This window comes from Fomitopsis serialis (assembly GCF_022376445.1).
Source record: "Fomitopsis serialis strain Sig1Antser10 chromosome Unknown B0H18scaffold_202, whole genome shotgun sequence".
NCBI classification, from domain to species: domain Eukaryota; kingdom Fungi; phylum Basidiomycota; class Agaricomycetes; order Polyporales; family Fomitopsidaceae; genus Fomitopsis; species Fomitopsis serialis.
This window is the reverse complement of record NW_025955162.1, coordinates 1-65,563: the sequence shown is the minus strand read 5'-3', so window position 1 is coordinate 65,563 and position 65,563 is coordinate 1. Positions and strand designations below refer to the sequence as shown.

The following is a 65,563-nucleotide window of genomic DNA, read 5'->3' as shown; positions in this document are numbered from 1 at the left end:
CACTGGCGGGCTGCGCACCAGCCGACCATGGCGAAGACGAAGACGGCGGGCGAGGGCGGCGCGAAGCCCAAGACGCAGTGCGGGGTGTGCTCTCTGGTGGTGCGTCGTGCGAACCTGCTCAAGCACCTAAAGCACACGCACTGGGGGTTTGAGAAGTGGTGCGACGGCTGTGGGCAGAAGTTCCGGCCGGACGTGTTCGACAAGCGGGCGCGCGACCACCGGGGCGATTGTCTGGGGGACCTCATGCGGTACAGCCCTCACTTCCGTCGTTAGGCATGGGCTCTAGTGCTACGACGCTCCCGGTCGTCGTCGTTGGGTTTTTATGTTGTTGTGTTGCTCTCGAGTTGTCACCTATGTTACTCATGTTGCCGTTTGCTGTATCGCTCTGAATCTGTACTCTTCTCACCATAGTCTTGCTCTGATCATGTAATTGCTTTCGATGTAGCGCTACATATGTACATAGATAGATGTTTTTGTGCGTTGTACGTGGCTGAATCTGTCTCTGCGCTGCGACCACCGCAATTGCGAACCACGACTCGGATGAGGGACGTGCTTTAGCCCTGGTCCAATAGCAGCTCGCCAACGCCTCCGCTTAAGTACGTCCTCAGACTGGAGCACTGGACCGCCGCAGAATGATAGCATCAACCTGACACGCCCAGGAACAAAGTCAGCGAGTGTGCTGCAAGACACATATTATTCATCCTCCGCTGGCCTTCCTTCCTGACACTTGGACACTTGGTGTGTCCTACTCTCCATGGAATGCGTCGACTGGGTCATTGGCCCGCGCTGGCAGATATGCTGCACCGAGAAGACAAGGCTGAGTTCGTGACTGTGGTTGAAGGCCCTGGACAATGGTGGACCACAGTCTCAGTAACGCATCGTAAATGACTGCCAAAGACCTTACCGTATCATGGGTTTTCCATCTTCGGGGATACACGTCCCAGGAGGGCTCTCGCGCCCGACAGAGTCTGGAACGGGACATAATGGCGAGATGAGTGCCATATCAATGATGGTAAGGTGGACGCACAGCGTACCGACGGTAGTAGCGACGGGTTTCGACACTACACGCTTTCTGTAGAGTGTACCCTACGTGGATAGATGAGCGGATCAGCACATCGCGGCGACAGAGCAACTTTGATTACTTCCCTTTGCGAAGTTGGCATTACTTCGTGACCGATTTGCCTCAAGACGTGCGCGCTACATCATAAGGACTGCGGTCGCATCCAAAGATGTTTTGGAGCCATCTAGGCTAGATGGGTGTATGCGAGCAACGAGACTTCGCCCACGACCGACCCACAAGACGAACAGGCCGAATAGAGAGACCTTGACTCGACGTAGTCGCGCGCGAGTTTCGGCACCAAAATGAGGCCGACTCCGCCACCTGTCAGCAAATAATATGGTCCCTCGAGGATGTCCAGGTCTCACTCTGTCCCGCCTTCACCACCGCATCCGGTCACATTGAACTATCGTCCATTAGCTCTACGAAGTCGTCAATGTGGCAGGGGGAGCGATATGTTTGAGGATCCCTCGTAATATCACGTGCGTATCCGTCTCTCCGTGAGTCCGTTTCGTACTCGACGATGCCGATGAGCTCTGCGAGACGTCGGTGTGCTGTGGACAAAGGCGTGGCAGTCGGCGAGCGCCCATGACTAAGCGTGGCTTACTGTGTGCAGTTCGACGAGCTCGAGAGGCATGCCCGCCACGTCACTGGATGAAATGCCACCATGCGCCTGTGCCCTAACTGAGACGTGTCAGGGAAGTAAAGAGGCATGCAAGAACGGATCTGACCTTGTCCGCGAATCAATTTGAGCTGTCCCCGCCGTGCTGAGGGCCATCCAGTTGCGGGCGACGCGACGGCGTCAGTACCCTTGCCTGGCACTCGGGTTTCGAAGAGTGCATACACAAAATAGAAGTGAGATCGCGAACACGGAGTACGGTGACAGCGAGACCCACATACGTCAACATCCCACAGATCCCGAGGCGTTGCCGATCGTGCAGTCCCAGCATGAGATGGATGTACACATGTAGACGCGTTTTGACGGGTCATGATCCGCCGACGCCACTTCTGCGACAGAACACAAGATGTGCGACTCAGACGTCGCTGCGATCGGAGCCAGCCCCACGATGGGACAGAAGGCGGGGCGCCCATGCGATCAAACTGTGGACGCATCGAGTGGATCCTTCTGAGTGGGTGGTGTCAACGCGGGGGCAATTCATGGGCCGCGGAAGCAACACACCTGTCAACGGCCGTCCGTGGAAGCAGCGACGATCCTTTGTGACCGGCCGATCCCAGACGCCGAGGGATCGTCGCTGTCATGTGCCATGCGGGGACGGCGGTGTTTGGAGTTGCTCTCCGGCGACGGGCCTGGCTCTGGCAGCTCGACACCTCCGATGTTTGGTAGGGCGTCCCACCGTGGAGGTCTACGTCGCGGCTTCGTTAAGCAGAGAAGAGGCTTCCACGTCCAGTTAGCAGCGGATATCGCACCCAAGATCGCTGATAATTATAGCGTGAGTTGTTTCCTTGTCCACTCCGAGGGTACTTACACAGTTGCACGGTGTCTTACACCAGCTAGACGCGTGCCAACTCCAGACATAAGTACTGAGTATTATCGTGTAGGCTCCTACACAACGTATATACCTGTGGGTGGCAAAGTAAGCTTCGACAACTTAGACCCGTTATATGTGCTCACCACGAGTAAGTAGTGACATGACCCGTGCCAGAAACCGAGCAGACGCGCTCGATCGCGCCGGTTGGTGTTCGTCACGTGAACGCACCAGCCAATGAGTGTGCTCAAACGACGCTGTTCTGCCTTTTCGGCAGAAAGTCCGATCCACGGGGAGAGCCGTTGCGTGCAACGCGTTGCGCGCAACGCGCAACGTCACGCAAGTCACGGTGTGGCTCGTCGGGCGAGACAAGGGGTTACTACGGGACAGTTGGTGTATACATATTGGCAAAAATAACACCAGACCACTTCGCACTTCGCTCCAGCTAGATATATACAGACCTAGAATAAGAGCTAATACGACCTCAGTCTGCAGAGCTGGGAGTGATTCGCACTGTGACTCAACGCGCCACATGTCGCTTATGTAATTTCTCGGGCAATGCATCGCGATTCGCTCGGTGGCCGAAATTGCAACTTGGCCGAGAAAACGCCATGCAAGGCCTTTCTTGCGTAGGAAATAGCACACATTCCAACCACTCAATATCTTCAAACTGAACAGGCTCACCACAAGTGGACTGTATGGGGATGTGGCCACAGCGCCTCGTCGCATGTCCTTATTTGGCAAGTCATCTGTCACCGACAGGCTACACACAAGACACATTGACAGTAGCCTGTTGTATTTAAGAGTACCATTCTATTCCTCAGTTTGTAACCGAAGCTTTATTTTCATTTCCAATGTCATAGCCACACGGAGGCGGGACTAGTTCGTAGGCAACATAAGTAGGTTACTTACCCGCAGTGGGTGCATGTCACAGCGTGACTAAGTGACTGTTGCACGTTGCACGTTGCGCGTTGCGCGCAACGCCCCTCCCAGTCGATCGAACGTTCTCCTTTTCGGGCAGAGAGCGGGGAGCGCGGCGTTGTGCTGGCAGAAGCGCCGAAGGTCGTCTCCAGGTCGTCCGCTCCCAAGAACTTGAAGCGAGCATGCCTCAAGATGTCCTCCGCACCCAACGTTCTTTCGTTTATCGCAGTCCTTGCCACCACCACAAGTTTGCCATGCTCTTGTGACTCGGTTGCCCGCTCGCCTTGTGTGCCCTCGGTTGGAAGACAAGATATCGTTGCTCGACCATCCAGCCAACGCGATAGATGTCGATGCAGGGAGCGCGGCGATGGAATGCGGGTACGGACCTCCGAATCCACGTCGGGTAGGGGATGGTGACGCGCTTCCTCGTGTCTAGTTGTATCGGTGAGTGAGTGCCTTTTGCTCAGCCCCAAGAACGACGTCGCACCCTTGATTCCGGTGGTCTTTCTGGCACGTCCCTTTGCGTAGATGGGTGTAGTCTCCCTGCGCTTGTTCGGCACCCGCAGCTGTGCCTGACGAGAACAGTGAGACGACAGCCTAATACGCGAATATGACTGGTACCTGCCTGATCTCTGGGGGAAGGGCGCTGCCCGAATGAATGCGTGCTGGAGACAGGAATTGGCAGTGAGTTGCACAGGTCATTGGGGTCGTAGACGTCGAGGCGCTACGTGTGACGTGGCAGCTCACATATGCGTTTCCTCGTTCGCTGTGGGGTGTAACATCGACGAACGACCGGGGGTGTGCGAGGGCACAGAGGATGTCTCTGCGCAGCTGACTTCGTTACCCTGTCTGAATGTCACTGTTCAGCGCTCAGCCGGTCGCGACAATGGGCTATGAATGTCTACGGCGTTTTGGCCAGTGGAGGGAACTGCAAGTGGTAGCGGTAGCCGTTTTTCGACAGCTCAGTGCATAGATCGATCGTGGCGTGTTGATCATGTATGTCTGGGTGGCCCCGTACCGGTCGGTGGATCTGACGCTCGGAGTTCGGTAGATCGCGCACAAATGGAAGGACCTCGGGTTCCGTACGACAACGTGCAGCTGAACGGGGGTTGTTCACGTCGACCGTGTCGTCTTGTCTTGCGTTGTAGAGACAAGCCTTTGAAGGCTCCTAGCATCCGAGCCGTCGTGTGTGTGCCGTCGTCGAGAACGTCGAGGATCTGTTCTCGGATCCTCATTTTCGAAGGCGTAGAATCAGGAGTTTTCGCAAGGGCTAGTGTTGCGTCGACAGTGTGAGTACGTGCTATCACAAACACTGTGATTATGACTCTGACGCACTGGGGTTCGCAAGATACAGATGCTCCCTCGGCCTTTATATTCCACCATCCAACGATCAATTCCTCAAATACGGAAGGACAACTCGCCGAAAGGGGCGGTACGAGTGCGCCACTCGTGTAGGGGTGTGCAGGAGGTCGCCAAAGGCTCTGTGATTGTCTTTGTGCTCGGGTTGCTGAGGACGTCCGCTCGGAGCATGAGATCCTCTGAAGACGGCGGGAGCGTGAAGACAAGGGTGAGTGAGTTTCAGAGGGCCACTCCGGGAACGTCAGAGCGGCGCATTGAAGTGTGACCACAGGGAAGAAGCACAGCCGCTCCCTCGAGGTTTACTCTCGCCACTGGTCTGCGACGCCACTCAAGACGCGTCAGCGGGACCCGGGGAATAGCGTGTTGATCTCAGACGGTCCAAGCGGCCACAACAACCAACGCTGCGGCCGTCCGTGGACAATCGTGAAAGTTGCGGTGGATTAGGGCGTGGATCATTGCGGTGTAAGGCCTGTTGAAGAGCTGACATTCTGCGGTATACTGGCAGGAGCAAACGGGGCGGACGCGGCGCGACGGCGCGACGGGGACGTGACAGGGCGGGCGAGCGCGTTGTTGCATGTTGTTTGCGCCTGTACTACAACTATTTAGAAGCGTGTTCGAACCGTGTGCGAGGCCACCTATCTTGTCTCACACTTTTGGTGTCTTTGTGCGTGCGTCTGCGCGGTTTGACAGTATCCGCCATCACCTTGTACAATCGACGCGTTCTCATCTGCTACACTACCATCATGGCTCAACACTTCGATCAATACTTCGCTCAACACTTCGCATACAATCTCAATGCTCACCTTCACGCTTGTGGTGATTGTTTCCCTACCTGGAACCAGCAGCCGAGTGGCGCCCCGGTCGCGACTGCGTCTTCTCTTAGCAGCGACACCACATTGGAGGGGTTCGCGATGCGCTTCCGCGATTGCGCCCATAGAGCGCTAGGAAGGGAGAACGTGGGCGCATCACCGAGCATATCCTGGTACGTCTGTTCTTACTTCTGGGGTATTCGTCCGTTCATGTTCATAATCCCCTCAGGGCCACATCCATCTCCTCGCCCTCAGCCATGTTCTATCACCATGTCCCTGACGATGTGGCATCTACGTCCGCGGTGTCTTGGACAAGTGCGAGAACCACGGAATCGCCGCCTGGACCTTTCCAGAATAGGTATGATTGCTGCTAAGAATGACCGAATATTTACTCAACGTGCTTTGCTACGCTAGTATGGCGGCATTCGAAAGAGACTACAGTGTCACAAAGCGACTCTCCCCGGTCATGTCGACCACCTCTACTCCTGGCCTGACGACGGCTTCGGAAGCAAGCACCCCGAGCGCGTCTTCTGCCACATCGACCAACTCCAATGCGGCGGCAAGCCCATCGCGCACATTCGCGTTCACCGAGGGAGCGCATCATCTCCCGTGAGTCTCTTTAGGTTCATTACATGGCCAGCGGAGGACTCACCACCCGGTTGATCAATAGTGCAATCCCAACATTCCCGCCACTCGTCTCGTCGAGCTCGACGAGCTCACAGCGGCAGGTTGCCTCGTCCTCTCCGCTGACACTGGACGGGCCGTCTCGAGACCCCTCGCAACCAGTATCCGCCGCTATGCACATGCAACGCAAGCGTTCGCGAGATCAGACGGAGGACGACGGTGAGGACTCAGAGCACCCTGCAAAGGCACTACGGACTGGTCAGGCTCTGGTCCAGCACGCGACTGAGCCCGGTAGACAATGCACCGGGTGCGACTTCATTGGATCCCCGGAGCATGTCTGGGCCCATTGCAAGGCCCATCAACCCAGCGCAGCCTCTGCGCCCATTCAGCCCCTCCACACGTGCAACTGGTGGGGCTGCGAGTTCACCGGGACCACCAGCCAAGTCGTGTCACACTGGAAAGCCGCCCACCGCCCGGACTACGCTACGGACGTGAAGATCAGACAGCGCTGGGACAAAAGGCACGTCGTGGACTGCGCGATTTGCTTGCGCAGGTACGAGGCCGCGCTCGTGGTGTGGGATAGGCAAGACCGGCCTGAGGACGCGATGCCCCCGCGTCCGAGACGCCTCAGCCCTCGTAGTCTGGAAGGGCATGCTACGCGGCGCCATTGGGTTTTGCCCAAGACGTACGAGTGGTGCGAGCCGTGCCGCACCTGGGTGTGGAAGGACACATCGAGGTGGGGTAACCACTTCGCTCGTTGTGTGCAGGCGTACATCGTGGAGCACTCTCACTTGCACTGAGGACCCCGCTGGAACGCTGTGAAACGTCCTCGTAGACAGCATTGTCATCCTTTCACATAGCCCTTCATTGTCAATCATAGTGCGTTCCGTTGCTTAATTGCCCTCTCAACAGTCTGCTCAGTCGATCACAAAGCTCGTTCATTATTCAGCACATCGTGCGTTGTCGGAGAACTTTCTCTGCAAAGACGTGTCGCGTAGTTTTATACGGGCGCCGCGTAACATTCAACTCTGTACACGCAAAATACATGTAATCGCTTCGACTGATTGCGAACCTACTGCCTCTTCGCGATGGACTCGTCCCATAGTTGACTATAGCCGGGTACTATGATCGGATTACATTTGGTGACACTGCAGATCGTCGAAGAATTCAAGTTCCTGGATTTGAACTCCTGCACAGATGACTGTTATACACGAATAAGATATCGAGGAACTACAGGACGTGATACACGAGTACGGTTGAACGATGCAAGTACACAACAAACAGCAGCAGTCAGAGCAAAGCGAACAACAACACCGAGAGTAATCACAAGAGCATAGCAACGACAGGGCTACAGAGGAGGATGCGAGGTAAGACGAAACGGCGGATGGACTTATGGAACGAAGTTGTTTTTCATGAACTTATTTAGACAACCACCGTAATGGTCTCGGGTTTTATTCGTCTGGTCCGTGCGTTTGTAACTCCCGCACATCTCGCACCACCGATACATCAAGCCACCGAACATGCAATGTGCGACTTGCATATGCCGGTCGCCGTTGTCAAGCCTCATCGTCTTTGGGCAGAGCTTGCAGTGGTAGATCCTGTCCGCCTCCTTCGTGATGCCCCTCGTGCGGAAGTCAGCTGCGATCACCTTCCTGTGTTTATCCTGCCAGTGGTAAAACCGCGCCTCCTGTGTCCCCTCGAAGGTACACCCGTCCCAACCGCACGCAGCGACCACCGGTGCTGGCTCCGGTTTCGCAGGGTCCTGGTCCGCAGCGTAATGGTCGGCACGGATGTGTTCCCAAATCTCCACCTCGGTGCCTGTCCTGCTGCACCTGCGCTTATCCGCACCCTTCCACCTGCACTTTACAGGAGGACTGGGAGTGGTGGTGTCCACCGGGGTCGGCTGGGGTATGTATGGCGCGGGGCGTGAGCGCGCATCCTCGTCCTCCTCGCCGTCTGTTCTCCGTCTGCGCTTGCGACTGGATCTCACAGGAGCAGGAGGATGCATATCGGAAGTCCCGTTGGGAATCTCGTCGAGTCCACTGTCGAGTTGGTGATGCGGCTGGTACACAGCGTGAACGAAGCTATGCACGAAGTTCCCGTCATGGACGGGCGCCGACGGAACAACGGGTGTAGAGGGCACGCCCGGAGTGTGTGGGTCCGGGTGGGTCCGGAAGGCGTTATATCCTTCCCAGTTTGCGACACGCGTCTCGTCCACCACCCTATTATGCGGAGTAATGGCCATTAACCTCTGAAACGAAGAGAATACATTATGCGGCTACGTACGGGATGTCGAATGGCAGGGGAAGAAACGCAGTGGTCGGGTCTGCTTCTACAGAAGGCCCGGCGTACGTACGGGGGCGGAGCTCACGCCCCTTGGCACGACTGTTAATGATGAGGCAATGCTTGAGACATATTATGTGGACAGAGCGAGACAGTTACGTACGCTGCCTTTCGAGGCCCTCGAACTCTGTGTGATGGAATTGGAGCCTTAGATCCAGAGGATGCCGCCGGCGGGGCGAACGATGGCAGAACCCGTGCAATCTGAGGAGGCTCAGCAGGACCATTGCTCCTGTTAATCACATCAGTAGAGATACAGCAAGCATATCAAGAAACTTACCTGGTCACCATGTCAAACCCATCGTTAGGGTACGTGTAACATCTTACTTCGGGACTCCATGGCTGCTGTTGCAACGCAGATGAACCGTGTAGGGGAGATGTTGCGGGCGGAGGCGACAACGACGACGAGACTGAAGGTATCGTCGGCGGGGAAAACGATGGCAGGACATGTGTCATGCGTGTCGGTTCGGTCGGTACAGTGGTCCTGTTGACCACATCAGCAGAGAAACTGCAAGAACATAAAGAAAGATGCGCTGTCAGCCAAGGAAACATAAGAATGTAATTCGGCGCCGGACCCTTCATTGTCTACATCCCCAAGATCCAGCGGTATGCCATCGATGCACAGACTGAGAGGGCCAATAGCCGACAAGCTGTCGAAGACTGGGTCAGGGAGTGATGTGCTGCAAAGCTGTCAGCCATCGAGGTAGTTGAGACCAGCGGTGGAATCTTACCTGTACAAGGGCGGGAAGATATCGTCCTCGAGTTCAAAGAGATCAAGATCAAGACCGAGAGACATGTTGCTGGATACTACAGAATAAAATCGAGTGTGGATATATGAACGAGGCAAGGGTAGAGGGAGTAGGAAGGTTTGGGGGAGGCGCAGGACAGGAGGGCGCAGAAAGGTGATGGTCGTGGGTAGAGTAGCGAGCCGTGTTTGAGTTGGCGCGTGCAAATTAAATACCTCATTTCGCGCCCCGCTGAGTACGCTCTGATCCCACTCTCCCTTCCCGCCCGGCCCCGTCACTCCGCTCGCGCGAACCAGACCCAGCGAACCATTCGGAGCATTACCCTGCTCCGAACAGCCCTCTGCGACAGGCTCGCCCGTCAGAGCCCCTCGCTCTCGCCCCAGAGACGACATGCGCGACTGCCCGCATCGAGACCAAGGCATATCCGGATTTGGGAACTGCGCACAGACCCCAGCACCGACGGCCTCTTGCCGCGACTTGCCGCGGCTTCCTCAGCCATCGGCCGCCAGCCTGCCCTCGATATCTGAGCTATCTCGCCACTCCGGACTCGACGACGACCAGTTTTGGGGTCTCTGCTGCCCGAGGTCGACGACAATCCCTCCCACGTTCCAGTGGCTTCGGTGAGAGGGTACCACTCGGCAGCAGCCGAGCAGTCGTTCCATCCTATGGCTCTTCCAGCAAGCCTCGTCCTCCCAAGAGGCGGTCAGGTCGTATACACAGTCTCTGAAGCCGAATATCAGTCCATAGTCACATCCAAACGAGCTTGGCGCACTACAATTTCTGTCGCCACCTCGAGTGGCTCACTCTCTACCGCCACCTTCACGCACCCTGAACGCTCCTACGTTGTTGCCTGTGTCTTCTGCCACTCCGGGACGAGCGGCGCATCGATAAAGTAAGCGACATGCCTGCTCATTGTGCGACTTATTCAACTTACACGTCGTGCAACTGACATAGGCGTGGCACTCACTTTCGAACCATCGACGGTCATCCTTTGCTTAATGGCATTGTCCTTCCCAGGCCCATTGACGACGATAGCCCTGGAACTACGAGACGGATTTGTGGCCTGAACGCCGTTACGAGCACAGCCTTGCATCGTTCATTACGCTACTTCATCACGACTCGATTCTTCCCACCTTCTCTTCTGCATCGTGGCCAACGCCCGCCCCCGTCGTCCTTATCCACCAAGTTACCTCGATGCTATACGACAAGCTCAGTCTCGCTGTCTATCTGGCCAAACCGGACGTCGCTCACCTATGGAAACGTCTGACAGACGAGCATCCGTGTGCATCCGTCCGCGATGGTCTCACATCTTTCCTGAGTACACCGTACTCGTTACGCTATTTCCTCACACATAGACAGCGACGTGAGTTGGTTAGATCATTCTCACTTCCTTCAAACAATGGACTGACCTTTGTACAGGTTGGCGGGTAACCTAGATCACTGAACACTGCCTGGAAGAAACAAAGATCCACACAACAACACCACGTACCGCGAGCTGGCATCGTCGTGGACAACTACCACGCATCTGGTCGTGTTGCCTCATCCTGGCTCCAGTGATGTCTTGGTATCTCGACATACCTACGAACTTCCAAGTTCTCCCTGCACCCTATGTACTAGCAGCAGTTCAGCCCCTCATGATTTGCATAGAGCCGTGAAGGCCGCCCCTGTTGAAGGTGAGCATCTTCAGAGAAGCAGATACCGTCGTCTCACGAGCTCGCGCAGAGTCGTAAACACATCGGAGACGCGTGCGTAACGACCGTGCCCAAACATCCAACAAACCGCAGATCACGACGATGCCAGGGAGCTTGACCATCCTCCGCAAGTGGTGCTGCTCAGAGGACGACCAGAACCGATTCACGGCTCGCACACCTGATCCTGTACGACTAGCAGATGTGGTCGAGACATCACGGCCCGAGATCCTAGTTCCCCACGTCCACAACGGGGTCTGTACTTTGGAGCAGAGACGATGAGCCCCCCCGCGCTCCAACTTCGTGCATAACTCGCCCTGACACAGTGACCCAGCGCATGCAAGGGCGCTTTCCTCAGACACTGCGTACTGAGGCGAGCACCACAGCAGTCTCGTTCTCTCGTTCATATGGAACGAACCCCGAACGCCCGCCGCTCGGCCTGATCGCATTACGCCTGTCACGACATACATACTCGTCGGTGATCGTGTCATCGTTCAACCGATGGATGGTTCGACTTTCCTTGGCAAGGGTTTCTCTGCGTGCTCGGGTCAGCACGAGTTGACAAGGCATTTGAAACCATGGCCGACGGCGAACCTCAGGCCTCGGAATGGCCAGCGGAACCGCTGACCAAGGGTCTATGGGCAATCTTCGACCAAGATCTTCGCGGTATCCGGTGTACTGAGGCTCCGACACCGAAACACAATCGCAAGCCCTAGCTTACATCCGTCTCGATTCTCATCAATGAACGCACGAGCCTCAAGTACGTCACCTATTGAAGGAGACATCAGCCCGTCGATGTTGAGGATGACGCACCATTGAAACGCATAGGTCCAGAAGGCTATGGGTGGCACGAGTAATCTGGAACGGGGCGATAGGCCTTCGGCGCGCATGCGCAGAGCAAGCACATAAAAGGAGACCGCGATGCCAGGTCCGTCTGCGAGGGCCATTCGTCTTATCCAGTGTCGACTGGGGATCCGGCGCTACGGTGACCTTGCCAGTGCTCATGTCGAGTGCGTCGGTTAACGGGACGTCGCAAAGAGATCTCGTTGCCTAACTGTGCCGCCAGGGGCAGGCGTGATCAGCCAGACGACGTCAAGAATCACGCCGCAACCGGTGAAGGGGTCAGATTCAGGTACAGGTCGCCATTCCGGGCGTGGAAACGAATGACGACTCCACAGGGTCTCCAGGTCGTCAACGATGCGCATCCAGACAACGTTTCCATCCACACCGACGAACAACACATCGTGACGACGCTGGAGGCCCCGCAAGTCGGGAAGTTGAAGTGTACCACCCCTTCGCTCGGCCTATACCCACACCATCATCAAGCGACGACGGGAACGCGGCACGACGGCGAACGGTTCTACCCTCAGCACGTCATGACGACGCATCCATCCTCTTTCCGCGAATAGGATGCTTCGGACATGCAAATTCGATATACACAAGGATAGGCCGCTGACACGTCACCAGGCAACATTCGGGCAGGAACGAACCGATCTGTAACGATGCATCCTGCGGAGCTCCATCCTTACGTTTACGCGTAGCTCGCCTCGTCAACTCACCGGTCAGGAGGACAGCCAGATGCGAGTCACGGGCCAGCGCCTCGGGGTCTAGATACCACAGTCGCACCGAAGTCATCTCCTACCCGTGCAGTACGACTGCCGGGACATGCCATGTCGTGCGGACATGTATCCACATCTGGCCTGTACATGTCCCGATCTGCTTGTCGATGCTCTCCGCACACGATCCACATCGTCGCCCGAGAACAAGGACGAGACATGCCTCGCCTATGACCCCGACCCTCGGGATGGGACACGGATGCGTTAACCAAGGACCCACGACGTAGATTGCTAGAATGAATGCGATACGCAGTGTCCGAGCCAATTATGCACTAGACTATCTGCGCATGCGAAGAACGGGCAAGGTTAACTCGTCACCGCCACTCTTCATGAACCTCGAACAAGCCGACGAACCTAAAAGAGGCCCGCAAGTCGGGAGCCCGCGAAGCCAAGTGCGTCGACGAGGCCGTCTTCCCGCGCACAGAGCAAACTCTGGCATCGGGCACTACAACATCACTGCCAGTTTTCGCAGGACCACACGGATCAATGCACCGATCCTATCTGTGGAAACTCATCAACGACTCGGGAATGAACTTGTCTGGCGCATGAAGACAGCTGGAGCCTGGACAGGTGCGAGTCATTGAGCTTGTGTACAACCTCGTTGGACTTACCTATCGACGCAGGCCCTACCTTATTATGTCGTGCGTTTCTTGGATACGCCACGCGGTCATCTTCGGACATCCGGCGAACCGAGCGCTATCGACCGTCGTGCGCACCGCGCCTTGTCTCACACCTCAGGGGACTATCCAGTCGCCAGAGCGTGAGGTGAGTGGGTCATGGGCAGCAGCATGGCTGAAACAGACTGACCTCTGCGTAAGGTAGCGCCAGGATCTCACCACGATGGGTACGCGGTATACGGGATTGCGAATCTCGCCTCGAAGGATTGAACTATCGTGGAATGTACACAACGCAAGATCTCTACATGAAAACGGCCATGTGAGTGATACTGAAGTTTCTGAGCGCGGCCTGTTACATACTCGCTGCCAGGTGATGCTCCGCGACCTCTGCGGGAACTCACTCAACTCGGGGTAGTGTCCTGGCGTCAAGGCCCGTTTTCGCGAGCTCACGCTCACAGCAGCATATGAGTCATCACAGAGCTGGCAGGCAAGGTCGACCGGAGGGATGCGGTACGAGGAGGAGGAGGAGGAGGAGGAGGAGGAGGAGGAGGAGGAGGAGGAGGGGGTTATCTTTGCAGCAGAGGAGGGGGTTGATATCGTCGCGACACAAACAACAAGATGTATCAGGCGCGGAGGCAGACAAAAAGCTCCAGTCCACGGCGAGGTCCACGGAGAAAGTCAGGAGAAAGTCTTGTGGATGCCCCTGTCCTCGGCCCTCGCTTGCCTCTCCGGTGTCGTGGCGACTCGTTTGGGGGGCGTTGATTGCCGCGTGGAGACCAGTGCGGCCGCAGCGTGGCGGCGAGGATCTGAATCTAGGCACTCGACGCGGGGAACAAGGTTCTTATTGGTGCGTTATTTACCGCGATTTTAGGCACTTAATGACGGCGACATCATTTTCAGGAGCATCATGCCCGAGCAGCGCATCTGAGAACGCCCATGATGTTCTGAAGAATACGTGTATAACTTTTGGCTTCATACTTGAGAACGTGTAAGTCGACAACCCTCTACGTACGGCGGACAGTGGACACTGACGGTGAGGACTGCCCAATATGGTGAGCCATACCGGTGCCACCCGCCGCCCCACTAGCGGAAGTTCGCACGCGCCTATCAGAGCTCTATCTTCCCCACGATCGAAGCCGAGCTCGGCGCGCCTTACCTTTACCGTTACGTTGGACGCAGAAGATCTAGACGTGATGAAAATCCGGGCTCGCCTCAGCGACTTTCGTCGAGCTGTCGAGCGCAACGAGGGTCGATTCTGTCTCCGTCTTGCACATACGCCTCGCACAATGGTCATTGACATTATATCGCATGGTGCGAACACGTGCAGTCTTGTGTCACGTCCTCTGTCGTAAAACGCTAACAACAGCAGGTGGAGGAGCTACAGTATCTCCAGTCAAGCGAGTGCAAGCTCCGCGTATCGATCAGAGATACTTGGATAAATCATCCCGCATACGGTCGGCTGAAGAGCTCTGTCGGGAGTCACGACCGCGTAAATCTCTGGACATAAGGACGACGTTACGAGGACGATCGCTGGAAGGGATCGATCTGCAACGGCACGACTCCTGGATATCTTGTCGATTTCGAGCGCCAGACTTAGCATCAGGTGCGACATGCAGACATCGTTGACGGAAGGAGTACCGTGCACGATCGCCTTGATTAGAAACCGTATGGTTGTGTAGGGAGTAACGGGTATTAGGTGAATGCCGGTGGGCGCGACTCAGCCACAGCCTGGTCAGAGGAACGTGAGCATGTGCCACTGCGTGAACGGAAGCACGACGTACCGCTTGCTCTTTGAGCGTCGCTGTCTGAACGCGGCGGTCGAGCAACATTCCGGCGCGTCTGGTCAGGCGAACGGTGTCGATTTGGTCTGCAGTGGCAAGTTGAGCGCTCAGCATGAAGAGGGGGATAAAACCGACGGGTCCTCGCCTATTCATGTTCGGCAGCGTACTCTCAGATGCGCAAGAGCATACCTCTTCGAGGCGGACAATGCATAGGGGAAGTGTCGGCTATTCAGTGCGCCGGGCCTGAAGTCCTCCGCAATTGTTCCCTTGGTCTTACTCCACTGACACGAGTTGAACCGGTTTACCGACCAAGACTGGCTGCGAAACGTGATGGGTGAGTTCTAGAGTGATGGAGGACAGGAAACTGATAAGCATACCTCGCAAGTGCGTATGAGCGCTGCGACAGGAAGACCGTTCTGGTTTGGTCCCGATGGACCCAGCCTGTTCGATGCTCTCCATCGCCACCATTCACGGAGGTGTTGGACGCGGTACTTCCGCATGCTCTGCACGTCGAGAGCCCCCAGCTTGCAGTCCTTCTGATCAGACACGGTGGTGACGTGGTCGGGGCTCGGTAGAACAAGCGCGAAGACTGTCTGACAGGATGGCGAGTAAGTATCGCCCATCAGAATTCAATGCTCCTCTGACCAACATACGCGGGTACCCGACTGAGGACCGAGGTTGTGCTGCGAAGTGAAGGGCTGGTCAGTCAACGTGACGACTCGGATGCCCGTCACGGTACGTATGCTAACGCTGTACGCATGCGATGTACAATCGTAGTGGCCAGTGACCAAGAGCGACAGCGAAACGAAGCGGCCTGTTCTGAGCCTGAGACTTGACAGCAGTGAGTGGTTGTATCGATCGATGAACGTGTTCTGTTCGAGAGTTGTTCGAGTCGTGGAAGTTGAACCGGCCCGAGGCGGGCCCGAGGCACCGACCAAACGGTACGACCTTTAATTGCCAAGCCCGGCAAGGCGCTCTTGCCATACTGGGCGACAGAAGACACGCGAAGTTCAACGCCATCTGATGGCGGGTCGCGTGGATCTATCGCCAGGAAAGGAAGTGCCCGCGTTGTGGCCACCGTTGTGTGGCGACAGGAATTTACACGAACTCGGATAGAATGTGTAAGGGCACGTGTATATCACTGGCTCATAATGCCATTCTATCCTTATTGGTTATGTGTGCGGATCCTATGAAGATCCCAGTGAGTACGTTGTGTCGCAAAACCACAGCACACGCAAACAACTCGAGGGCTGAGATTCGATCTTGGCCGCCTATTCGCAGCCTCTCCACGTGGCAAGCGCTCCCATCCAATGGAGTCGTGCCGGCCCTAAAGGAGGCAACGGGCGATAGGGGTGCAGGCTTTCTCCGTGGATTTTGGTGGTCTTGTCTGGGTTGGCCTCCGCGTCTGAGGACTTTTGTTGTCTGTGTCGTGACAATAAATAAATGCCCCCCAAAAGGCCCCTTCCCTATCTCTCCCATGCGAATGTCTCCCCCTGCCCATGCTCTTGCTTGTATATTGCCCCAGCTCCCCCAGTCGTTACCGACCGCCGGTGCTGCGGTTGTATTGAGCGAGGAGTGCGCGACGCCATTCAGGCCCGCCTTGAGGTAACGCAGGCTCGGTAGTCCAACCCCACCTGCAAACCCGGCCGGTGTCAGCGAGTTGAACGTCAGTTGGTCCTACATCGCGGTTTCATGCCACTCACATGCCTGATTCTGCTACAGGTCGCGGAGACGAAGGACGACCTCACCATTCCATGCCCCGGCATATCACTGCGGCTTGCTGACTAGTTGCTCCCAGGCATCGGGCAACTTCCTCGGTGCGATCGTGCGCCACAGCTAGGGAGCGCCCGCCAGTACCATACCCGGCTGCCCGCAGGGACCACTACCCTATGCTCGCCATCCGTCAGAGAGGGTCCATGACACGGAAAGGTCTGCGTCAACCCGCAGTAAGCTACCATTCGCTTCCACACCTGAATGGCGACCCGTACCGGAACCTTGGTTGGCCTGGCGCGTACAACTGGTGCGTAGTGATCATCGACGCCGTGTGGCTAATCAAGCCTGCGCATGGTGCCAGAGTTAGGCCACTGGATGTCCATTCGCAACCCGCGAACTCGTTCTGCGCATGACGCTCCGAGAGGATCGGAATAAGCGCTGGTAGGTCCGTCGCAGTGCTGGGTCCGGAGTGCACTCTGGAACAGGCGATCGACCCTCGCAAGCAGACCTGGCGATACGTTCTTGGTTTCCGTATATGCACCCCAAGTCGCGTCGCCTCCTTTCAAGCCACTGCCACCCCATAGTCTTCTGGACGTATGCGTCGTCCACCTCCACGAACGGGAAGCCCGCCCCAGGGGTACGACGTTCACGAAGGTCGCCGCGGAAACAGCCATATGCTCTTCGATCAATCGCGTGTGGCTGTTTCTTGCGCACCCAGCAAACACGCGAAGAGAGCACTACGCATCAGCTGGTGCTCCATCGCAATCGCGGAGCAGGGACGGGCCTCGTTCTCAGTACCATGATGCTCGCACGTTTCATGAGCGCACTTGTGGATCTGGTCCACGCGGCGAGGGATGCCCCAGGTGGTCGTCGCGCCCGATGTGCTGGCACGCTTGCGGCTAGGCCTGTCTCTGCCATCGAAGGTGAGGCCCTCGACATCGAGCGGCTGATTCCTCCAATGGGTGGTATACTTGAGGCTCGTTCGTCGATTCGTAAGGTTCATGAGAGATTTGAGGGCTTGCGACAACATTTCGGTGTTGGAGCTTGAGTACGCTCCTGATACCGCAAAGACCCTTGTCGAAGATTACCCGCATAGATTTTTGGCCAACGGTCCCGCTGTTCATTCCGCGGCCTGATGGCCCGTTCAGAGGTTCGCCACCTTCTATGCGTTTCTCTTCCTTGTTCGATCTGGACACCGCAGAAAGGGGTTCGTCAATTGATCGTCCACAGGGCACTCGGTGAACCAGCGCTCCATTCCGAGGTCGTAGGTTCGTTCCGTAAGTACGTCGTTGGCCAGACGTTTCTTTGCATTGCCGTCTCATGCTGACCCTCGTGCCTAGAGAAGACCGTGTCGAGGAAAGTCGACACATCCGTAGCAGACGACAGAAGTACCCACGAGGAGGCATGCCGTGACATGCGTACCACGGCCAGGATAACTTTCTGAGCCTCGAGCCTTCGGAGGTTCGTTGGATATGCATGAGACTGCTGGGTCACTACGCGGTGTTCGAGAACAGCGATCCTGCATGCGCCGTGGTACATTGGGTGGGCGAGCGTCGTCTGGAATTGGGTAGAGGCGGAGCGATCTTGTCCTTGCACTGAAGTACAGATCCAATTGTGTCCACGGGGAGCAGAATCAAGGACCGTGACGTCTTGACCACTTTCGTCAGGTAAACGGGACAAGGTATACGGGCGACCGATAGAACCCCGCATGTCTACTGAACAGTATGACTTGCGGAGGATGGACGAGCGTCGCGATCTGCAGTTTGTTGAAAACGGGCGTTCCGTACGTTGACCATTCACGGAGCCTGTGCAGGTTCGTGAGCAGATGGTAAATGCATCCTCTTTGAAGGGGTATGATGCTTACATTCAGGTTCTCGTCACGCGTCGCGAGCCCCTCATCACTGGTACGTGCAGCCGTGAAGGCCGTTAATGCGAAGATCATAGGCTTGTCGAGATACCTGACGTCACGGTCTCTTTCGCCAGGACAGGGCAAAGCATCCGCCAGCACGCATCGACCCGCAGTAGCGATCCACGATGCAGATGTGCGGTGGGTGGAGTTGTACTGTGAATCCTTGGCTGCGTCTTGTTGCCCGCCAACCTGTGTGAAGGTAAGTAAGAGTAAGTCTCTGATCCGACATGGGTGAACTGAGAATCCATCGAACTCACGTCGCAGTCCGTAGAGAGTAGGTTTGAAGAAGTGGCCCTGTAGGTCTGCGTATTCAGAAAGGTGAAAAGGCATTGGGGACGAGTACGTACCGATGTTCGTCCGTCAGACGCGTCCCCCCATAGGTGAGCGACGTTAGCGTCGGCCATATATAGATAACGAGATCCTTGTCGTCGTGTAACATCGAAGGAACTTGGCGCAGCAGGACGACGGAGGCAAGCATCGGAAGAGCAAGTAGGAGGAGCCTTAGCCCTTTCACGACGGGTCAATGTGTTCGACGATTCCAGACAGCCTGATCACGGTGCGGATTCGTTGGAGACGTCCCCTGGACATCCGAGGTAAGCGCAAAGGAAGACCGGATCATAAACGATGGTCCACGACGTGCTCGTAACGGTGTTCAGGCCACAGATCCGTCTGTAGTTCCAGGGCTATCGTCGTCGATGGGCCTGGGAAGGACATTGCCATCAAGCAAAGGATGTCCGTCGATGGTTCGAAAGTGAGTGCCACGCCTATGTCAGTTGCACGACGTGTAAGTTGAATAAGTCGCACAATGAGCAGGCATGTCGCTTACTTTATCGATGCGCCGCTCGTCCCGGAGCGGCGGAAGACAAAGGAAACAACGTAGGAGCATTCAGGGTGCGTGAAGGTGGCGGTAGAGAGTGAGCCACTCGAGGTGGGGACAGAAATTTTAGTGCGCCAAGCTCGTTCGGATGTGACTATGGACTGATATTCGGCTTCAGAGACTGCGTATACGACCTAACCGCCTCTTGGGAGGACGAGGCTTGCTGGAAGAGCCATAGGATGGAACGACTGCTCGGCTGCTGCCGAGTGGTACCCTCTCACCGAAGCCACTGGAACGTGGGAGGGATTGTCGTCGACCTCGGGCAGCAGAGACCCCAAAACTGGTCGTCGTCGAGTCCGGAGTTGCGAGATAGCTCAGATATCGAGGGCAGGCTGGCGGCCGATGGCTGAGGAAGTCGCGGCACGAGGCCGTCGGTGCTGGGGGTCTGTGCGCAGTTCCCAAATCCGGATATGCCTTGGTCTCGATGCGGGCAGTCGCGCATGTCGTCTCTGGGGCGAGAGCGAGGGGCTCTGACGGGCGAGCTGTCGTAGAGGGCTGTTCGGAGCAGGGTAATGCTCCGAATGGTTCGCTGGGTCTGGTTCGCGCGAGCGGAGTGACGGGGCCGGGCGGGAAGGGAGAGTGGGATCAGAGCGTACTCAGCGGGGCGCGAAATGAGGTATTAATTTGCACGCGCCAACTCAAACACGGCTCACTACTCTACCCGCGACGACCGCCTCTCCGCATCCTCTTCCCTTGCGCCTCTCACTAGCATCCACTCCCCTCATCTATACAGCATCCCTTCCTTCCACACCTGATTCCCCTCCCCCCGGTTACCATTGTTATCAGCTTCAATCCCATCATCAGCAAGTCGACGATGTTCCAAGACCTCGACATATCTGACTTCGGGCTCAACAACGCTGCCGAGATCTCGGCGTTGTTCCAGTTGTATGTCTCCCAGTCCAATCTTACAGCCGACTGCTGATGGTTGGCTAGTGAATCGCTGCCGGAGCCCGACTTCGACAGCCGGTCGGGTGATAGCAATCATCTTTGGGATAGCGATGGGTTCATGAAGGAAGTTGACATCGGCGAAAGGTAAGACTGGGACACACTGTACCCGGTCACTTCACTGACGGCGCATCGTCGCCAGGGGCTTGCCTGAGCCAGTCGTCTTCAACTCGACCGGCGATTCAAACGACGAGGTAGAGCGCGTACACCAAACAGACCCCGCGCCCTCGCCGTCCATTGGTGCTGAGTCACTCTCCACACCTTCGTTGACTACGACGAGCCCATCGTCGGAATCATCAGCATCGCCCGTGTCCACTCCTCCGCTGCTGTACTTTCCACAGCCCCCATCGCCTTTACCTTCGCCTCCTTCGCCTACTCAACCACCACCTCCGGTGTCCAGACGGTCTGCATCTCGGGACACACCGGCGGCGCGCAAGGTAGTACCGCTTCCGAGACAGAGGTGAGTAGCTTTGTAGTCTCCTAAGCCCTCGTCACAGACACTGACTATGTATCATCCGTGATCCTAGCCGGAGTGCTGCCCGCAAGCAGCCTCAACGACAGGAAGGAGCTATCGTGGGAGCTCGGACAGGCCGGGACCAGGCTCCTGCAATTTCGTCGCAGCCTCAGCCTGAGGCATCGTCATCTCGGGTGACGCTGGACAACCACGCAGAGACAGTAACCAGGTATGCAATACAGACGCTTCATTGACAACTTTCACTGAATCGATTGCTGCATCAGCTTCCCTGGTACCACTACCACTCGTCCGAGCATTCATCCTTATTCCCTGCCGCCCGTCTCTGCGCATAAGTCGCATACGACGACCTACTACACAGGAACACAGGCACTCGCGGCGCCGATGAGGCCCGCATTCGAGATACCGTACGTAGGCGCGGCCGAACGTCCCTTTATGCAGCAACTGACGATCTTGCTTCTGCGTAATAGCGTGAGGGAAGACCAGGTCGAGACCCGGCAAGGGTACAGAGCATTCAGCGTTGCGGCTTCTGCGTCCAGTGCGAGATCGGAGGATGGAGGAGCTCCCGGTATCACCACACCATCTGCACCTATTTTGGACGGAACCTTCGTCCATACGTTCGTGCGATCCGCGCCCCCTCAGCCATACATACAGCCGTATACCAGCTCGGCTTGGACATCATCCTACGTGCCTGCCGATTCACTCGCCTTCTCTGCGTCAACGCCCGGACAGAAGCGGAGACGAGGATCTGAGGCCGATGAAGACGGCGACACGCGCCCCGACCGGCACCTCACCAACCCCGAGCCAAGGCACGACCCATGCTCCAACTCACGCTGAATCCGCCTCCGCCTCCGTCCGTCGATAACACGTGTGGGTGGAAGATTCGCGATGGGGAGAAGTGCGGGAGGGAAGGCACTGCGTTGGAGGTTTGGTCGCACATCCGTGCCGACCACTACGCGGTGGACCCCGCGAAGGCGGAGCCGGCGCCGGTCGTCGGAAAGTGTGACTGGAACGAGTGCGGCTTCGAGGGTACGCAACAGGACCGATTCAAGCATTGGAAGGTCAAACACAGGCCACAGCTGGCGAAAGAAGCCACATCAGGAAAAATCAATATGTCTTTTTCCTACATATTCAGTCATAATAGGTGCATTGAAGACAAAAAGCATGCTGAAGAGCCTAAAGACCAATTTACACAAGTCCCCCTTTCAATTCTGCAAAAGAAGTTCCACCAATCTTGTTTAAGCATGCTTTAGTGCGATGAGGATGTGTAATGTAGCACCATTTTGCTGTACTTATTGTTGCTTTTTGTCACTGATTCTGTCTTCATGTGACTCAAATCCATTCGCAAATATGCACCTTGTGCATTAGGCATGATCCACACGACGATGATATTGGTACAACAATGTTCAGTACTACTTATACAACATGACAACAACACCGAGATGACAAGCCACGACTCGGAGCAACTATACATACCACTAAGACAACATTGATGGCAGAGCGACCGACTCGGACCGACCGACCGACACACCCTTGAACGCAGTACCATATACTACACTTGATGGTCAATAGTAGAACGAGATGATTGAATGAGCAAATGCTTCAATTCTGTAGATGACTGATTGACTTACCATCGACCTACTCAGGCCCCGCCGTTCGTGGATGCTCCACTGCCACGGTCTGGAAAATGTTGAATGGGATCATGTAGGTGGCAAGTGACGACTGAACACGCACCTTCTCCAGACCCGCGGAGTTCATCGATCTCAGTCTGAACCCCTTCACCGCCTTCGCCAGAGAGTCCGGCGCCCCCTTCGTCCTCACTGTGGCCCTGTCCACCCGCTTCACCGCCCTCGCTGCCGTCAGAGTCGCGCCGTTGGTGGTTCTGTGACTTCGAAGTCGACGCGCCTGCACCGCGAGTCTTCCTCGATGGACTGGGTGGATTCTTCGCAGCCTGCGAAGAATTCGGTGTCTTCGCGCTTTTCGATGAGCCGGACGGCTTGCCCGCGGTCTTCGATGATGTGGTGGATTTATTGCCCTTCTTCGCGGTGCTCGACGGCGGCTTGGTCGCAGCCTTCGATGTGCCGGGCTTGTCGCTGCTGCTCTGCGCCTTTGATGCACGCAACTGGAGCAAAGGGATGAAGCTGCCCGGCTGCTCATCGCTGTCCGTCACTCCCTCGAGCGCGTTGGGGCCAGCGTTGAGACGATTGCTGTATGTGTGGTCAGTAACAATTTCCGTCTAGATTCAAAACTTACCTGATGTGCTTCCATATGAGCTCTCGCGTCTCTTCGAGGTACTCGCTGGCACTGTCTTCCAGAGTCTCTAGGATGGCCATCGTGCCATCCCACCTATGGTTGGTGAGCTTTCACCATTTGCAATAGAACTTAAGAATTACTTACTTGGCCGCGAAAAGCTTGCCGGAGAAAATATGGACTGGTTGTGCGACGTTACCTCCATCAGTGCTGCCTCGATCTAGTTTACAATTGTATGAGTAGCTTAACTTAGAGCAGGAACTCGACGAGGATGCGGATACGTACCGCGTTGCATGCGAGGGCGATGAGGTTGAAGGGCATCTTGCTGAACTCATCCAGGGCCGCATTGATGTTCGCATCGCCGCGTCCTGCCAGGCCGTAGTACTGGTAGATGAGCTCAGGGATGCATTCGTTTCGGAATGGCTCCGTGGGCTCGACCTTGGTAAGCTAGGATTGCAGTGAGCTCGCTCTGACGTGTTGCACCCTGTGTGAGCACGTACCTCTCGATCCAGCTTTTTCTTGCGATCGAAGTGGAACTCTACGCCCCCGAAGACGAAGTTCGCGATGTTGCGTGTCCCGGAACCGTCATTCACTTCCGTTGGGTGCGTCTCGAGAAGCCAACGACGACCTCGGTCCTTTGAGGAACTGTCAGGCTGCCAAGCTTGAAGGTCTGCTCTATCACTTGCTTCGCCTTCCTCTTGAGCTCGTTCCGAGTCTGTGATGAGCAAGTCCAGACCTGGAAAGAATCAGAGCCTCCGACTTTCGTGAATTATAATGAGTGTGAGCTCACCACGGAGTAGGCCTTCGCTCTCAAAGCGGCTCGTTCCGAGTCCTCGTCACCATCCGAGCTCGCATCGCCATTCGCTTTCTTCTTGTCTTTCTGGGTGTGATCCGCTTCCTTCTTGTCTTTCTTCTTGTCGTCCTTCTTGTCGGCCAGCAGCCAAAACGCGGCCTTGATGTCGGCAGCATGGTTGCCAGTCCCTCGTCTGTCATAAGCGTCGCGAACACTGTCACGGATTAGTATATCCCTCCTTGGCAGCCGCTTGGACGCGACTGAAGCCTCCTTCGTCCACGCCGAGTTGAGCGCAATGCGTAGTCGCAGACAATTTTGCGCGGCCGAGACGAGAGTCCTGACTTTGGCTGGTAAGTCGGCGACCCTGGCGCGACTGCTGCTGTCTCGACCACTGCCCGTCGACTTGGCGAGAGCCGGCTTGCTTTGCGCCCTCGTCTCAGACACGACCTGCAGATAGTCCAATGCGATGCTAATCACGACCAATAAACCAGAGAGGATACTCACTACCACATCGCCCTCGTCCTCGCCCTCATCGTCTCCGTCCTCCGACTCTGAGACTCAGGCCCTACATCGTCGACGTCGTCCTCATCCTCGACCTGACTCCCATCGTCGCCTGCGTCATCGTCATAAGCATCATCGCTGCCTCCGCCATCGCTGTCTTCGTCTGATTTGGGGTCATGCTCGCTCTCGACCGAGTCATCCTTGCCTGTTGCTCGGGCCTTACCTTGTCCTGACGATGTGAAACAGAGCTATGTCTTAGCCTTCGCACAGTACGAGAAATCACTGCCTACCTTCCCACTCACCGGCAGTGCCTTCGGTTGGCAGTACCGTGAGTGGACTTGCCACCGCCGAACTTAGGTTTTGTCGGTTTCAGCACACCGCCTTACGACTACTGCCAGCGTTCTCCCTGGCTTCACGCCGCCCCCCGACTACACATTTGATAGCTTAGCCAATAATAATGTGGATATATGAAGTGAATTACTCAGTGTTTGTGCAACATTCTCCTCGGCGGGATCCAAGGACGTCTCGGGTCTCGCGAATTTACCGTATGCCGGCTTCGGTTTGGCTTGGTAGAAATGCAGCGGTCTAGTCAGTAATGTGTACGTACAGCAGACCATGGTTGCCACGTACGTCGAGTGGTAGTAGGCTGCTTACTAGTAGTGTCATCCTCCATCTCGACATCTTCTGGCGTGTCTTCGACTGCCTTATCCTGCTCATCGGCTTCCGCCTCGTCCTCCACCACAGCACACTTCTTCTTTTTTGTTTTCGGTTGCTCTTCATCACTCAATAATTCTTCTTCGGCCATTATCTTCGACGCCCTCTTCCGGACCTCTTTCAAGCAGGCCATCAGCGATAACAGTTAGGTTCATTGCAGCACAAACGACGCTCACGAGTAGTGCGTCGCTCCTTCTCCTTCTCCTTCTCCCTTTCCTGACCCTTCTTCTTGGCGGCCACTTCTTTCGCCTTGCCCTTCGTGAATTTACTATTTTTCATGGAGCCGCCTGCGGCCTGGGTGTTGGTCGACCTGTCGACCTGGGCGTTTCGGAGCCTTGTTCGGTTGCAACCGATCGGGTGACGCGCTTCGAGTCGGGCATGCCTGAATACGTAGCCAGAACACGGAGAGAGGAAAGACAGAGGATAGACTGTAGTGATATGAGAAACAAGAGACGCACCGTGGAATTTTACGTAGACGCTGCGAACTTCAACGATCGATGTGAGTGATGTTCATAGAGTCCGAGCGCTGTCAACCATGGGAAAGCGCTCATGGTATTCGCCAAAACGCGCAAGTTGAGTGAGGACGAGTGAAGCTATGTAGATACTAATAAATAAAAGTGGCGTTAGTAGAGCAACCATTGCGCTCCTCCAGCCACTTAATCATTTCTCTGTCCGTGTGCAATACAATGAAAGCCCGACGACCTTTGAAGTGTGAGTTTAAATGCGTCAATTTGCACGATGGAAATATCACGAAATCGCCGTTGCGAAGAGGTAGTATGACCAGACCTGGTTCATACAACTTGAACACAAGTTCGCCTCTGTCGATCGGAACTGTTGAGATATCGCTGCATAGGTTGCTAGCGGAGATCCCCACATGGCTCAGGTTCATGACTATGAAGTTAGCAAAAGGGTGGCAGTGAAGTCGCGGCGCCGCGGAGTCACGTCTAGTACCCTTGACAGACCCACATAGCCTCTTGATCGCAGTGGTGCATCCTGCCCTACCCTGCCTCCTGGACTGCGAATACGATCCTCTACCAACCTTATCGAGCACTGCGAGGCTACTAGTGTTAGACAACTCAGATCAGCAGACAGATCAGCCACGTCATAGTCGTTAAGAACCACATATTATTGTACTGAATACAACCGCCGTACAATTCAATACTACCTGGGCACTACATCAGGCTCGCGCGAGCTACATGCATGTCGATCTTCCGTACGTCCGGCACTGCTCCATGAGCTCGGGCTCAAATTGTGCTTGCGTGGTCTAAGGCGCGTAGGCTCATCGTGTGTATGCGGCGAGCTGGTCAGGGAGGCGCATCGTGAATTCTGGAACGATCGATACTCCTGCATGGGATGTTGGTGCTTGGCGGCCCAGCAATCCTCGGGAGCGATGTGGTAGGGTCATCCTCGACGTGCCTGTACGCATTGGACTGAGGCCTGTCGGGCTGCTGGTCAACGGGCCCTTGCGCACTGTGTGCTGGTTCACGTTCCGGTGGGCGCCTAGCGGGTACTCACCGAGTGGTCCTGCTTGTTGGGGCTGGTCAAGCCGGACATGCGTTCACCGTATTGCTGTGCGACGGGTGGTCGTATCCGTACGCATCGGCCGTATCCGTACGCACCGGTGCGTGGTTGCTGGGGCTGGTCAAGCCCGGCATCGTATTGGTGTGCGACGGATGGTGGTACCCGTACCCGTCGGTCGTATCTGTACGCATCAGTCGTACCCGCACGCATCGGCCGTATCCGTACGCACCGGTGCGTGGTTGCTGGGGCTGGTCAAGCCGCATCGTATTGGTGTGCGACGGATGGTGGTACCCGTACCCGTCGGTCGTATCTGTACGCATCAGTCGTACACGCACGCATCGGCCGTATCCGTACGCACCGGTGCGTGGTTGCTGGGGCTGGTCAAGCCCGGCATCGTATTGGTGTGCGACGGATGGTGGTATCCGTACCCGTCGGTCGTATCTGTACGCATCAGTCGTACCCGCACGCATCGGCCGTATCCGTACGCACCGGTGCGTGGTTGCTGGGGTGGTCAAGCCCGGCATCGTATTGGTGTGCGACGGATGGTGGTATCCGTACCCGTCGGTCGTATCTGTCCGCATCGGCCGTACCCGCACGCATCGGCCGTATCCGTTGACGCGACCGAAAAGAACACAAAAGCCACACAAAACCCAACCGTGAGGTCGAGCAGTGGTATGCGAGGCCTCTGTGTCTATGAGATGTACGGGGGACTGTACAGTGGTCTAGGTAAGAAGGAGGAGGACGGACAAGACTCCGAACGACGTGGGAGAGCTTCGAAGATGTTGAAGACTGTTCGAAGACGAGGGCTAAGCCTCGAAGGTAGGAGGGGGAGTTTCGACAGACGTGTCGAACGAACAGTGACAAGGAAGGCGAGCGACGGCAGGAGAAGAAGTGTAGAGCCTCTCGGGACAACTACGAGCTGGCGAACGTACTGACTGACTGGCGAACTTGCTGACTTCGAACGTACTGACTGACTGGCGAACTTGCTGACTTCGAACGTACTGGCTGACTGACGAACCTCGCCGGTGCGAGGTGAGATTGAGAGGGTAAGGGGGTCTCTGGGATTCGAAGGGAACCAGTCCAGAGTATATACAGGGAAACACGGCTATTACCACTACGGAGCTCCGACGGCCCCAAACATCCGGCTATGGCTTCTAACACGTGACAACTGCTCTCGGGCTCGCTAACCAGTGGTCCGAAGGCCGACCGGCTATCACATGACACCGGAAACCGAGACCACTCGTCGAGGATGTGAGACGACCTGCAAGGACTCACTGGACATCCTGTAGCATCCTATGGTCTCGCAGGAGATCTTCTAACACCGTAGCACGTCTTCTAACATGTTCGAGTGTCTTCTAACACATAGTGCATCTTCGAGTGACCTCCGTGCTCTGGGGTTGTCTAGATAGGTGGGTAGGTGCTCCTATAGCGTCACTGAGGTGCCGGAAGGTCGTGGATAGTCTTCCAAGGTGAGCCAGGGTTGGCTACGAACTTCGAAATCTTCGAACAGTTGTAGTGGATCTTCTAAGAGCTTCGGAGCATCGTAGAGGCCTAGATTGCATTTTCGGGGCTTAGATAGCCTAGAGGCGTATCATTCCCCCTTACTGAAATCCTGCCGTCCTCGGTCAGCGGTATAGCAGATGAAGGTGCTTGTTTCGTAGAGGACCACCGGGGTCGGTAGAAGGCGAGGATGGTTGAAAATGGAGGTAGGACGTGAACTAAGGATTGCTTGGGTGGTATCGTCGCCCCCTATGGCGGGAAAGGTCGTCTAGCACCATAGAAGACCCTAGCTGTCTCGGCAAAACACTGTCTGCATCCAGCTTGTCGAATGCATCTTCGAAGTGTTCGGAGGCTCCTAGGGACATCGTAGACTCCTTCTCCTTCTCTCTAGCCAGCGGTACACTGCGAGGTCTCGTCTTTGCATTGGGGACTGCCTGACTGACATGTTCGGAGCTTGCTCTAGGTCGTCTCGAAGAAGTCGAGGTCCCTGACTGTCTCGTAACGCTCAGGCTCGGCCCCGAGGTGCAGCGGGCATCATTTGCAAGGTATTCACTCTACGAACGATTAGGTTTGTTGGGTCTGGGGCCATGTCGGGTGGTAGGACTAGGTACGTGTCTCGAATGTTCGGAGTTGTTGTTCATGCACTCCACGTCGATCCCATGGCCATAATTGTCTCCAAAGCGAAAAACAGTGCGGCAGTGACGAACAGCACCACACACATGTAGAAGACTCTCGACACGTGTTTGGGTGGACCTGCTGGTTGCGAGAGCAATAGGGTATGTTGACGTCTTCGCGGTGTGGGTCTAGCTTTCGAGGCGTGTCTGGTGATGGTACTACCAAGTGGTCGTGGTGATCCTCCCCCTTACTGAAATTGTGACCGTCCTCGGTCAGCGCAGAGATAGATACAAGAGATGGGCGGGGCGGGAGGGAAGCATGGGCTGCTCGTCATGCTTGGGCAACATAGTAGCCAGTGGAGGTAAGGCCATCCATCGTAGGAGTGTTCGAAGATTTTGGCGGTAGCACAGTGCACGGTAACTTCAAGACGTAGGAGCAGAGTCTGGCAACATCGAGGAGTGGGGGTAGACATCATAGGAGGATCCAAAGGCGTCGTAGTTGCAGAAAGATAGTCCGAACTTTTCGGAGCGTAAGCATAAGCATCCAATGATTTCGGAGGCATAGCAGAGGTCGGAGGTTCCGGAGATGGGAGGGGACAGTTGACGATTCTAGAATGGCATAAGAGGCTTCGAAGATTTCGTAGACCTGGGATGTGGTCTGACAATCTCAGAGATGTAGCTCGAAAGTTCGAAGATTCTTGAGATGTAGGAGCGTGGTGTTGCAATTCTGAAGGGATAGAAGGGTGTCAAACATCGTAGGATGTTCAAGGATTCCATCAGCGTAGAGAGATTGTTCGAAGAATCTGTTGATAGTCCAAAATCTCGGAGACATGGCTTGACCGTTCGAAGATTTTGGAGACGTAGGGCATGATCTGGCCATTTCGGAGGATAGGAGGAGTGTCCAATGTCGTAGGAGCACTCAAAGATTCCGTCGACGTGGGAGATCACCGTTCAAAGGCTTCAAAGACATAGGTCGATAGTCCGAACATTTCGGAGGTGCAGGTTGGTCATCTGACAATCTCGGAGACGTAGGTCGACTGTCCGAAGATTTCGAAGATGTAGGTCGTATGTCTGAAGACTTCGAGACGTAGGAGTCTCTTCTAATGTAAGGCTGCCCTCCGGAAGGTCCCCTAACACGGTGACACTGGGAGTGTCTTCGATCATAAGGCTGTAGTTCGAAAGTGGTTCCATAGCTGCAGTGTTTGTAGACGCCTGGTTCGTCTTGCGCTCCGCCGTCCGAGGCGTCAGTGCTGCCCAGTATCGGTCGCGAAGGTACGAAGGCAATTTCGAAGCTCCTCAGATGTCAATGGTACACACGGAGTGTTCGATGAGGACTCGACAGCCAGTTCGGCAAGCTGGGGCGGGGGCTGTGCTATAAAGAAGCTGGCTCGGCTCTGTCGCTTGTGGGAGATGCTTCGAAATTTCGAGGGCTCGCTTCGAACTTCGTAGGGGTCGCTTCGAAACGTTGGGTGGGAGGAGGTGCGTAGGTCATGTCTCGAACATTTGCAGATGGGAAAGCGGGACTCTCGGTGTCGATGGTAGGTCGGACGACTGGCGCAGGTGCTAGGGTACTTGGTCTGTCTTCGAACATGGCAGGCGGTTTGGGGCTCGCTCCGAAAACTTCGAACACGTCATGGGTAGTAGTGGTTGATCAGCCAGGTGGGTGTTCGAGCGTAGGGGATGCTTCTCGATGACAACTCGGTCGACAACGGTCTGCTTATGCTGTTCCCGAGCATAGATCTCCGTCAACCGTGATAGCTGGGCGTCCATGCAGGCTAGCATCTCTCCAATGTCGAGGGCATGCGTAGGGATAGGCGGACTCTCGACTGCTTCATAGAGCAACTGCGTGGCTGTAGCACCTTGCATAGCACTGCCTGAACCACTCGAAGACGACGAACTGAGTCCTAACTTGCTCGAACAACGTGCATGTTCGTAGATAGCGTCTCGGAGGGTCTCGCTGTCTCGGCGACTCATGAAGCGGTTGTCGAACGAGACGATCTTGCCATCGGGGTTCCGTCGACACAGGCCCTTCTTCCTGTCTTCTTCGAACATCTCGCAGTCGCCGATCCAACATCCCGAACGTCCGCAATAGAAGCACCGAGGGCTGTCACGACTGTTTGAGAATTCGGGTGACCGGCTGTGAGACTGCTGGGCCTCGAGGGTCTTGATCAGCGTCTGTAGCAATGGTAGGAGGTCTTCGGACTTCGTGGTCACAGGTGGGGATGGCAGGATAGACGCAGCGGGTGTGGTCGTAGGCATAGGGGGACGAGCTTGCCGAAAGGTCGAAGCTGGTGTAGGACCATCTAACACCCACTGTGCTGACTCGTAGATCTCTGCGAACGTCCAGGGCTTCCTTCGAGAGTGGTCAGGGTTCCGCATGAACAGGCGCTGCTCGATGGGACCCCAGAGCGTATTCGGAAAGCCTTGCTGGAACTTCCGATCTTGTTCGAGTGTCGAAAGCGAACCTCGAGCGATCAGGTACTCCGAAATCATGTAGAAGTCACGGTAGTAGGCAGCGAGGTGGAGGGCATTGGTCATCCCGAGTTCTATGCGATCATGGACGACCGTGTCGAGATCAGCGAGCGAGTACTTGTGCTCGTCATCAGCTCCAGGATAGAGTGCTCGTAGGGCGGTCACGAACTCCTCGTAGGGCTTCGTAGCATCCTTGAATGTTGGCTGCATCATCCATAGGTCGGAGACGCGGATAGGAGGGTAGCGAACTGCCCATGACTTCTTGTCGGAGTCGTCGGTAACTCGGCATCGTGCGAAGTGTGTTTCGAGGTCTTGGAAAAAGCGGTTGAATGAGAAATGTTCTGACTCGTCAAAGACAGGTGCAGTGGAGTGTCCGCGTGCAGGCATTGAAGCCGCCTTCGAGGCTGGTGCTCCTGTGTCGGCCATATTTGGACTCAGCTTCAAAGTGTTAGAAGGAGTTGGCGAAGCGATAGAAGGGATTGTTGAAATGTTCGAAGGTATTGTCGAAGTGTTCGAAGGGTTAGGGGTGTCGACGGTTGAAGTCCGTCGCGGCGCGGACTGCTCTGGTCCTGGAGGGACTGACGACACTCTACGACTGGTGGGTATGGGTAGACGTGAGGTGGAAGATCCTCTACGCGTGGTGACTGTGGCTGAGGTGGGTTCCTCTCCTTCGAGAGGTGGTGATGGTGTTAGAAGCGGTAGAGGGGATCCGAAGACTAGTGCCTCTAAGTCGTCTGCAAGCAAGAGTCTTCGAGCACGTCTGGAATGGTATGGGGTAGTAGGCACTTGGTCTCGAACAGAGCGTTCCGGATCGTCGTGATCGGGGACAAGCTCGATGTTTTCGGGCGAAGAGGGGATAGTCGAAGGTCCTGGGAGAGGGTTGCTATGCCTGCGAAAGGTGGCGGCTGATCGGGGACCTAGTCTACTGTCGATAGCGAGTGTGAGAAGAGGACTTTCGTAGTCTCGGTAGTCTTCAGGGTTGACGTCGAAGTTCCGACGCGGCGGAATCTTGCTCTATATCCCCTCGCGGTGGGCTCCAAGATGACGCGACCGAAATGAACACAAAAGCCACACAAAAACCCAACCGTGAGGTCGAGCAGTGGTATGCGAGGCCTCTGAGTCTATGAGATGTACGGGGGACTGTACAGTGGTCTAGGTAAGAAGGAGGAGGACGGACAAGACTCCGAACGACGTGGGAGAGCTTCGAAGATGTCGAAGACTGTTCGAAGACGAGGGCTAAGCCTCGAAGGTAGGAGGGGAGTTTCGACAGACGTGTCGAACGAACGGTGACAAGGAAGGCGAGCGACGGCAGGAGAAGAAGTGTAGAGCCTCTCGGGGCAACTACGAGCTGGCGAACGTACTGGCGAACTGACTGACTGGCTTCGAACGTACTGACTGACTGGCGAACTTGCTGACTTCGAACGTACTGGCTGACTGACGAACCTCGCCGGTGCGAGGTGAGATTGAGAGGGTAAGGGGGTCTCTCTGATTCGAAGGGAACCAGTCCCAGAGTATATACAGGGAAACACGGCTATTACCACTACGGAGCTCCGACGGCCCCAAACATCCGGCTATGGCTTCTAACACGTGACAACTGCTCTCGGGCTCGCTAACCAGTGGTCCGAAGGCCGACCGGCTATCACATGATGCCAGAAACCGAGACCACTCGTCGAGGATGTGAGACGACCTGCAAGGACTCACTGGACATCCTGTAGCATCCTATGGTCTCGCAGGAGATCTTCTAACACCGTAGCACGTCTTCTAACATGTTCGAGTGTCTTCTAACACATAGTGTATCTTCGAGTGACCTGCGTGCTCTGGGGTCGTCTAGATAGGTGGGTAGGTGCTCCTATAGCGTCACTGAGGTGCCGGAAGGTCGCGGATAGTCTTCTAAGGTGAGCCAGGGTTGGCTACGAACTTCGAAATCTTCGAACAGTTGTAGTGGATCTTCTAAGAGCTTCGGAGCATCGTAGAGGCCTAGATTGCGTTTTCGGGGCTTAGATAGCCTAGAGGCGTATCAGCGCGCGCCCTGAACAAACCGAACGTCACGAAGTTTTACGAGCTACTCAAGGAGATCGTTGAGACGCGGCACATCCCACCCGAGAACATCTACAACGCCGACGAGAAGGGGGTGCAGCTAGGTATCGGAAAGTGCGCCAAGGTTCTTGTTGATCGCGACCAGAAGACGGTGTACAACGTTGAACCTGGTAATCGCGACCTCATAACCATCATAGAAACTGTATGTGCTGACGGAACGATGATCCGCCCGTGCGTGATCTTTAAGGGAATGCGCCGCAATCTGGAATGGGGAAAGGTCAATCCAGCGAATGCGAGGTGAGTTTGATTTCCTCAATTTCCTCATGTGCTTTTCTCACTGGTCTTTCAGCATTGCGATGTCGCCTAATGGGTGGACGGACCAAGATCTCGGCCTTCAGTGGCTCAAGAATGACTTCGAGCCAATGACGGCGCAGCGCAATGTTTCCGGGGCCCCACGTCTTCTAATTCTCGATGGACATAATTCTCACTGCACCTACCGTTTTTGCCAATTCGCGGCCAACCATAATATCAAGATTATTTGCCTTCCACCGCACACTACACACGCACTGCAGCCGTGCGATGTAGGGGTCTTCGGGCCATTGGCGAACTTATGGAGGAAGGAAGTCACACGTGCTCACCGCCAGGGGATAGCTATCACGAAAACAAATTTCCTGCAGCACTATGGTGCAGCTCGTGAAGCTGCATTTAAGTCGTCGACGATCATATCTTCCTTCAGGAAAACAGGGATCTGGCCCATGGATTCTCGTGCGATTCCGGAGGATGCGTATGCACCTGCACTAAACACGAGCAAACAAAGTGACCCCATCGTTGACAATCTGATATCCCTGCCTCATCTCTTTCTCCCTCGCCCTGTCCACCGCACGCAGGGCACAACGATGAATGTCCCCGGACCTGCGCATCCCGTCAGTTTCATCTTCACTGGCATCCCTCGCCGGCTCCCCCCCACGGCCTCTCGTACGGCGCTTCTGACGCAAAACGACGAGCTCCATGTGGTTGCAGCTGCCTGCATCGAGCAGGTGCAGCGTGACCATGCATTGCTGAAGCTGAAGGATCGCGAGAACAGGACCCTGCGAGAGCAGCTGCACTCGAGGGCCCTACAGGCAGGAAAGGGGAAGAAGAGGACCAAGGGCCGCCGCCGCCGCGCAGGCAAGACGGGTCATCCTCGGCATATGACAGGCGAGGAGAACCTGAACCAGCTCGCACGACAGGATGCCGAGGGCAAGATGCAGGACCTCTTCAAGGAGGCACGCGTAGAGTTCAAGGAGCGCCGCCAGGCGATCACCCAGGAGGAACGGGAGGTGGCGCTTCAGCGGAAGAAGAAGGAGGCCGCCGAGAAGAGTGCAAAGAAGAAGGAGACGGCCGCAGCGAAGAAGGCGGCGAAGGAGCAGGAGCGTGCTGCTGCTCGCGCGATGAAGGAGCAAGAGCGCGCTGCTGCCCGTGCCGCAAAGGAACAGGAGCGCATGGCGAAGGCGCAGGAGCGCGAGGCTGCACACGCAGTGAAGGCGCAGGAGCGCGAGGCTGCACGCGCAGTGAAGGAGCAGGAGCGTGCGGCGAAGGCGCAGGAGCGCGAGGCTGCCGCCGTCGCTGCGCGTGAAGCGAAGGAGTTGGCTGCGCAGAAACGACACGTTCTGGCAGCTGGTACGCCAAAGAAGACGACGAAGGTGGCCAAGAAGGCGCAGTCTGTGAGGGGATTGAAGAAGAAAGAGGAGGCCATCGCTGCTGGAGCGAAGAAGGTCCTGAAGGCGTCGAGCCTGATCAAAGACTCTCGGCGCGGTCACAATGGAGGAGGCAGCGTCTCCAGCTCGGAGAGCGAGTCCGTCTCAGAGCCCGGCTCTCCAATTCCTGCTCCTACGCACCCTCCACCACATGGTGTTCGTCCCCGCCCTCTGCGTCGCCCAGGTGCAACCACTGGCGAGGCTGTCGCAGCCCCTCCCACTGGCACAACTGCTGCCAGTGCTGTCGCTTCTAGCACTGCGGTTGCTGGCCCTTCTTCTTCTACGTCCTCTCAGCACCGCGCTGAGATGGAACCCGTTGCCGCAGTCACCGGGGAGGCCGATGAAAATGCGATGCAGGTCGACAGTGCGACCGTCGAGCAGACTGCGGCCAGTGTCAACCCTGCAGAGCTCGCAGTCGCAGCTGTTTCGCGCCCACTACGTCGCAGTGCCCGTCGCAAGGGTCAGTGAGGACCATTTGATACCCTCCATGTACTATTTTATTCGTGCTCGTCGTCCTGCACTCGCTATGCCTTACATACCCTTCGCTCTCTGTCGGCGCTTACCTCAGCGCTTATGTTGTACCGTGTGGCCCACTTCGGCGTCTGACTGTCTCCCTGTACTCGTCTCATGAAAATATTCACCATGTCTCGCTGTCCTTACCTAAAAATATTTCGTGCTTTGGAATACATACCTGGGATGTCCTAGCATCGACTGATATGCTCAACGCAACATAAATGAGATGTTTGGACTCGGGGGAACTTGTGCACTGCTTAGGTGGCCCAGATCATGGCCCGATATAGTACGCTCAGTAAGTACTCAAGCTCAAGTACCATGAGTTTGGACAAAGTCTCAGCAAGTCCATCTGCATTCGGGTGGGATTCTTTATATACCAAGTTCAACACGATGATTTTAGCATTAAGCTTCTCGCATCGAGGCGTCTTGTAGACCATCGTCCGAGTATTAAGATGGTAATGCAACGCTATTTCACTGGCAGCACCGATACATTGAGGGAGCAGAGATCCACAGTGGACCCAGGTTTTGAATCCGAGTATACATAGTCCGATGCGCTAAAAGAGATAGCACTAATTAGACTCGTCACGAGTAACCTGGCGGTGCACCCAAGTCCGAAGGTTCCGGTCCCTCGATGTGCACATTCAGCATGATCCTGCGCAGATCCTCGATCTCCGTGCGCAGCCCCAGCAAATCATTCTCTCGCGACCTCGCAGAATCGCTGTTCGTCGTAGAGGGAACCGTGGCGCTACCAGACGGAGGCTCGTCGCCCATGGCGGAAAACGAGCCGGTTGAAGGCAACAGAGGCGCTCCTTCCCTCGGCGACTCGAGTTCCCGCCGCCGCTTTTCCGTGAGTATGACACCCGGAGCCTGGGCCGAAAAAGCAGGCGCAGACTCGAAGGGCGTTGGCTCTGTCCTCGTACCAGAAGTGTCGAGGAGGGCGACGTTCTTCTGGTTCCGACGGTGTCGGAATAGCAATAGTACAAGCCCGACGAGCACAAGTAAGCCGATGACGCCCCCGACGACGCCGCCCGCTATGGCGCCGACGTCGACCTTGCCACCACCGGAGGCGCTACCGCGATTCGTGGAGCTTGCAGACTGAGTGGGAGATGGGGAGCCAGTGATAGTATTGCTGCTCATGACGTTCAGTATAGGTAGACTTGTGATATGCTGCAACCTCACCTGCGCAAGAACGGGGCGAAGAGGCCTCCTAACGCGGGGCTGTCTCGCGGATTAGACGTCGAATCTCTGACACAAGAATAGCACGACTAACCTCAACGTTCCATCCACGTAGGCACCAGATTCGACATTGTACACTGCGCCGAACGGAAGCGATGTCCCGTTGAACGACGCATAATTCCAGACCGCATCAAGAATCTGACCGCGGATCGTGTCGTTGGTGCAGGTAGCCGCGATGAAAGCATTCCAGGCTGTACAATCACATTTGAGTCGGAGTTACAAATACTCTGTTGGGATATTGACACACCTACGTTGCCAAGCGATTGTGCTGAGCTCTGCATCGGCAACCCATGCGTATAGTTGGCTGGGAAAGCGTTGAGTAATCGACATGAACGCAACGAAAGGGGATCCTTACCAGTTTCAGGTTGGATCCACTGCCCATACATGACAGTAAGCTTGTCAAGCCACTGTGTGGCAAAATCAGCACAGTTCATTCCCGTAAATATCGCAATGACGTACTGTCTGATTCAAGAGATTAAATCCGAACAGAGTCTGCGGGTAGAGATTATACGGTAAAGACCAGACACCTGTAACTGCCGAGTTCAACGTCGGATTCACGGACGCAGAGGCGCCTCCTGACGATATGGCAAGCGGTTGCCATGTGTTCATAAAGTTGGTCGCTGTGCTCTGTGAACGTGCGGAAACTCGTCAGGATTCCGAGTTCTTGCCAAGTTGTAGTACACGGTCGATGACTCACGCTGAAGTGCTGAGAATCATTACTCTGCCCGACTAATTGACTGATTTCCGCCATGGCCTGGATGGCGAAGATACCCTTCACCGCCAGGTTGGTCGAGTTTGTGGCGTCACTTCCGTCATCGACAGATAATCTGACAGTTCTCGGTGAGTTGTTTTCGAGCACCATAAAACATGATACGCACTGGCCCTGAGGAGGAAATGGCCCATGTCCCGTCAAATACTCTGCCCAATTCTTAAGCAAGGGATACTGCGTGCATGTGAAGGTAAGCTAAGCACACAACTCTCGAAGATGAAGACGCACATAGCCATGGAGCAGCGATGTATCGTTCGAGTATCTGGCGTGAGCGAGTGCAATGATGAGCATGTTCCCGGACTCTGCAATTACCACTGGTCAGCAGGCGGATCTGCGCTGCGGCAAAGCATGCTCACGTTCGATTGCCTCTGTAGATGTCAGGTTCGGACCAGATACAGCCGGGAACAAGGAGCCTGAATAAGACCATCAACACACCATTGTCGGCAAAGTGTGATGAGAGCTCACCAAGGTCTTTCGATGCGTACGGATATTCGCCCAACGACGTATTCTGTTGTTCAAGGAGCGGCACCAGGATTGGCTTGACTAGCGATGCATTGTAGTACAAGAACAAGGGCAGAGCGGCGTACAATTTCTCCACGGGAGTGACGCGTCTATGAATTGTCGTGTGAGATACGGAGTGCTTGCATGGGCCCGGTATGACTCACTGGCTGGTGCCCATGTCTTTCATGAAGATCCTAGTGGTGCCGTCCGACTGATAGGGAGCCGTGATCTCGAGAGAGCTGAACACCTGGCGAGTGGCGAGCGAAAGCATGTCGTACAGTTTGCCGTCCGCCGAAATGCTTGAAGCCGCTTCACGGACTTGCGTATCGAGCAAGTTCGCCTGAGTCAGCGAGTTGTTGAAATCGGAGACAAAGAACTCCAACTACATATGCGAAGTTCAGTGACATGGGCCAACAAAGCTAGCTGTGTTATAACTCACGGCATCTTCGGTGGTAGGATACTGTGTTGTGTAGTACGGGCGGAGGGATTCCGTGTTTCCTGACAATGCGTAACTGATGCTGGGATCGCGTACATAGCCAATGGCCCAGACAACGGGCGAGTCCAGAGAAGCAACACTTCCCAAGTCGACCGAGATCGGGAAGACGGGCCAAGCGCTGCGATATGCATGAGCTCCTGATGCGCGCAGCAGAATGTAGCGCCCCTACTTATTTATATCCCGAGAGGTACTATTGTTGTCACTCGCGTTTACGCGACCATAATCTTGGAACTCTTCGCGACAGACGACGTCTGAGCAGGTCTGCCAAGTGACGTCGCGTCCTTGTGGTCCCTGCCACTGAAGTCAGCATAGTCCTTGGCAACGATCAAGTTGTTGTACCAGCTCCATCGCGAAGTACGCTGCACCGTCTAAGGCTTGTCCTCCTTGCTCCTGAAAAGGTGTCGGATTCGTGAGGTGCAGTTCGTGATAGATCATGCTACTGGTTTGCGACGGCGGACTCCACGACATCTGCAGCCCCTTGTTGTTAGCCAGCCATTCTAGAAAAATATCAGCTCACGAGTAGCCAGATGCGCGCACGCGTTCTAAATACTACACACCTCCAGTAATGTCGGAGTACAGCTGTATGTCATGTGGTTGATTATCGGTGGATGTGAAGTCCAGGGCCGCATAAGCGAACGGAAGAGATTGGCGTAGGAGATCAGACGGCTTGCTATGGTGTCAGCAACGTAGAGGGTACTTCTGGTTCACAAACCTACATCTATGGGACTCAGAAATGTCAGCGTAACGTTCATAGGGCCAGCTTCGATGACTTGTATGGTACGAGTGGGGGTCAGTTCCGTTTGTGGAAAGTTGCCAGGTGTCACGGAGTAGTTGCCCGCGAGATTGCCGTTGCCATACAAAATGTACGTCTTTCCGTCCACTCGGATGTAGCATATCCACCCAAGAATCTATTAAACCCAGAGATCAGCCCACGAGGATGACCAGATATGAAGGATCGCACCCCTCCACTCCAGAAAGACGGCCAGTCGTTGGTACTCTCCGACCCCTTCGATGTCCACATCCATGAGTTCAAGTAAGGCGTGCGAGCAGCGAATGGTATCGCTAATGGCCAGAATGTTTGCGCGCCGTGCACTTGCAAGATGGCAAAGCGTAGGAGAAACAGAAATGGAGCCAGAACAAGGAACATCATGGAGGAAGCAGAGAGGGAGCGGGACCTAGTCAGCGTCGCCCGTAGTTGACCGCGGGCGGCGAACCTTGTCAGTGCGGGCCGCTGGCTGTTCTGTGGTGAAGCGATGCCAATTCATTGTGAGGGTTTCAGCTCGGCATCTCATGCCAAATTTTCCTCGCAACATTGCAAGCACGGTGGCACGCCACCGGCGTCATCTTCCGAGGTTCTGTTCCGAGAACCGTCGTCCTTTAGTCGTCCTGCACTGGAACCCGCAGCAACGGGACCTTTCTGGTCTGCGTGATAGATAAATTCGAATCTGATTGGGTTCAGCATCCTCGACTCATCCGAACCTTAATTGGAACTTCCAGGGCGTTCAATAGTATTCGGCATCGTTACAAGCGCGCAGTTCCGAGGCTACATACGGCAACAACGATGCGTTGGTAGGATCGTGCCGCTTAAAAAACAGCGTCAGAACCATGCATAGCCGTGAGACTTGCCAAACGTACTTACGAACGTAGTGTCAAATGGCTTCAGTGCAGGACTCCCTGGCAAGTTGTGGCTGAGAGCACAGGTACGCACGTTCCGGAGGAAGTCTGACTTACGAAAACATGCGGCGCCTGCATCTCACGGAGCATCTCCATCATGACAGGGCTGTGAAGGGGGCTCATCTGTTTGATACGTGCATGTCAACAGAGACAGCTGCGACTTCGCGGTAACCGCTCGTATTTGGAATACAGAAGACCTGGTACAATTGCGAAAGGTCAGATGTGCAACATAGCCCCACCAGATACGAAGCGACTAATTGAACTACTTACGTGCGAGTCACCCTCAACCTTGATACACGCTGGCTTCCAAGACTTGCCATGCTATGGGCGTAGTCAGCGATCGGAACGTAACCTAAGTGCTAGGCATGGGATGCACTGACGAGCCACAGATCGAGTGACATGCCACTGGCAGATTGAGCCAGGTGCCGAATGGATGTGACGAGAATAGCTTTAACACACGAGCATGATCCTCTCGCCCTCGGTATAGCGAGACGATGTCAGTGCATACATAAGTAGCTCCATATTCATCGTAGCACGCTTCTAATGGGGCTGCATCACCACGGCCCCACAGACGCAGAGGGGGACTTTTCTGGCTCCTGGCAGTACGAAGAAACAAATGTCACTCACAACCAAGTTCATTCAGACCCTGTGTGGCCTTGCTCCAAGCCTCGAATATTATTTCCCTTGCCTGCCCCGGCCTACCGACATCGCGCCGGCGAAACAATCTGTTGAGATGGACTCGGAGTTCGAGCGTGTAGACGATGTGGTCCACAATCTGACAGATCGCATGACGGCCGTCCATAATAGCTCGAAGACCTATCTGGGCAAAGCACCGGCACCGTGCGTACGGAAGACATGAAACTCCAATTGAGAAGAGAAGCCGCTGTGGCCGAGCAAGTTGCCAGCCCAATTGTCGCTGCCCAGCCCCGACTCGATCGTGGCCAACACCCACGGGTGGAGGTTCTTCAAGGAAGAGTTGTATTAGAGCGCGAAGAACAGTGCCCTGGGCCTCTTTATAGCCCGTCGTCGGCGAGTGCAACAAAAGTGCAACAGCGGAACCGGGCGTGCCAGTAGACAGCAGCACGTGACGTCCCTATGCAACACACTGATCTGCTGGAATTTCCTGGCAGTGGAATTGTCTCATTCTCGTTCTCAGGCTGACTCTGAATGGTGAAAGTTTGGACTCAAGGACCAAGCTCATAGGCGCTTTCATGTTGTATCTAGATCATGCGATTCTAAAGGGGATGCAATATATACACCAATAACGAGATATTTGAAGTTGTACCACAACGACGGCTAGAGAACCCGAAAGCGCGCTACTCACTAGCAGAATTCAATCACTAGCAATAACATTGCAAACTCTACCCCATCCTGTAAAAGACCATCTACGTGGCTATTGCGACCAGTAGTCCGGCGGAGGCTCCTCCAGCCGCTCCAGAACAGGCACCACCCGACGCAGTTCTTGACGAAGCTGCTGCATATCGTTGCGCAGGCTCGCCAGTTCCGCGTCCCGATCCTGACTGAGCTTGGGAGCAGCGTCTGGTGACTGGATCTCGGGGTCTTCCCTGCCAGTGCTCGCGCTGGGCAACGGCGACGATACGGTAACCGAGCCTGCAGCTCCCAGCGGCTCGGAGGGTCGAGACGAACTCGAAGAAAGCGGCGCGAAGCCGGTTGGCGCTGACCGGTCATACACCGTTGGAGTAGGCGGCGAGGCCAGAGCAGGTGCCGGAACGCTTCTTGCGGGCGCTGAACTCGTCGCTGTATCAGACGATATGACCGACGGCGGATTGCCGAGGACGATGACGGAGGCAGGTGCGTTCTGTGTAACCATCGGAGCCGAGATGGAGGACGGAGTGCCACCGATGAACGATGTGTTCCCCGTTACAGATACTGGACTCGAATGCTTGCGCAGCAAGAGAAGCCGGCTGGGCGAAGCTGTAGCGTCTACGTCCTTCTCCGGAAGTACCGGAGAGGGGTACGGCTCGATCGCGGTAGTCCGTACGCGGCGTCTTCGGTAGAAGAATAAAGCTCCCAGGGCAATTAATATGAGGCCAACAACCCCGCCCACAACGCCCCCTACGATCGCTGCGACGAGTGTACGATGTTTTCCCGATGAATCCGAAGATGAACCCGTTGAGGGCGGCCCTTGCGACCCGTTCAGACGGTTGCCACTGACGTACGGATGTAAGTTCGGTTTAGTATCGCGGAGTATGCTTGCTTACCTCAACACCAGAGGAGCAAACAAGGCACCCTGAGCGGGACTAGAAGCTATGTCAAGTCGCATGTACGGCCCGACTACTAGAAAGCTTACCTTGCAGTGCCGCCAATGTAACTCCCATTGGAGACGCTGTACCTACTCGCAAATGGCGCCGAAGTGACGCTCGACGAAGCGAACTCCCACAGATGACTCAGCATCTGCTGGCGAACACCTGTATCCGTGAGAGCCGCTGCGGTCAATGACATCCACGCTGCAGAACATCAGCGACGGTCCCTGTGAGTTGTTGGTTAGGTCAGCTTACCTGGACTACCGAGAGTATCATGATCGCTATCGAGCGGTAGACCGTAAGTATAGTCTGAGGAGAGGAGAAGACGCATCAGATATTCGATCACTGCAGCTGAGGTGAGACCCTACTGGCACCGGATTGAAACAGTCCTTGGTAATAGGTCGTGATGCCCGTGAAGATCTCCCGAAGGCTCAATCATCATCTCTCGACACGGCGATCAATGCCCTCACCTTTTCGTCTAACAGGTTCAAGCTGAGGAGCGTGTGGGCATACATGTTGTATGACAGCGACCAAGCCGACGACGCGTCCCCGTATGTCGGTATGATATGCGTTGAGTCTGACGGCATAGCCAGCGTTCTCCAAGTTTCGGTGTACTGTGTTGCAACCGACTACACAACAAACCCGTAATTGATATCATATTTGTGGAATGAACGGAGACAGACGCTTACGGAGTAGTGTTGTGCATCCTCGTCTCTTCCCAGGACAGCGCTGATGTTTGCCATGGCTTGAATACCGATGATGCCCTTGAGAGCAAGATTGGTCGAATTGCTGGCTGTGCTCTCTGTATCCACGGATAATCTGACACGGATGTGATTTGATACGCTGAGCCACGATCACAGTAAACATGTCCACTTACTGATTTGCAGGATACAACGCATTCGAGACAAGATAGTCGGCCCACGTCTTCAGCAGAGAATACTAGACAAGGTGTGACTCGGCTACCCATCAACGCGCTGTTAGACCTGACTCACATACGCCTGGAGCAATGTCGAGTCGCTCGAATACGTAGCATGAGCCAAGACCATGATCAGCATGTTGCCCGATTCTGTGGGTCGAATCAGCTGAGCTCAATCTCTGCAATGCCGAACTCACGTTCGATCCCTTCGTTAGCTTCCGCGCTCGGTTCTGACACGACAGGGTAAGAGGTCCCTGAAGGCGCTATGAGAAGAGTAACGCCCGAGGGAGACATTCCATTAACTCACCAATATCCCTCGCAGCGTACTGAGCAGTATACGAAGTATTCTGCTGCTCCAACAGCGGGAGAAGGAACGGCTTCACCATCGAAGCGTTGAAGTACAGAAACATCGGCAGTGCGGCATACAAAGTCTCGACGGGAGTCACTCGGCTGCTCCACGGGTGAGGTTAGCACATGTGAACTGACACTCGTACACTCACCTACTGTAGCCGATGTCCTTCATGAAGAACCTCGTCGAGCCACCCGATGTCGTCAGATCGAGTGCACCATACGTTTGGCGGGCGGCGAGGGAGAGCATATTGTAGTACTGGCTCCCCGAAGAGACCTCCGACGCGGCACTTTGGATCTGGCTATCCAGAGCTTCAGCCCTGCTCAGAGCGTCGTTATAGTCGGAAAGGAAGGTTTCGACCTGATGTGTCCTGCGTGAGTTTAGGCATAGAACATAAACACGAACACTTACGACGTCCTGAGCGTTGGAGTATTGACTAGTATAGTATGGGCGCAGAGTAGTCACGTCTCCTGAGAGCGTGTACTCGATAGACGGATCGCGAACGTAGCCAACGGTCCAGACGACCGGAGATTGTGTCCCACTGACGCTTCCGAAGTCTACGGAAAACGCGAACACGGGCAGGTCACTAGGACAGAGGTGGACATTTCAGTTCGTACACTCACCACTACGCGTATGACATGCTGCGACTTACGTCCAAATTGCACGGAAAGTGTCGTTATCGTTCTTGCTACTGAGAGCGCCAGACCCGTAAAATGTCTCGTAGCAGACTGTGTCTTGACAGCTCTGCCACCCGACACTTTGACCATAACCCTAAGTCGGCGTGATATCAGGTTCCAGTCATCGCCGCGGCACGCTTCGGCACTTACGAGCGACATCGCATAGTAAGCTGTGCCATCGGCGGCTTGTTGGTACTCCTCGTCGAAAGCCCTTGCCTGTTGTAGCTTGATGGCATGGTAGACCATGTTGTCTGTCTGATTGCTGCTCCATTCCGCAACGTATCCCTTATTGGCGGACACCCACTCTGTGTGATTCGAACTCGATTGCTGGTAGGTAAGCGGAAGAAGCCTCACTCACCTGCGCTGATGTCGGAGTAGAGCTGAACATCATGCTGCTTCCCGTCCGTCGACGCAAACTCAACAGCGAGATACGAGAACGGCATCGACTGCTTCACCCAGTCCGAGGGCTTCCAGCGAGAGAAGTCAGGACCATGCTTCCCGAAGCAGCACAGAAACGTACCTCGATCGGGCTCAGGAAGGTGAGCGTCATGTTCATAGGACCTGCCTGGACAGTCTGGATCGTCCGAGTAGGCGTCACCTCTGTGAAGGTTACGTTGCACCCCGCGCCCACTGAGCCCGTCATGTCGAAGTTGTTTCCGAGCCACCGATACGTGCTCCCATCGACGCGGATCAGGCCCACCCACCCAAGGACCTATCCGAGCTGTCAGATCACAAAAACACTATGATTCAGATGGCAGCGAATGTACTGAGCCATTCCAGGAGATGGGGTAGTCGTTCGTCGAGATCGCGGTCTGCCACACATTCAGGTAGGGGCTGCGGACAGCGATCGGAGCTGCAGCGGGCCAGAAGGTCTGGATCTGCGCCTGAGAGAGAACACATGCTATCAAGGAAAGAAGACACAGAAGTAGAGAAAGTAGCATGACCACAGAAAGAGCGACGTCAAGGGCACTCGGCCGCGATGGCTCGACGACCTCTCTGAACGCAGGGACCTGAGAGCAAGGCAGGCTTAATCCCGCCACGCTCGCGCGCTGACCATTTATTTGCGCGCGTATGTGCATGGATCTGTCAATTTACGAGGCGTCGAGCGCCATCACATAACTTACCAAGGAGGCGGTAACTCGGATGGTCCGGAATCGGTATTGAGCCGGATAAAGCCCGTACTAAAAGTACCACTCGTCAATCCTTGCGAGCTTGTTCGGCACACTGTGAGATACCTCAGGGAACCCGAGGCCAAACTGACCCGGGCTGGTACCCATCCGATGGGAGGACGTCGCACCCTTTTACCACCGCACTCCTCCCTAAGTGCGGTGGTAGGGTGCAACTTCCTCCCATCGGATGGGTACGAGACCAACCCGGGCACACATACGATACTTAGCTCCATCTTAGGGCATGTCAGCCGACCAACGAAACGTCACGAACCTCGAAACGCCTGGCTGACTTTAGCCATGGTCGGAAATGCGGACCTGAGCACCAGGCGGCATCATTTGGCAGTGATTTATTGACCTGGGCGTGCATAAAAGCCGCGGCCGACGGGCCCGTGCATTTGATGGGCGCAATGAAGTGCAGCTGCAAACGATAGGACGGTGTAAACTAGAGCCGTTGCATGTTAGATCAGATGTATTGCTTGAGAGCTGGATTCGACATCGCGATGTGCTCGGAGGATTGCAGGAGCCAGGGGGAGCTCGGTCGAGGAAGAAATCAGTCTGTTGGCAGCCCTGATGGCAAGTTCAAGCGGAGCTTTGAGCAGCCACAGACGCGTCACGGAGGCGCTAAGAGTGATACCGGTACGCAGCCTCTACGTACTAATAAGAGTTACTCAGTACGCACCGTCAAAATATAGATAGATGGCCAATGTACGGCGAAGCGGTTAAAGGCGCAGAACCACAATATGGTTTGAGACTGCTTCACCGCGTCGCCGCGTCAGGTTGACTTGTGGCGAAGGGTAGACTCGTAGGTACGAAAGGTTCCCGTCAGCTCACTCATACTCGAGACGAAAGTCGGTGCTGTGGAAGATTCAAGGACTTGACAGGAGACGTGTTACACAACTATGAGATACACTATGATACACCATTTATCCCTCGATATTTATACGATAACAAACCGGGAACTCGATTCAAGCACCGTACTCATTGAGGTACTCCCTGGCGTGCTGTTTAGCTTCCTCGGAAACACGAGGGTCTACAACGCGTCGTTGTCAACCAATCAATCCTCTGTGGAGAATCAAGACTCACTATTCAAAGCAGCCTTGTAACCAGCGAGGACACGAGTCTGATGCTCGTCCTCAGTCACGCCAGGGCCTGGCTCGACAGTGTAGCCGGCGGCCTCGAGCACCTCTCGTGCGTGCTCCTTGGCCTGAGCGGAAGTACGGTCATCTAAGCAGCGGGCAGTCAATGACGCGAGGTCACATCGAACCGCGAGGCTGAACTTACTGTGCAGCGTCGCTTTGTAACCGCCCAGCTCGCGGTTCCGGTGTTGGTCCTCGACCGAAGTGGTTGCAGTGCTACCGTTGGTGCCATGAGCGCCACCGTCGATCCCGTCGATCCCGTCGAGCCTGTCTGCAGCCCGCTCTCGGCCCTCCTCGCTGACGTTGGGGTTGTTGATGGCAGCCTTCAGGCCAGCGGCGACACGAGTGGGATCCTTTCCTGTAGGAGAGTCGCGTCAGAACGGCCAAACACGATGTGCGCGTATAAGGACGCCTACCGTGAGTGGTCATCGTGGTAAGTAGTCTTCTGGTGAAGCGTATAGAAGCCAGAACTTGAACGTGTTTGAAATATGAGGCGAAGTGATTTGGCTGGAACAGCAATAAGACGGGGATATATATACGACCTGAGGACAATGACACGCACTTATGACGGAATACTGTGGGGTTGCTGTCATAGGCCTCGACCCACCCCTCGCTGTGGCTCTCGACCGTAGCGCGTTCCACTTGCCTGGGAGTAAATAGGTCACGGGGCCGCGACGGGCTTTTGTCCCAATGACTTCGAAGCTCCCAGTGAACCGCATCGATGCTCCAAGCTGCTGTGCAGTGGGGCCGCAAATGAGCATCTACGTCCACGTCCCATACTTACGTACGTATGTGGCCTCGTTGCCTTGGCGGGGCACAGAAAGCATACTGAGGTACTGATTATTGCGAGATGCGAGTCGAGTGTCATCGATTGAATCGATTCATCATTGGCCAGGCAGCGTTCGAATCTGCGCCACCTTTCATTCAGGCGGAGTTCAGATGGCAGTTTGGCGCCACAAGCGCGTCTTCCGAGTCGCACCAGTGGCCTCAACCTCGACTCGTTTGCTGCATGATTCCATCAAATCATAGCGACTGAGCATTTCCATCGGCGTGTTTGCTTGAATCATGACTGCTGATACTGCTTTCCCCCTTGGACAAGCCTGTGTCTTCGTTACGCCGTTGATCTGGTCATGGGTCGCATACGGCCGGGTCGCCGAGTCGCACATTCATAATAGCTATGTACAATGACCCTAGTGGCCATCCTACTTCTTCACAGCTTCTTCAATATTGTCTCCGGCGAGGCTCTGAACCAGCCACATTTGAACTCAAACCACCTTGGTAAGCACATACAGCTCCCATGATCAACGACGTCCTAACGAGATTACTTCGACGCCTAATCGACGTGACATTCGCCTGCTGCCTGGGTATATCCCTTGCCACTTATATCATGCGTGTTGATCGTTTGTGTTCGTTGATTGGCCCCATGACCATCAAGCAAATCTGTGGAGATAGCTGGACGAATCATAGAGTCGCAGTGTATCTGCAGGCACCAAGGTCCGCAGGACATAGTCAACTAAGGCTCGCGAACATGCCCTCCGGATTGCAGACACATTGGCACGTAAGTGATGAATATCGGGATGTTCACAGTATGTATAGCTAACGGGCGTGACACCCTCTTGCGGTACATTTGCACCATCTTCAGTATGCCTGCCATAGTGAACATCATGACTCTCGCCGGCCTGTGTTTGGCAGCTGCCGTCCTTTCGTACGTTCTGCGCACACCGCGACGCGGGCCCTTACCTCCCGGACCCCCGCGCATTCCTCTCCTTGGCAGTGCACATCAGTTGCCGCAAAACGACCAGCACCTTACATTCACGAAGTGGGCTGCCCAGTATGGTACGAAAGTTCTTTGAATGAATTACCTTCAAGGGGATTGACGACCGGAGCCGTAGGGGATGTCGTCTACGTCGAAATCTTCACGCGGCCCACGATCATCCTCAGTTCTGTCAAGGCTGCGATTGACCTTATGGACAAGCGCGGGGCGATATACTCCGATCGGCCGCGCTTTGTGTGGTTCCACGAACTGTACGTTACTTGGATTACCTCGACATCCACACAATGAGTTTATGATTCACTCACTGCAGGATTGGATGGACCTCCAACGCTGCGCTCTGCGGGTATAACGAGACATGGCGACGTATGCGAAAATGGTTCCAGCACGCATTCATCGCCAGGTCTGCCGTGGACAGCTACCATCCGGTGCAGCGCCGCGAAGCACGCCGGTTGTTGCTGAACCTCCTACGACACCCGGACGACTTCGTGTATCAGATGAAAAGGTGAGAGTAGCGACATGTCTAATCGACCTGGTACTAATAGCCCTTGAACAGGTATACCGGGGGTATCATCTTTGAGATCGGCTATGGACATGATATCGCGTCGTTGGACGGTGGTAAGTTTGTGAAGCTGACGGAGGATGGTATCAAAGCTGCGCTTGTTGAGAGTAGTACTGGTGCTGCACTGGTGGATTTCGTCCCAGTCTGTGAGTGACTGGGTGATATGTGTCGGTATATGGTCGGCTCATAGCCCTAGTGCGATACCTCCCTGCATGGCTGCCTGGAATGGGCTTCAAGTACTCTGCTGCGAAGGCTCGGAAAGCCGTCGAGAACATGGAGAGGATACCATACAATATTGTCAAGAACAAAATCGTGAGTAGTGCTCGGTTGGATAAGGACACCTCTTGAGCTTCAGCTGATCGTTAGTGTAGGTGGACGGTATTGCCCGGCATTCGTTCACCGCAGCCTTGATAGAGGATTGCTCGCGTAAAGGAGCCCTGACAGCAAGAGACGAAGACGATATCAAGGGTGCCTCAGGTACACTGTATTTTGGTATGTTGCTTTATGGGGCTTCGTGCAGTGGCACTGTTTTGACGCGCCCCCCACACAGCGGGCACCGACTCGGTAAGTTCAAACCGATAAAAAGCAAGGAACGTTGATGCGATCTCACAGCATCTAGTCGTTGACAACCATGATTGTGTTCATCCTCGTGATGGTGCAGTATCCCGGTGCCTTCAGGAAAGCCCAGGAAGAGATGATCCGCGTAGTCGGCGACGCAAGGCTCCCGGACTTTGACGACAGAGCATCATTGCCGTATCTCGAGTGCGTGCTGTTGGAAGTATATAGGTGCGCGGATACTTGCAATCCTACAGATACGGACGATACTGACATTATTGACGGACGGAGATGGTGCCCTGTAGCTCCCCTTTGTAAGTGACATCACTGTCCGAGTCCATCGCTCCCTCGCTGAGTCGCTCTCATCCCAGCTGTTCCCCATCGGCTGACAGAAGATGATGCGTACCGAGGTTACTACCTCCCCAAGGGTTCAATGGTAATTTCAAACCTCTGGTACGCTTGTACAGCCTCTGTTGCGTCTTCTGTGCCCATGATGAATGATCTAGGGCAATGTGCCGAGATCCTGAGGTATATCCAGAGCCGGAAGTCTTCAAGCCGGAGCGATTCCTCGGTTCGAACTCGAGCGAGAATCCCGACCTCGTAGATCCCAGGAAAATAGTGTTTGGCTTTGGCCGGAGGTGCATTTCTAGATCTCCGACATACACTGAGTCTGAAATTGGGCAGGATATGCCCAGGGCGATATTTTGCTGACGATAATCTGTGGCTCGGGATCGCGAGCATTGTAGCGACCATGGACATAACCAAGGCGCGGAACGCGCGTGGCGAGGAGATAACCCCAACACCGAAGTACATCTCTGGTACTATCATGTGAGTCACATTATGCACGGCATTTACTTGTTCCCTCATAGCATGCTTAGGTGTCCTGAACCTTTTGTCTGCGACATCCATCCTCGATCTGACCGGACCCGGCAACTGATTCTCGACGGCATCGCAGTGTTGGATTAAATAGATGCTCCGGCTATGCTACGCGACAAACACGGTCTCGTGAACTCGACTCGATTAGATTAGCATGCATGTAATGTCTACATAGGGCTCCGCCCTCAGTGACAATAAAGGGACAAAACAAACAAACAAACAAATAGATGCTCCGCACATCGGTGATTGTACCGTACTACGTGCGCGGAACACCTCACTTTGACTATACAATCCTCGTATGTGCGTGGTCACCATTGGCGCAGTAAGAGTTGACGCACTGCACACAACCGATATATACCTGCTCTAGCTCGTGTGCATTCTGCTCTTCTCAACAGTTGATGTATACCTCGTATGCCCGGCGTATTCATCTACTGACCGCACAGTCCCGAGGCATCGAGACGCTATGTGCTCATCTTTCCTCTGCACCGGGGTCATGTAACACGTTCTGACGCCTTGCGTGCCTGTCCAAGGGCCACGACGCGCGATGAAGAGTTCTACACAGACGCACAGATGCTCGATCCAGGATGGTTCTCAGGATTGAGTGAGCCAGAAGCCGAGGATAAGGACCCGCTCAGAGTCGTGTTCTCTGTCGAGCTGCGGTTGATGAGTCGTCTATCGTATATTGTGCAAGGATGCTATTGGCTGACCACACTCCGCTTCGCTGTGCACCTACCAGGCCGTTTGTGGCCAACTCCTGCATGTTCCTTGCGGACGCATCCACTACCAAGAAGACGCTCGGTCACAAAGTGCTCCTTCCTGATGTATCCTTCGGTACTCGGTTTATAAGGCAGGTGTTTGCGACTAGAGACGGAGTGGTGCGGTACTGACGCCGTTGTAGACATCCTCGGCCTTCCTCTACCACCACGAATTGAAGAAGCGGATAGCTTGCGCGGGTTGTTCGTCCAAAGGATCTGTGGCAGCAGAGAAGACGGGACGAGAAGCTCGTAGCGACGCGAGGCCGGTGGACAATAGTTGTCCAGCGGGGACGATCTAGCTGCGGTGGACCCTCACGCGGACGTGCGCATTGTGTTAGAGACCGCAGCGTGGTTGACTCGGAACGGGGGCGCCAAGGGAGGAGGATGACTTGCAAGGGCGAGAAGGCAGCTAGGAGACGGTGACAGTGACTTGCGAACCCGAACGTTAGGTCCGGGATGGTATGGTTCAGGCAGTCTTAACAGAGAGCTGTTGTCCAAGATCCAGGTTCTGTCTCTAGCTTGCGCACACTGGTGTAAGAGGCAGCAAGTACCTTCGTCGTGTCAGCGTGATCCAAACATCTTCTCGCATCGCATTCAACTACGCACCTGCGCAGCATGTCTTATTCGCGCAAAATGCAGGGTAAGCCTTTCGAGGACGGTACCGAGCGGTGAGTGAAACACATCGAGAAACTCGACGAGCGGCTGCAGCCCATGATTGGCGAAGGCTTTCAATATGAGATGTTGAGGAGGCCCCAGCCTGCGTCGAGCGCGTAGGGGGCATCGATGTCGAACAGTAGAACTGAGCAAGAATGCGCGTAGTACTTATAAGTACTGTGTTCGGCAAGGTTCGGCATCGAGGCGCGCAGTTGCGATCGATCGGTGGCTGCGTAGACTCACTGGCACCTGGGAGACACTGGCGTACGCCCCTCTCCCACTTACGTCCTCGTTCTCTAGGACTGCCTTAAGAGCCGCAAACTTTCTGTCACATGGCTGCCTCCCGGGCTTTCCAGATAGAAGATATCATTGAGGAAATTCTCGATCACCTATACCCGTGGGACGGGGTGGAATACCTTCAAATTCGTGAACGACGGAAAACACTGGCATCATGCGCACGCGTTGACAGATTCGTCCACGACATCGCTTTGGACGTTCTCTGGAGGAGCATGCACGATCTACGACCTCTGCTCAAGGTTCTACCGGCCTTCCAGCAGGCAACGGTCCATAAAGACTACCGTGGTCGTGATACTACTGAATATGTGAGCCCTCCTTTATCCTGTGACTTTAGCCACATCACTGACAAAGTCGGCTAGACCCTGCTCGGCAGGCTGTCTTCCGAGGATTTACATCGTTTTCAGCTGTACGCGCGGAGGATCATCAGTCTCGATATAACGCGAAGCCCTTATCTAGTCCGTTGCCATTCATCCGTACTACTCTCCTTGTCCAGGGCTCTGGGCCACCAACCGCTATTACCACGACTCCGAACGCTGGCCTGGACACACTATGATGTGACCGATCACGATGTTCTCTACTTTGTCTCGCCCTCACTCCGATCCTTGACCTTCCATTTCACCGGTGCTTCGGGAGCAGTTGTCAAGAACATGGATTCAGTTCCATGCAAATTTCTTTTCGAGGCGCTGTGCGAGCAGGTGGCTGCTGCCGTGCCATGTCTCGAGAAATTGTCAGTGTTGTCGGATGCCTCCCCCTACTACTTCATTCCCTTCGGCAAATGTGGTGGTCTGCGAGAAGTAACCATAGGCGGACATCCAAGTCAGTGCGCGTATCTAGGTGTGCTGTCTTCCTTGGACAATCTGACCAAGCTGGACGTAAGGCACGTCTCCGAGCTTGGTCAGGATGTTGTCCACTGGGGGTCTCACGGGTTCCGCGCTCTCAAGGTGCTTTGCGCTGGAGGCAATCCTCGATCCATCGGCAGCGTCCTCATGGCTTTTGCAACGTCGGATATCACCCTATTGGAGGTCACCATCGACCCCTGCGATCGTCAAACAGCCACTGACTTGTTGAATATCATCAAGTCTCAATTCAATGCGGCGCTGCACAAGCTCGAATTATTGGAGCTACCGCTTCAATCGGCCCACGGTGGCTCTGGTTCGCCCCTGCACCCTATCCCACTGATGCTCGGCTTCCACAACCTACACACCGTCAGTCTGTCTACTTGGTCGAAAATCGCTTTCTCCGATGAGGATCTCTGTACACTCGCTTCCGCCTGGGCAAATATCGTCTCGCTGCACATTCGATGGATGACTGCGGGAGATGTGGTCATGGCGAGACCCACTCTAGACTGTCTACCGCGCATCGCGAGGTCATGCCCGCACTTACGTAGGCTGGACATCTCGTCCATGAACTTGACGTTCGCGGCGGGCCTTGACACATACCCGATCCTGTCACACCAGCTCGACTACCTCGATATCCACACGGGCATCTCAAACAGTCAAAAGACCGACGTGATGGACGTCGCACTCTTCCTTGACCGTCTGTTCCCTTTCCTCGACGCAAAGAAGCTGCGAAAGTTATACATTGACGAACAGCCGTGGTTGGCTCGAGTGTACGATCGGCTCCAAGGTCTCCACGCCGTTAGGATGCAGGATACAAAACGAATGGTGGAGGGCAATGTTTGACGAGGGTCAGCGAAATGTTCAACTGGTATGTGTTGGAATCCTCGTGATTAGGATGCTCGATGACACAAATCCTCGTTAGATAGCTGCCGTTGTATGTGTATATCGTGACAATGTGGCTCAGTCGATGTATCAGTCTATGGCGGCCCGTTTGTTTCAATATTCAGGGCGCACGAAATATTGTAGTACTCACGAAAAGTGTATCTTACTCACGAAAAGTATATAATATGCATGTTCACGAAAAGTATGGAAACACTCACGAAAATGACGGATGAGCATGAAACCTATACGAAATGAACACTGACGAAAGTCGGCCTCGCACGAAATGCGCGCGCCCGTAACGCGAGTGTGATTCAGTCACCCCTTGTCACGGAGTGTGACGCGTGAGCGCGCGGCCTTAGCACACCTCCAGCTCTCAGCGTCGAAGATTAAGAGATGGAACTTTGTATATATGTTCATTGGATGTAATACACGCATTCCGTGCACAAAGATATTGTCGGGAAGTCGTGCTTCCACCAGGAGTTGAGTAACATCGCTGCAGTCGCGCGCCACCGCGCGGGCGCTTGTGGCCGCACCGCGCCTCGACTTCAAGTTGCCCCCACTAACAGTCTGTTCTTGCGCAGCTTTGAAGAATAAGTAAAACTATGCGAGCAGTGTGTTGTATCATGTAAAAAAACATTTATCAGTGACTCACATAACTTGGGAAAGCACCCGATTGCGAGTGACACTTGCTAACAGAATAGATGAGGATCATGTGACCGTGTTCAGTGTTGAACGCACCGGACGCGTCTGCTCGCGTCCTCGCTTTGAACGTGTTTTTACCTTCGTTACCCTTTGCTCAAGGTATGAACTCGTGTCTAACTTAGATATCACTTACCCATGTGCTTTGAGAAGACCTCGGTCATGCCTGAAATTCAGGAGTGCTACTGCAGTGGCCTCCAACTGCAGTCATTCCATACTGCGAACAAGACGACCGATTGGCACCTGATTGCGTTATACTGCGATGCAACAAAAGACGAGCCAAAGGATCCCAGCTCCCCTTGGGCTCGTGGTCTTGTTGGAAAGCTCAATGCAACGTCCAAAGCAAAACGCGGCAATACTAGTCATCAGACGCCACTCTGGCCACCATTCCTCGCAGCTAATGCTCCACCAGCAGGCTTCAAGCTCGAGGATCTTGTCCTAGCAGAAGTACATTACACGAGCCGTAGCATCGTGCTGAATTTCGGCCACTGCTGGTTCCAGGTACGTCTCGAGTATGGATCATAATGTGTACCGCTTTGTAACGTCTCTCTTGCGTCTTGCAGTTGCAGTATCTTACTCATACGTCAATACAGACCTATCACCGCCAACACTGGGAGGTTTTGAAGGAGACTTCATACATTGGGAAGGGCGAGACAGCGGTGCGTACTAAATTCTGAGGATGTCTCATCCAATAGGACCAATACTCACAGTGATGTCTGTAGATGCGATCGTTCCGCATCGGTTTGGCGATGGAGTTTGAAGACTTCGTCATCGCATTTGTATCCCATGATCAAGTATTCCAGGTGAGCTGTCATTATCATTACATTAAGGCGACTCCGAGTCAGCAACTAATTGAGCGCATGAATAACTAGGTGACCTCATCAGGAAAAAACCCTCTCGTGAATGCGCCGTAATACATTGTTATTCTGGGGAATCGACAGTAATGACGTATGTTCCCGAGTTTTTCGAGAATAGCTTTTGTTAGCTAGTCTCCTCTCTTTGAAGTACGAATGGATACATAATATGGTGCATTCCGGAGCATAACCCACCATTACTGTCTCATTGACTCGGAGTACTACGTTGCTAGCATATTCCCCAGATGCTATGACAGTTCGGAGACAGCACAAATTGAGACTGAGTAACATTAGATGCATTGGGCGATAAACTATGGAATGCGACGAAAGCGACTCGAGAGCAATTAAGTACTGTGCAAAGCACTCGGAATGATATGGAATTATGTATGGAATCTCCGAATCTACTCGTCGGGTATGTCCTCCCAGTCAATGCTTGTGCCACCGATTCGCATGCTCGAGTGCATGACATGACCGGCTCTGTATACACAACAGGTAAGACAGGTGACTCCGTGAGTGAATCAAATGCATACGTCGCAGCCTTGAATATACCATGCATAACGCGGTGATAACGTGTCGGCCGCTGGCGGCGGAATTCAGTGAGGCGCGCGATATGTTCACGGTAAGCAGGTGCACTCGGGGCGCCGAATTCAGACGCTTTGCTCATGTTGAGGTTGGAGTCTGATATCACTGACTCGACCTGGAAAACGAAAACGAGTCAAGAGAAGCGCCAATGGTGACCACTGGACTTACAGCAGTCATCGCCAAAGCTATCATTTCCCGTGATACCTCATACTCTGAGGGTGCGGCTTGCATCGAAGACGAGAATAGGTTGCTATTGCTCAGTCCAACATTGTGATACTGCGCATTGGTGAAGAAAGCCGAGCGCACTGCTGACTTGATCACCGGGCTCTCGTAGAGAGCACGTCTATCAAAGCCATCCTATAAGTTCCAGAGATCATTGCGTCAGAAGCAGATCACGGCGGGGATAATTCGTACGCACTGTCGATGTCCACGGGTAGATGTAGCCCATCTCTTTGAGAAGCGAGGCCTTGTCGGGCACGGTAGAGTCGTCTTCTGTATGATGGACAAGCTGGAAGAAATGTTCAACGCACGGTGTTATCGCTTTTTTGATCGCGCTCCGAAGCAGACTAAGTCGATGAGCAACCTGTGACCTCGGAGATACAAGTTAGTAATCAGCAGTATAATCGCAAAATGAACTGACGTAGGCCCTCAGTGGTTTGGCATAGTCTTCATCCGATCCAATCTCCAGGCGCTGAGCAATGTCTCCGTGGCCGCCATACCCGAGACCATCTGCCGCCTGAACAAGGGCCTCGTATGCCATGCGATCAAGGCCGTCCTTTTCGAGTGGAGTGAGCATACTATTGACGTCACTGAAGTCCGCCGCAGTCTTCAGTTGCCGGTCCTCTTCACGGCCGAAAACTACCATTTGGTCTCCAAACCCGTAGCTGAAGTGAATGAGCTGTATAATGACAGCACTCTGAGGCTTGATGTCGATCTTGACGCTGTGTTTGCGCCTGATGATCTCGATATCGGTCCGTGAAAGCCACTTGATCGTCTTGACCGTGTCATTGGCTGGGACCAAGCCAGGGTGGCGAGACTTCATGCGAGCTTTCGCCTTCAGAGCGACCGGGGCCAGACGGATCTCGGGCACCTAACACAGGCTCTACGTCAGCCAATACGGTATACATGGCTTCGAATGCCATACTTCTGCCTTCAACTTCGCTTTCTGCTTCTTTGTGAGCTGAGGAAATGCATTCATGTCAGTTGTGCAATCATATATGCTTATTTCGCAGCTACAGCGTACCTTCCCGGGCTGTTGTCCACGCGGTACTACAACTGGGTCATCGGACTCCTCGTCACTCAGCTCAGGAGCACCAGAAGCAGACGAGGTTGCATAGTCCGACTTGCGCGTCTCGCGGTTGCCTGGGGCCGATTTGAACTTGGGAGCGGGCACTGCCTCATCGTCGCTGTTCACAGACTCATGCATGACGTAGTCTTCGTCGGTGGTTGGCGGCTCTGTGGCATATAGTGAGGCGACACTCGATGAACGTGATCCTCTTGACGACTGCAAGCCAGAGGGATGTGTGCTTGGCACATCATCTGAGTCGACGTCTTCAAGAGGCTCGGCGGACGACTCCATGCCTATTGATCGCATTAGTATGCCACCATCCGGCAACACTGGTATGAACGGTGCAGCGTCAGTGTCGACTCACCGGAACCCGTGATTGTCACTCGCTGATGGCAGACCATTGGCAAGTCAAAAGGCGGCGTCGGCATGAGATGTATACGGCGCACCTCTGAATCAAAGTCGTCACACTCTTCCCGTGGCTCTACCTCATCATCCTCATCGCAATCCTCAGCCACAAGATTGTCGGCACCATCCTGGAGGGTCACGTCTTCACCGTCATCATCAAATGACTCTTCGTTCTCGTGAGCTGCAGTGCCAGACTGCCGACTTGTACCGGTCCCCTGGGTCTGCGAAACACCGGCACGTCTGGGCTGCGGTGGTGGTGGTGGTGGCACTGGCGAGTCAGAGTCTGATCCGTCATTGATGATGGCGGCCTTGTGGGGTCTCTCTGGGTAACGATGTATCATCCCAATGGTGAATGAACTCGGATATTCTGCAAAACGGCCGACTCACCCTTCTTGGACATCACTGGTCGCGAAGTGCTGACTTTCGCCTTCTTGCTTGGTTGTTGCCCCGTCTCCAGCCTTTTCTGCGCGCCGTTTGCCTTGTCACCTTTCGCTTTGTCACTAGGACCCTTGTCGATGGTCTTGGTGTTGACAGACTCGGCTCTCTTGCGCTTAGGATCCTTGTGCGTCTTCACGGATTTGTCGGCGCCAGTGCTTGCTAAAACGGGTAACTCGGAACTGTGAGCGCGATGTACGATAAGGTACCATATGCTCTGACTTGCCCTGCGTCTGCATCTTCACTGCTGGTTTCCTCACTACGGTCTTCGTGGCTGGCTTTGGCGTGATGGTCTTCTTGGGTGAGTCATCGACCTGTTTCTTCACGTACGACGCCCATGCTGTGTGTTGCGTCAGTCGAGTTCAGGTGACAGACACGGCGATGAACTTTACCGTCTGAAGCAGTCTTAGCAGCAATACGAGTAGGTCGTCCCGCTTTTGATATGATGTGAGCTCACTGATCATAAAGACACCATTGGATCTAACCTAAATTTACGTCGGGCTCTGCATCATGGACACCTTCAGGTTCGCTCTCGTCCATATCGACCTTTGATCACTGGCCAACACGACTTTTAGCGACCCCTCTAATTGACGACATCCAGCCCTATGACCGCACGCCAGCAGGTAAGTCAATTGATGAGCAACTCGACACAATTGCTGATGATAGGACGTTAGCTAGGAATCAGTGGCTCGCTAGACCAACACGGCAGCTGCGAGATGTATGCCAGTGTCAGGACATACCAGGATGATTGCAGTCCAGGTCTGGTCAGTCGAGACTCGGACGACTGCAATGATGGTTGAGGGATAGATTATGACTGGTGAGTAGAATAAATGAATGTCCGTATCGAAGGAAAGTTTGACGACTGATGCAGGAAAAGAGGGCTTGCACAGAGATGTGCAGGTGAGAGTCGCGCTGGCATACTTAGGCGCGTGCGCAAATACGTGCATTACTCGGCAAGCAGTTGCTCGTGACGCTGACGAAGCTGTACGTCCTCTTGGTGAACATCGATCTGCCTAACACTCACCGCGACTTGCACTCAGGCTAACATTGCTATCCCTACGACTTTGTACATTGGTAAGCCATGCAACTTCTATCCCTCTGTACAGTACAATGACGACTCTACAGATTCTCGTGTAATCTACCCAAGCGCAGAATGTCATACAGGTGCAACGGCTGCACAAGTACCTTCGCACGTCACGGCACATACATCCAACATCTCCAATCCAGTACGAATGCTGCTTGTCAACTCGCTCGCCGGCAGCAAGCAGAATCCATGCGCCATCCCACTCGCCGCGCGAGTCATAGGCGTTCTGCACGTTCACACTCACGAGGTCGATCAGCAGCTGAAGCTTCAGAGTCCAGCAGTGTTCCCGGAGAGGCTGATGCTGAGGATGAGCAGGCCGCATTCGAAGGGGACTTCTTTGGTTCTGCAGAGGAGTATGGCCATGGAGATCTCCCGTTTCCTCGGGATGATGGCGACACCGAGGACCACGTCAATGTCGACCACGACCCGGTGGACGAGTCGAGCGATGACGAGGGATCTGAGGAAGATGCTGTCGGCCGTGATGTTCTCCGTCCGAGCAATGAGGTCCAGCGCGATGGACATCCGCTCCAACCTCCGATTCCTGAGGTGCCACTTCGCTCATCTCCTGCCTCGAACGCAGACGACGAACACGATATGGCTGAAGGGCAAGTTCCTGATGATGCTTCGCAAGCAGGACCGAGCGGCGCACCTGGTGGACTGGACCCCGATGCTCACGAACAGATCCGTCGAGCACCTGCGTATGTTGTCCCATTTGGCGGCGCGGCTGGGGCTCCTGTGCCGCCAGAGTCTGGACAAGCACCCGAGGCAGGCTACACCGAGTATGAGGGCACTGTCGATCCTAAGGCTGCAAATCCATATGCGCCTTTTGCCTCGAAGATGGACTGGGAAATCGCACACTGGGCGAAACTGCGCGGCTCTGGATCAACAGCGTTCTCCGATCTACTCGCCATACCCGAGGTCTGTCATGCGATTCCTATGCTCATTTTCGTGGCTCACTTGTGTATCTATAGGTCCGTGAGCGGCTCGGGCTATCCTACAAGAATTCCGATGGGTTAAACAAAATCATCGACGAACAGTTACCGAACCGACGCCCGATGTTCCACCAATTCGAAGTCACCATCAATGGCGAACACTTGACATGTTCAAACGCGACATACTCGAGTGCGCGCGTGCTCTCTGGGTGATCCGGAACACACGCAATACCTGTGTTTCGCTCCGGCGCGCCACTATGCTGATGGCGACCACACCCTGCGACTCTACCACGATCTTGATACCGGGGAGTGGTGGTGGGCTACACAGGTATGCTATAGTCTTTGCGTGCTCGAGTGTATTGCGGCTGAGCAGATCTGATAGAAAATTCTCGAGAAGGAGAGACCTGGCGCGACTGTCATGCCCATCATCATCTCTTCCGATAAAACCCAACTCACAACGTTTCGGAGCAAGTCCGCATATCCAGTGTACCTCACCATAGGAAATCTGCCGAAGGAGATCCGCCGCAAGCCTTCGCATCGTGGTCAAATTCTTCTCGCGTACCTGCCAGCAGGCCGACTGCAGCACATCACGAACAAAGCTGCCCGCCGCCGGACGCTGGCAAATGTATTTCACGCCTGCCTTTCTATGATACTCGAGCCTCTTCGACAGCCCGGCGTCGACGGTATCGAGATGACAAGTGGCGACGGGGTAGTGCGCCGCTGCCATCCTATCTTGGCGGTGTACGTCGGGGACTATCCAGAACAGGTTCTCGTTACGGGAACCTACACTGGAGACTGTCCTATTTGCAAGTGTCCACACGATGAACTAGGGGATTACCCTTGTCTGTCGAGTCCTCGTGATGTTGATGAGGTGTTTGCTGCCCTCCATCTCGCCGGTACTGCCGACTACAACCGTGCCTGCAACATCACGGGCATCAAGCCCATCCAACATCCCTTCTGGGAGCATCTCCCCTACGTCGACATCTTCCGATCCATAACGCCCGACATCCTGCACCAATTACATCAAGGCGTGATCAAGCACGTTCTCGCATGGATTACAGATATTGTTGGCAAGGACGAGGTCGACGCGCGGGTCAAGCGACTGCCACCGAATCATAGCATACGCGTTTTTCATAAAGGCGTTTCCGGCCTATCGCGCGTCACAGGCACTGAGCATAAGCAGATTGCTCGCTTCATCCTTGGCCTCCTGATCGATGTTCCGTTACCAAGGGACGAGTCCGCAGACCTGATCAGTGCAACGACGGCGCTGCTGGACTTCCTCTACATGTCGCAATACTCCGTGCACTCGAGCGCAACTCTCGCCGCACTCGAGAGCTCGCTCTCTGTGTTCCATGCGAAGAAGGACGTTTTCATACGGCTCGGTGCTCGTAGTAATTTCCTCATCCCGAAGCTACACATGCTAACCCACTACGTCCGAGCAATCAAGCTCTATGGAACAACAGATAATTACAACACGGAGGCGACGGAGCGCCTCCACATCGATTTCGCAAAAGAAGCCTACCGTGCGACGAACCACAAGGATGAATTTCCTCAAATGACAAGATGGCTCGAACGCCGCGAGAAGGTCCTTCAACACGCCAACTATGTCGAATGGCGCCTACTACGTGTGGACGGCAGTCATGAAGATGCAGTTGCTGCGCGTCGAGTGGTACGGTGGCGGCCGCCAGACATGGCGTGTACCCTCCAACATGTCATGACGAAGTATCCGAGCCGTAAGGCCGTCCCTATCGCTGAACTCGTCTCTCCTGATGGCTATGGTGCGAGTTTCCTCATACCGGCTCTGGCTCGCTTCGTCGTCGAACATACCAATCCTTCCCTGTCGCGCAATGAGGTAGAGGCTCGAGCTGCGCACATGCTATTCCCTTTCTCGACACTTCCGGTATTCCACAAGGCGAAGTTCCGCAACGTCGAACACCATGGCAAGGAAACTCTTGATTCTATACATGCTCGACCGCGGCAATTGGGGCATGATAGCGAGATCCTCATACCTGCTCGTTTCGATACTGCGCTCGTGCGTGTGCGGCGGGTTGATGATCAACTTGAAGCAGACCGTCGAATTGGTCTTTCAGGTGTGTCAGTCATACATTCGTCTTTTCATTTCACTGATACTGTGCTGTAGATACACGTGCGGGCCGCGTCCGCGTAATATTCTCACTCCCAGAGAAGATACTGCGTCAATGGTTCCCACCAGGGACTGCGCCACAGTGTCCGCGTCACCTCGTCTACGTCGAATGGTTCTCCAAGTTCGCGGCCGCTCCCGACAGTCATCATCACATGTACAAGATCAAAGCTTTGACGGGGCCTGAGGGGATAGCATCGGTAGTGCCACTTGCAATGCTCGAACGGAGTGTCCATTTACATCCGAAGTGGGGCAGTCCAGTACCTGTGCATTGGACGAGTGAGAATGTTCTCGATAACTGTAAGACTTATTATCTGAATCAATACAAGAGCCCGCACGACTTTTATAATCTATACTAGTACCACAATACTACTCATTCGCGCATTATTCTGAGACCACTGTCTGCGAGCTTGTGAATGCAATTAAATACGGACTAATTACAGAGCTTCCAGGTATTATCACGAATAATCGTATGTTCACGTCAATTCTCGGGAGAGCTTTTTCCTGATGCTGGGCCTTAGCCAAGGCTGGTCTCGCGCATCATGACCTGCATGTCCTCGATGAGTGGGACAGTGTTCTCAACACCATTGCGACATGGTGTCATCGTTATTATCCCAGTGGAAAGGCTGGCAAACGATTGGCCATGCACGTCTTGCGTACGACTGGAGACGTATGGTTTGGCATAGGTGTGTACACTGTCTGCGAAATATTCTTCCTAGCTGGTCAGTATGTTACTGTATCGTGTGCGTAACGATATTCTCACTGTGACACCTTCAGGTATCTCGCCTTACCTCCGAGAAGGGGAGGTGTTTGGCAATCCATCACGTCTTGCCCGCTTGGTACTGGCGTATTATGCATTTGTGCATAAAGCGGTTACCAAAACATGGTGAGTATATTTCAATTCCGAAGTTATGCTCCGTGCACTCAACCTTTAGTACAGGGTAAAACGAGTCAAGCCCTGCATTCGAGACGGTGTGGTTGCAGCCACGGTCGAGGAACGGCTTCGCATTGGCAATGGGATGTTTGTCTGGGCAAAAGATAAGGCAGGTGTGTCGCAACGCCTATTTGACAGTGTGCGTGCGCACAATTACGAGGTATGATTACTGTTTGTGAACACATCATACAAAAGCCAAAGTCTGATACTCTCAAAAGGGGGCAACATCAAGCTCAGATGATCCATTTGAGCCGACATTCATCCGTGCTGCACTGGAGCGTTCACCTCACCTTGGCCGAATTGTCTTTGGCGATCTCTGGGGCAGCATTGCGCCTTCTGACCTCGCAAATCCTCGGACTCCTCCCGACGCATTGAGCAAATTCCTAACAGAGCTCAGTACGTTATTGATGACCTTTTCTAGTTAAATCTTCACACATGAATACCCTAGAGTCACGATATGACACTCGTCTCGATTCCAAGAGCATGTCACCACTCTTTCTTCCTGACAGTGAACTCTGTCGTCGTCGCACACCAACATACCGCTATCAAGTCGCTAAAAATGGTGTCTGGTCTATTGTACCAGCGCCCCGTTATCCGTACGCAAACACCGCTTTCCTTTCGCTTCTGTGGTGATATCTGAATATACACATGACAGGCAATTCAAGCGGACGGACAAGGAGACAAAACTTTTCCGTTACATCGTGCAGAACACAGCTATGGTCGCAGTTGGACCTTTGGAATATTGCGCCAATGCTCAAGTGGTGCGCAAACCATCAAAGATTCGTACTCACAAGCCTGGTGCACGATTCTAGTAAGTCGTATACCATACTAGTTGTTGCGCCATAACTGATGACCTACCACTTGTAGTGTCCTGCCCGCTCGTGGGGCCCTTCCTGATAATGTCCCGCTCTCACTCGGGCATCGTAATCTCACAACCTTGGAGCGCAAGAAGTCCATGACGCCGGAGGCCCGTGTGAAGCGGAACAATGCCGCTCGGGCTGCCGCTCAAGCGGCTGCAGCCAAGGCAAAGCGAAAGTCGAAGAAGAGCAGAGGCGCGGTTGAGCCTAAGCTAAAAGTGTTGACAGGTAACATTCCACTCACTGCACAGCAGCGCAAGGCCAGGACAGCTCAACTGGAGGCTTTCAACAATCAACCACATGTTATAGCGCGCAATCTAGCAGCTGCATCAGACGTCACTCGGGCCTCTGCACCTCCAGAGACAGTCCGAGTCGATGCCACCGCTCCTGTTGAGCCGCCGATGAAGCGCCGGAAGCGTGCAGAGCAGGAGGTGTTGGATAACCAGGCAGTTGTTCAAGAATTGCCGAGGACACGCCGGACCCGTGGCCTTGTACTGAACATGACCAAGCATCCTGACGATGCTGCATTGGGTATTAGACATCGCCGCCATCACAGTACTAGGCAATAGCAGGGTGTATCATAGCTACTATGCACTCGTAATGCCCTCGTAATCTAGCCACGTCCAACTAGCCACTTCCGACTTGCTTAGACATGCAATTTTTTTCACTTTGAACTTCGGATCGGATCGCAGTACAATGGCGATGTTAACGTGTAATTGCTCACTAATGCGCATACATGTATGCTAGGTATTCTACAGCTATCCTGCAAGGGAACGTGCGTCGAGATCTCGCACAGCCCCGTGTAGTACCTCTCACGCAGACACCAATGTGACGGTGAGAGGTTCCGAGGGCCATGGAAAGTCCAGGGAACAAGGTTGACAATGGAGATGCGGACGAGGACATAGATGTGTTAGACAAGGCCGCGGGTAAGGATGGACTGCGGCGGATGCGCAGGGCGCGTACCGCACCCGCGACCTGTACCTGTACGGTACAACCTGTACCCGATCCCCTGCTCACGCTCGCGCGTTCCCACTATTCGCTCACGCGTCCCAGCCAGCTATTTGCCCGCAATCCCCCGTCCCCTGCCTGCTTCCCCGTCTACACACCACCCACACGCCCACATGCCCTCCCGCCTCGCTGAGGCGCCCGCATCCTCGCTCGTCCTTCGCTTGCCGTTCATCGGCCGTGTCTGCGTGCTGGGCATTCGCCCAGCACGCTCGTGGTCGGTGTGCATGTACGGTGCGGTTCTGGCTCGCGCCCTGTCCCGTTCTGTACCCACTTGCCTGCCCGCTTGTTCTTCCGTCTGCGCGTGCGTTCGTCAGCGGTTTGCACGCTGAGCATTTGCCCAGCGCGCCCGCGGTTG

At 54.7% G+C, this 65,563-nt stretch overlaps 20 protein-coding genes across 20 annotated transcripts in view; 11 read left to right on the top strand and 9 right to left on the bottom strand.

Annotated features, from left to right (window-relative positions):
• The window catches only part of B0H18DRAFT_1216616 (uncharacterized protein), a 1,428-nt gene extending 981 nt beyond the window's left edge, over window positions 1-447 (top strand). The window contains exon 3 of the mRNA XM_048036674.1: window positions 1-447. This exon is cut by the window's left edge and continues 493 nt beyond it. Within this exon, the coding sequence (XP_047885828.1) occupies window positions 1-273 (273 nt within the window). The 3' untranslated portion in view covers window positions 274-447.
• Window positions 448-3,685: 3,238 nt separating this feature from the next.
• On the bottom strand, window positions 3,686-4,167 carry B0H18DRAFT_1126534 (uncharacterized protein; the record flags this gene model as incomplete). Its single annotated transcript, XM_048035177.1, has 3 exons — window positions 3,686-3,897; window positions 3,953-4,037; window positions 4,087-4,167. 3 exons carry the CDS (start codon window positions 4,165-4,167, stop codon window positions 3,686-3,688), a joined length of 378 nt encoding a protein of 125 aa, XP_047885827.1.
• Window positions 4,168-5,939: 1,772 nt separating this feature from the next.
• On the top strand, window positions 5,940-6,932 carry B0H18DRAFT_1050401 (uncharacterized protein; the record flags this gene model as incomplete). The annotated part of the gene is made up of 3 exons (XM_048030938.1): window positions 5,940-5,991; window positions 6,048-6,242; window positions 6,304-6,932. Coding segments are annotated over exons 2-3 (662 nt in total), but the record flags the coding sequence as incomplete, so codon positions are not given.
• A 715-nt stretch (window positions 6,933-7,647) lies between these two features.
• On the bottom strand, window positions 7,648-9,393 carry B0H18DRAFT_1126532 (uncharacterized protein; the record flags this gene model as incomplete). Its single annotated transcript, XM_048035176.1, has 6 exons — window positions 7,648-8,479; window positions 8,544-8,642; window positions 8,704-8,829; window positions 8,878-9,105; window positions 9,173-9,277; window positions 9,329-9,393. 6 exons carry the CDS (start codon window positions 9,391-9,393, stop codon window positions 7,648-7,650), a joined length of 1,455 nt encoding a protein of 484 aa, XP_047885825.1.
• Window positions 9,394-14,561: 5,168 nt separating this feature from the next.
• B0H18DRAFT_1050395 (uncharacterized protein) lies at window positions 14,562-15,361 on the top strand (the record flags this gene model as incomplete). The annotated part of the gene is made up of 4 exons (XM_048030937.1): window positions 14,562-14,731; window positions 14,784-14,842; window positions 14,903-14,948; window positions 15,045-15,361. Coding segments are annotated over exons 1-3 (236 nt in total), but the record flags the coding sequence as incomplete, so codon positions are not given.
• B0H18DRAFT_960575 (uncharacterized protein) lies at window positions 14,957-16,065 on the bottom strand (the record flags this gene model as incomplete). The annotated part of the gene is given in 6 exon segments (XM_048042975.1): window positions 14,957-14,992; window positions 15,046-15,103; window positions 15,235-15,359; window positions 15,423-15,638; window positions 15,699-15,795; window positions 15,815-16,065. 6 exon segments carry the CDS (start codon window positions 16,063-16,065, stop codon window positions 14,957-14,959), a joined length of 783 nt encoding a protein of 260 aa, XP_047885823.1.
• Window positions 16,066-20,358: 4,293 nt separating this feature from the next.
• Window positions 20,359-21,798, top strand: B0H18DRAFT_960574 (uncharacterized protein; the record flags this gene model as incomplete). The annotated part of the gene is made up of 6 exons (XM_048042974.1): window positions 20,359-20,429; window positions 20,478-20,576; window positions 20,632-20,949; window positions 21,017-21,172; window positions 21,228-21,368; window positions 21,432-21,798. 6 exons carry the CDS (start codon window positions 20,359-20,361, stop codon window positions 21,796-21,798), a joined length of 1,152 nt encoding a protein of 383 aa, XP_047885822.1.
• Window positions 21,799-22,603: 805 nt separating this feature from the next.
• On the bottom strand, window positions 22,604-27,264 carry B0H18DRAFT_1126528 (uncharacterized protein; the record flags this gene model as incomplete). Its single annotated transcript, XM_048035175.1, has 19 exons — window positions 22,604-22,641; window positions 22,696-23,168; window positions 23,215-23,307; window positions 23,359-23,431; window positions 23,493-23,658; window positions 23,712-23,846; window positions 23,894-23,947; window positions 24,002-24,547; window positions 24,574-24,734; window positions 24,796-24,816; window positions 24,892-24,933; window positions 24,987-25,070; window positions 25,136-25,336; window positions 25,396-25,537; window positions 26,735-26,788; window positions 26,839-26,921; window positions 26,970-27,050; window positions 27,099-27,181; window positions 27,230-27,264. 19 exons carry the CDS (start codon window positions 27,262-27,264, stop codon window positions 22,604-22,606), a joined length of 2,565 nt encoding a protein of 854 aa, XP_047885821.1.
• A 6,082-nt stretch (window positions 27,265-33,346) lies between these two features.
• On the top strand, window positions 33,347-33,517 carry B0H18DRAFT_837456 (uncharacterized protein; the record flags this gene model as incomplete). The annotated part of the gene is made up of 1 exon (XM_048039459.1): window positions 33,347-33,517. A coding segment is annotated over one exon (171 nt), but the record flags the coding sequence as incomplete, so codon positions are not given.
• A 742-nt stretch (window positions 33,518-34,259) lies between these two features.
• Window positions 34,260-35,567, top strand: B0H18DRAFT_960572 (uncharacterized protein; the record flags this gene model as incomplete). Its single annotated transcript, XM_048042973.1, has 1 exon — window positions 34,260-35,567. The coding sequence occupies one exon, from the start codon at window positions 34,260-34,262 to the stop codon at window positions 35,565-35,567; it is 1,308 nt and encodes a 435-aa protein (XP_047885819.1).
• A 767-nt stretch (window positions 35,568-36,334) lies between these two features.
• B0H18DRAFT_1050374 (uncharacterized protein) lies at window positions 36,335-37,149 on the bottom strand (the record flags this gene model as incomplete). Its single annotated transcript, XM_048030936.1, is given in 5 exon segments — window positions 36,335-36,667; window positions 36,683-36,741; window positions 36,792-36,830; window positions 36,883-37,039; window positions 37,096-37,149. Coding segments are annotated over 5 exon segments (622 nt in total), but the record flags the coding sequence as incomplete, so codon positions are not given.
• Window positions 37,150-37,268: 119 nt separating this feature from the next.
• On the bottom strand, window positions 37,269-39,914 carry B0H18DRAFT_941756 (uncharacterized protein; the record flags this gene model as incomplete). The annotated part of the gene is made up of 13 exons (XM_048041880.1): window positions 39,576-39,914; window positions 39,331-39,522; window positions 39,172-39,280; window positions 38,954-39,111; window positions 38,784-38,905; window positions 38,558-38,732; window positions 38,283-38,500; window positions 38,083-38,228; window positions 37,974-38,030; window positions 37,846-37,919; window positions 37,727-37,791; window positions 37,546-37,675; window positions 37,269-37,475 (listed from the first exon to the last, which is right to left on the bottom strand). Exons 1-13 carry the CDS (start codon window positions 39,762-39,764, stop codon window positions 37,269-37,271), a joined length of 1,842 nt encoding a protein of 613 aa, XP_047885817.1. The 5' UTR covers window positions 39,765-39,914.
• A 1,767-nt stretch (window positions 39,915-41,681) lies between these two features.
• On the bottom strand, window positions 41,682-45,771 carry B0H18DRAFT_1126524 (uncharacterized protein; the record flags this gene model as incomplete). The annotated part of the gene is made up of 21 exons (XM_048035174.1): window positions 41,682-42,459; window positions 42,511-42,549; window positions 42,600-42,756; window positions 42,808-42,861; window positions 42,921-42,972; window positions 43,023-43,181; window positions 43,242-43,371; window positions 43,430-43,491; window positions 43,545-43,618; window positions 43,666-43,722; window positions 43,776-43,918; window positions 43,969-44,177; window positions 44,229-44,403; window positions 44,470-44,588; window positions 44,645-44,799; window positions 44,853-44,961; window positions 45,015-45,206; window positions 45,262-45,378; window positions 45,439-45,543; window positions 45,619-45,675; window positions 45,730-45,771. 21 exons carry the CDS (start codon window positions 45,769-45,771, stop codon window positions 41,682-41,684), a joined length of 2,985 nt encoding a protein of 994 aa, XP_047885816.1.
• A 745-nt stretch (window positions 45,772-46,516) lies between these two features.
• On the bottom strand, window positions 46,517-47,671 carry B0H18DRAFT_1050348 (Conidiation protein 6-domain-containing protein). Its single transcript, XM_048030935.1, has 5 exons — window positions 47,362-47,671; window positions 47,216-47,306; window positions 46,945-47,157; window positions 46,747-46,887; window positions 46,517-46,693 (listed from the first exon to the last, which is right to left on the bottom strand). Exons 2-5 carry the CDS (start codon window positions 47,226-47,228, stop codon window positions 46,629-46,631), a joined length of 432 nt encoding a protein of 143 aa, XP_047885815.1. The 5' UTR covers window positions 47,229-47,306; window positions 47,362-47,671; the 3' UTR covers window positions 46,517-46,628.
• Window positions 47,672-48,442: 771 nt separating this feature from the next.
• B0H18DRAFT_1153727 (cytochrome P450) lies at window positions 48,443-50,783 on the top strand (the record flags this gene model as incomplete). Its single annotated transcript, XM_048035751.1, has 13 exons — window positions 48,443-48,635; window positions 48,692-48,824; window positions 48,884-49,075; window positions 49,127-49,278; window positions 49,329-49,444; window positions 49,504-49,624; window positions 49,683-49,696; window positions 49,752-49,918; window positions 49,979-50,001; window positions 50,059-50,140; window positions 50,194-50,325; window positions 50,372-50,515; window positions 50,566-50,783. 13 exons carry the CDS (start codon window positions 48,443-48,445, stop codon window positions 50,651-50,653), a joined length of 1,557 nt encoding a protein of 518 aa, XP_047885814.1. The 3' UTR covers window positions 50,654-50,783.
• A 1,442-nt stretch (window positions 50,784-52,225) lies between these two features.
• On the top strand, window positions 52,226-54,086 carry B0H18DRAFT_1108841 (uncharacterized protein). Its single transcript, XM_048032749.1, has 2 exons — window positions 52,226-52,574; window positions 52,629-54,086. The coding sequence occupies exons 1-2, from the start codon at window positions 52,305-52,307 to the stop codon at window positions 53,949-53,951; spliced, it is 1,593 nt and encodes a 530-aa protein (XP_047885813.1). The 5' UTR covers window positions 52,226-52,304; the 3' UTR covers window positions 53,952-54,086.
• A 765-nt stretch (window positions 54,087-54,851) lies between these two features.
• Window positions 54,852-55,603, top strand: B0H18DRAFT_1126520 (uncharacterized protein; the record flags this gene model as incomplete). Its single annotated transcript, XM_048035173.1, has 4 exons — window positions 54,852-55,190; window positions 55,253-55,348; window positions 55,412-55,492; window positions 55,562-55,603. 4 exons carry the CDS (start codon window positions 54,852-54,854, stop codon window positions 55,601-55,603), a joined length of 558 nt encoding a protein of 185 aa, XP_047885812.1.
• A 341-nt stretch (window positions 55,604-55,944) lies between these two features.
• On the bottom strand, window positions 55,945-58,793 carry B0H18DRAFT_1216606 (uncharacterized protein; the record flags this gene model as incomplete). The annotated part of the gene is made up of 13 exons (XM_048036673.1): window positions 55,945-56,020; window positions 56,074-56,240; window positions 56,294-56,482; window positions 56,544-56,708; window positions 56,766-57,215; window positions 57,270-57,305; window positions 57,369-57,706; window positions 57,778-57,799; window positions 57,860-58,140; window positions 58,206-58,411; window positions 58,476-58,593; window positions 58,646-58,687; window positions 58,739-58,793. 13 exons carry the CDS (start codon window positions 58,791-58,793, stop codon window positions 55,945-55,947), a joined length of 2,145 nt encoding a protein of 714 aa, XP_047885811.1.
• A 65-nt stretch (window positions 58,794-58,858) lies between these two features.
• B0H18DRAFT_1126518 (uncharacterized protein) lies at window positions 58,859-60,482 on the top strand (the record flags this gene model as incomplete). Its single annotated transcript, XM_048035172.1, has 4 exons — window positions 58,859-58,876; window positions 58,928-58,971; window positions 59,619-60,255; window positions 60,309-60,482. 4 exons carry the CDS (start codon window positions 58,859-58,861, stop codon window positions 60,480-60,482), a joined length of 873 nt encoding a protein of 290 aa, XP_047885810.1.
• Window positions 60,483-60,687: 205 nt separating this feature from the next.
• On the top strand, window positions 60,688-64,769 carry B0H18DRAFT_1126517 (uncharacterized protein; the record flags this gene model as incomplete). Its single annotated transcript, XM_048035171.1, has 10 exons — window positions 60,688-62,359; window positions 62,410-62,709; window positions 62,769-62,879; window positions 62,931-63,131; window positions 63,187-63,295; window positions 63,350-63,503; window positions 63,562-63,739; window positions 63,792-63,939; window positions 63,999-64,154; window positions 64,211-64,769. 10 exons carry the CDS (start codon window positions 60,688-60,690, stop codon window positions 64,767-64,769), a joined length of 3,588 nt encoding a protein of 1,195 aa, XP_047885809.1.
• Window positions 64,770-65,563: the final 794 nt, after the last annotated feature.

Coding starts and splice junctions, on each gene's coding strand:
- B0H18DRAFT_1050348 (XM_048030935.1), bottom strand. Junction 46,888..46,944: donor TTACAAAGCGACGCTGCACA/GTAAGTTCAGCC, acceptor CCCGCTGCTTAG/ATGACCGTACTTCCGCTCAG. Junction 46,694..46,746: donor TTACAAGGCTGCTTTGAATA/GTGAGTCTTGAT, acceptor GACGCGTTGTAG/ACCCTCGTGTTTCCGAGGAA.
- B0H18DRAFT_1108841 (XM_048032749.1), top strand. CDS start 52,305: ATGGCTGCCTCCCGGGCTTTCCAGATAGAAGATATCATTGAGGAAATT. Junction 52,575..52,628: donor GTCGTGATACTACTGAATAT/GTGAGCCCTCCT, acceptor AAAGTCGGCTAG/ACCCTGCTCGGCAGGCTGTC.